Here is a 72,089-nt window from a genome sequence, read left to right as displayed (position 1 = left end):
TTATACCAGTCTGTCCTCTCAACAAAACCTGAATTTCAGCATAATTTTCATAAATTTGCCTTTGATAGGCCTATTTTTTCATTTGAGGTCATCAAAACTTTTTGGTTATGTGAGATGTGTGCATTAAGGTAATCTGGGAGAAGGATGTAGAAAAACTGTCTGAACTATCTTTACACTTTTTTGTAAGTCTAAAATTATTTTTAAATAATTTTATTGTTTTTTAATGTTTAAAAATAATTTAATATATCTTTTTTACTCAATTATTTTAAAAACTATTTTTAAATAATTTTTTTTATTCATATTAAATACTTTTTTTTAAATTATGGTAGCTTTTATAGCTTTGTTTGCTTGCTTACATGATTGGTGGTAGTGGTGATTTTGCACCTAGTTTGTTAACACTCTTGGGATTGATTTTTGTGTATAATAATATGATATAATCTAGATGTCTGTTTTGATTTTTTTCTGAATGAGGAGCCTGTGATCCCAACATCATCTACTAAATGGTCTGTTAGTTTTCTATAGATTGAATGCTCCATAATAAACTGAATTCCCACACTTACCTAAAACTGTTTCTGAACTTTGCCCCATTTTATTCTTCTATTTGGGGCTTCCCTGGTGGCTCAGATGGTAAAGAATCTGATTTATCTATTTGTAAATTAATATCCACACTTATAAAATTACTATTGTTGTTCAGTCTCTAAGTCGTGTCCGACTCTTTGCGACCCCATGAACTGCAGCACATGACACTTCCCTGTCCTTTACTGTCTCCCGGAGTTTGCTCAAACTCATGTCCGCTGAGTCAGTGATGCCATCCAACCATCTTATCTTCTGTCACCCCCTTCTCCTCCTGCCCTCAATCTTTCCTAGCATTAGGGTCTTTTCCAATGAGCTCTTCGCATCAGGTGGCCAAAGTATTGGAGCTGCAGCTTCAGCATTGGTCCTTCCAGTGAATATTCAGAGTTGATTTCCTTTAGAATTGACTGGTTTGATCTCCTTGCAGTCCAAGGGACTCTCAAGAGTCTTCTCCAGCACCACAGTCTGAAAGCATCAATTCTTTGGTGCTCAACCTTCTTTATGGTCCAACTCTCACATCCATACATGACTCCTAATAAAACCGTAGCTTTAACTATACGACCTTTGTAGGCAAAGTGATGTCTCTGCTTTTTCATACACTGTCTAGATTTGTCATAGTTTTTCTTCCAAGGAGCACGTGTCTTTAATTTTAATTTAGTTTTTTGAATGCTGAGTTTTAAGCCAGTTTTTCCACTCTCCTCTTTCACCTTCATCAAGAGACTCTTTAGTTCCTCTTCTGCCATTAAAGTGGTATTATCTGCATATCTGAGATTGTTGATATTTCTCACAGCAATCTTGATTCTAGCTTTTGACTAATCCAGCCTGAGAGTTAGCTCACACGCTAGTAAGTAATGCTCAAAATTCTCCAAGCCAGGCTCCAGCAATATGTGAACCGTGAACTCCCAGATGTTCAAGCTGGTTTTAGAAAAGGCAGAGGAACCAGAGATCAAATTGCCAACATCCACTGGATTATCAAAAAAGCAAGAGAGTTCCAGAAAAACATCTATTTCTGCTTTATTGACTATGCCAAAGCCTTTGTATGGATCACAATAAAGTGTGGAAAATTCTGAAAGAGATAGGAATACCAGACCACCTGACCTGCCTCTTGAGAAACCTATATGCAGGTCAGGAAGCAACAGTTAGAACTGGACATGGAACAATAGACTGGTTCCAAATAGGAAAAGGAGTACGTCAGGGCTGTATATTGTCATCCTGCTTATTTAACTTATATGCAGAGTACATCATGAGAAACACTGGGCTGGAAGAAGCACAGGCTGGAATCAAGATTGCCGGGAGAAATATCAATAACCTCAGATATGCAGATGACACCACCCTTATGGCAGAAAGTGAAGAGGAACTCAAAAGCCTCTTGGTGAAAGTGAAAGAGGAGAGTGAAAAAGTTCCCTTAAAGCTCAACATTCAGAAAACGAAGATCATGGCATCTGGTCCCATCACTTCATGGGAAATAGATGGGGAAACAGTGGAAACTATCAGACTTTTTTTCGGGGGGCTCCAAAATCACTGCAGATGGTGATTGCAGCCATGAAATTAAAAGACGCTTACTCCTTGGAAGAAAAGTTATGACCAACCTAGATAGCATATTCAAAAGCAGAGACATTACTTTGCCAACAAAGGTCCGTCTAGTCAAGGCTATGGTTTTTCCAGTAGTCATGTATGGATGTGAGAGTTGGACTGTGAAGAAAGCTGAGCACTGAAAAATTGATGCTTTTGAACTGTGGTGCTGGAGAAGACTCTTGAGAGTCCCTTGGACTGCTAGGAGATCCAACCAGTCCATTCTAAAGGAGATAAGTCCTGGGTGTTCTTTGGAAGGAATGATGCTAAAGCTGAAACTCCAGTCCTTTGGCCACCTCATGCGAAGAGTTGACTCACTGGAAAAGACTCTGATGCTGGGAGGGATTGGGGGCAGGAGGAGAAGGGGACGACAGAGGATGAGATGGCTGGATGGCATCACCTACTCCATGGACATGAGTTTGAGTGAACTCTGGGAGTTGGTGATAGACAGGGAGGCCTGGCGTGCTGCAATTCATGGGGTTGCAAAGAGTCGGACACGACTGAGTGACTGAACTGAACTGAACTGATTCTGCATATAAGTTAAAAAAGCAGGGTGACAATATACAACCTTGATGTACTCCTTTCCCAATTTTGAACCAGTCCACTGTTCCATGTCTGGTTCCAACTGTTGCTTCTTGTCCTGCATACAGGTTTCTCAGGAGGCAGGTAAGGTGGTCTGATATTCCCATCTCTTTAAGAAATTTTCAGTTTGTTGTGATCCATAAAGTCAAAGGCTTTAGCGTAGTCAGTGAAGCAAATTTTTTTGGAATCTCTTGCTTTTTCTATGATCTAGCAGATGTTGGCAATTTGACCTCTGGTTCCTCTGCCTTTTCTAAATCCAGGTTATACAACTGGAAGTTCTTAGTTCACATACTGCTGAAGCCTAGCTTGAAGGATTTTGAGCAAAATCTAGCTAGCATGTGAAATGAGTGCATATGCTCCTTTCCTACTATCTTGATCCAATCTCTTAGAATTTGTAAAAAAAAAAATATATATATATACCAAATCATAATCCCTCCACCTTTACACAGGTATCTTTATCTTTTTATACTACCTTCTGGTCTTTGTCCACACATAGGGCTTCATATTTTTATAATCAAAATGTACTCACAATTTTGCATTCTTCTTTTCTATATAATATGCCTTAAACATTTTCCCATGCAATCTTCATAATTACTACTTTAATGGCTATATAATTGTAAATTTAGGTGATCTAGCATCATTTGTTTAACCACCCTCTAATTTTTCACTATTACAGACAAGTAGAAATGAACATTGTCAAATGCACCCTTTATTTTCTTCTGATGTATTATTTCCTTAGTATATACACCCAAGAATGGAACTGCAGATAAGAAGAGAGGAGATGTTTTAAGATTCTAGTGCTATTCTGTTCATACTGCATCTCAAAATGATTTTACCAATGTATTCTTAGAATTTTGTCAGCATTGGGTGTTACTGTTTTCGCTTCAAAAATAAGCATAAAAATTCGCCTGGTTTAAATGATGGTTAATTTTCTTTTTTGTAAGAAATACACATATTAAACTTTCTTAAACAGTATTGGCTTTCTTCTATAAATTGTTAAATATTTCATTAATCAAATGAGGTATTAATTTTATTTCTTACATTTGGATAAGTTTTATACAGGATAGATATTTACTACTATAGGTATTCATTAAAATCTGTCTCTGAATAAGTACAAATATCTCCCCTAATCTGTTGGGTGCCCTTTTTCAATGATAATTTTGACTTTTTCATTATTCTTAAAGTTTTCTATGTTATAATGGTAAATCTACCAACATTTTCCTTTGATTTTCTTTCTCCTCAAAACTATGCAAATCATCATTCATACAAATTCTTCTGATAAATATTTTAAACTTTTCTGATCATATGGAGTTGATTTTGGATGGATCATTAGATATGGACAAATGCCCCCACCCCACCCCAGACACTCTGGAAATTCATCCTCAAATACAGAATTAAACTCAGTCAGTACCACTCTCCACAACGGATAAAGAATATTTCATGATGTCCAATACTGTAGCCACTTAGCCACATGGTTGCTGAGAGCCTAAAATGTGGCTAGTCCAAACTGAAATGTGCTCTAAAAAAGTAAAATACATACCAGATTTTTAAGTCCAGCTATGAAAGAAGAATGTAAAATAGCTCATTAATAATTTTATGTTTATTACATATATTGGATTAAATATATTTATATATTAAAATAATCTCATCAGATTTGTTTTACTTTTTTAATGTGGCTATGAGGAAATTTTAAGTTGCCTATGTGGCTTGTGTACATGGCTTGCATTATGTTTCTACTGGAAAGAACCACTCCAACAAATATATTTTCTGTCATAGCTCTTGATAAGAAGCAGAGCTAAGCCCAGAGGATGATGGCAACTGACACAGTTCTCTTAAAGGAGAGAAATCTTGCTTTACAATTTAATGAACATGAGAGGAGACAAAAGTTTCATTAACCACTGTTGGCATTTTCTGTGTCAAGACAACACCTGTGCTCCTCTTTGAGCAAGATCCCCAAATTGATTCCTTGTTTAAAAATCTCTGGAGGCCCTGAAGAAGGGCAAGACTACAACACTAGGATCAGTCCAACTTTTAGAACCATATATTTCCAGCTCTTATCCTTGAAAACTTTCTTTCCTAAAAAGAAAGAAACACAAACCAGACTGGAATTCACCTTTCAGTTTTCCACACCTGAACTTCTCCCATTCTTCAAGGTCTTTGTATAGCTCCTCTAATTATTCCACTTCTCACGGACTGCCCTTCATGACCAAGTTCCTGCTCACTTGGTATCTGTAACACAATTCAGTAATTGTGCTTTTTGCTAACTATTTCTGGTGACACCCAGATGCCACATGGGGCATTTTAATGCCTGTCATAACTCCAGGACAGGTTTTTCTGTTTCAGCTTATGTTAGTGTCCATTCCATTCTCTGGCCTAAATTAATTACCTAAAAATTTAAAGTAAAAATAACCCTATATTCTACTAGTATTCTCCCAAAGTATTTTCACTCTAATGATCTCATTTAAGTCCAAACACGATTCAGATCTAACTGGCCAATTTTATACCTCTCTGTTCCATGATATATAATCATGCAGAGACAAAGTGAGGGATTCCAGTCACTGCTCCTCTACAGTGTACATGCCGTGAGAAGTCCAGAATTAAGTTCTCTTTTTAAAGCATGTGCTAGGCTGTCATCATACAGTTGCATTTTTTTTGCTATTACTAACTTTTCACCACTTTGCCTGGTAGTATGTATTTATGTGACAGTAAAAGTGATTAAATAACTAAGTGGACCTTGAAGTAAATGAGTTATTTCTTTTCTGCCATTATGTCTAATTCACCATACATTATTCAGTCTGAAGGCTTTTCAGAATCATAAGTAGCCAAGATCATTTTTCACCTCATCATCCCATTATCCGTTATGAGAAGATTTCTAAATGTGAGGATTACTCTTTCCAAAGATCCCTGGTGAATACTCCTATAGACATTAGTGAAATCTATTAAATATATATTTTTTTCACAGCAGAAGGAAGATGTAGGGGCTGCTCTCAAGAATCAGGTTCCTTCCAGAGTATAAATGGGCCCTCCTGGATGACCCTACTAAGGTGGCAACTGACGATCTCACCGCAGCTCATTGCATGAGATATTAGTGGGCTTCGATTCATACCCAAGGTTTTCAGGGAGAAGGCAAGTCTAGGTCTATCACGAAATTTCCTAGGGAATGTCAGTGGATCTAACCAGACTTAGTTTGATCCCTCAGCTCTAATAACTTCTCTATGCACTTTACAGTTCACAAAGGGCTTCTAAGCATATTATCCCATTTAATCCACTACATTCTAAAAGGTATTAATATTCACATGTTTCAGGTGGAGGAAAGGAGTTTCAGTGACAATCAGTGATTTACCCAAGATCACAGTTGCAGTTAACATTACAGCCAGACTTATGCCCAGGTCTTCTGAATTCAGATGTCAGGGGAAAAGACATTTAAGGAATAACTTAAGAGAACAAAATTCCAGCACCTACTTAAGCCAGTGGCAATTTTGGGACTTTGGATGAGTCACTTTCCCCAAAATGAGCTGGACCAGTATCACTACAACGCCACAACACTTTTAATATTCTAAGGATTCTAGGAATCCAAATGTATTAGGCTGACCAAAAAGTTCACTGGGATTTTTCCATACTATCTTATGGAAAAACCCAAACAAACATTTTGGCCAACCCAATAATCCCCACTTTACATCTGTTCACCCTGGTTCTCGTGCTTCACCTTTGACATACATTGTTTTCAAAGTTGGATTGGTTCTTTGGATTTCTGATCCATTTTCTCCTGCGTCCAACAGGATTCCAGTAACTCCATTGGACCCAGTCCAGAGAAAAAGTTCTATCCAGGCCAAAAAGTCCATTCATACCTAACTTTCTAAGTCTGCATGGAAGGTAATAGGGGAGGTAGAGCACTTCCTCTATTCAGGGATTCCCAGAACCCTGTGGTGAAAAGCTAAAGCCAAGTTCATCCCTCCTTATTTCATAAAGTGGATTTGAAATAGATTACAATTATTTCAAGAATAATCTTTATTATTATTGACTTAATAAGTTGTAGAGATTTCAGGAAACACTTGCAGGGTGGGACAGTCATGCCCTTTTCTTAAAAATAAGCTTAGGACCATCAGTCATGCATCAGATGATATAGGCTGGGTATCTAAGTACATCCACTTGTGATGAAAAGTGAATGCTCAGGTCAGGATAGATATCTGTCCTTGGTTGATTTTAACACAGTTCATTTATTTTTATAGTGTTAAAAATGTCTTTTTCTTCAGCTGTTTCCACAAAACTCTAACCAATAATTCATGGAATTTCTTACCACGCCCCCCCTCCCCGCCAACTCCCGCAAGGGAGATACTCTATCACTTAAGAAACAAACCCATGAAAAATTTAGGTGATAGATTAAAACCAACTGCAACATTCTCCCTCTTTATTTTCTCCCTTCTTCTCTCCCCGTCTCTCTCTTCTCCAAGCTGAAGAAAAATTTCAGTAGCAAGCCTTGACTGTAGTAGACAAAAGAAACACACTGCTTTACAGTACTTAATCTAAATCTGTTTGTTTTACTCTCTTCTTTTCTGTAGCACTAGAGTTGCAAGCAGAAATTTGCTCAGGATTCTGAGGTGAATTTAGATATCATTTCAAACACTAGAATTAACATAAAAAATTTTAATCACATCCATAAAAATGAATATAACCCAGAACTTGAGGGGAATATTTTTTTTTGAATAATCATTTGGTATGGTCCTAAGAGAATTCAGCCTTCCTAAAAGAGATAAATACATATCATGTGCCTAGGGATGAAACACTGATCTTCCCATTACTTAATAATGCAAACTCTGCAGAGGCAATATGGTATAAAAAGCATATAGGACTTGCAGCTATTAGACACTGGTTCCAGGCCTCGCTACATGTTTTACTCGCTGGCTGTATTGCCTTAGGAAAGTCACTTAACCTCTCTAAGCCTCATCTTCTTCAACTACATTATAGAATTTTCATTGCACATTTTTACTATAATGTTTATTACAGTAGAAGAAAGGCTTTAAAAAGGTCCTAATGAATTAACAGAGCTGGGCGTTGAACATCAATAGCTAATAACATGACACACAAATACCTAGATTATGAATTATTAAAGAAAAATAAAGCTGATTCTGATAAAACCTCACGACATAACTACCAGTTTATAGGAGACAGAGCACCACACTAAACCACATCTCAGAGATGCAATCAGCAAAATTAAGACTGGAGGAAGCTCTGTAAGATAGACAGGCCCAGTGTCTTTGATGACATAACAGAAAAAAGTAGCAAGGGAAAGAAAAAAGAGAGAAAGGCGGGAAGAAAATATAGATCAAAAAGGACTTAAGAGATATATAAACATTATGTTGTATAAATTTTATTTGGATTCTGACTAAAATAAACAATTGTGGGAAAAAAGCTGTGGAGCCTCCAGTTTCCAATTAGGGATTTAGAGAGCTGGACAGAGCACTCCTCTCACCCTTACAGCAGGAACAACAGAGAAAAGAAGGTCAGACAACTGCAAATTCATAACTTTTTTTCAAATCTCTTAGAGAACTGAGGTCTCAGGAAAACCAACAGATCCAAAATACAAGTAGATACGTATAGGGAGAGAGGAGATGTGACCACACACTTACCTGGGGTAGATGCCACTAAATGGACACTTCTAAGAAGAGCTCAGCTAAAACAGTCGACATACTATTAGCAAATCAGATTGAGCATTATGTAAAAAGAATAATAAATATTGCACAATCAAGTTTATCCTGGGAGTCTTGATTTGAAAATCAATCAATGTAACTAACACTAACAGAAAAAAGAAAAAACATGTCTCATGGTAAAAACCTGAATGTCCCCATTAAGAACAAGCCAGGAATGTCCTCTCTCACCATTTCTATCCAACATCCTACTGGATGTACCATGCTGGGTACATTCTAGCCAATACAAGAAAACAAGAAAAGGAAGTCAAAGGCTTACAGATTGGAGAGGAAGAAAGAAAATGGTCTCCATTCACACATGACATGATTGTCTACATAGAAAATTTCAAAATATATACCAAAAATATGTCTTAGAACTAGTATGTGAGTTTGGCAAGTTTACTGGATATAAAGTCAATTTTTGGTGATGAATTATTTTTTTAAATACCACTTATATAATAGTATACCAAAAATGAAATTTAGTTTCATATGTGTGCCTGAATCTATATGGCAAAATTTATAAAACACTGAAGAAAGAAACCAAAGAAGAACCAGATAGTCACATTCATGGATTGGAAGTTTCAGTATTATTAAGAAGTCAATTCTTTCCAATATGATCTATATATTTAACACAAAGTCACTGGTATACAGAACCTTCTACACTGCTTTTGAAATTCTATAAATCTAAAATTATCTCAAAACAAAATATTTTTAATTTATAATATAATCAGGACAATTAAGGAATTATTGTTCATTTGGGATGAGATGAAGGTATTAAGGTTATGTCTTTAAAATCCTTACTTCTTAGAGACATAAATTTGAATTTTAAATAATTAGAAAATCACTAAATGGCAACCTCCAGTTACTTATTTCATGCAAGATTCATAAATGCTAAAATTAATGAGTAAAATTGTTATGAGAAACAAGATACATATATTGTCTCAAAATATCTCTCCACAAGACGCTTACTAAATATAAACAAAATGGTAATTTTACAGTGAAGTAATATGGCAAACATCTTAACCAAGTACCTCCTGATATGATACACAGAGAAGGACACAGTACCATTTCTTGTATTCCTGTCCAAAATGCATCCTCTGACTCTTAATCATTTCAAAAGCATTACACAAAACCAAACTGAAGGACATTCTACAAAAGGACTGGCCTGTACTCTCTAAAAACGTGAAGATCCTGAAAGATAGAGACAGGCTGAATTACTGCTCCAAATTAAAGGAGACAAATGCAGTATGCGGTCCTGGGTTAGGTCCTGGAACAGAGAAAAATATACTCTTTGCTGTTAAGGACATTAATGTGGCAATTGGCAACATTTAAACAGGTTTTCAAGTTGGCTAACAGTGTTGTGTCATTTTAACTTACTGATTTTGTCTTCTATATATGGTTGTGCTATTTTAGGAATCACACAATGGAGTATTTGGGGAATAAGGGCATTATATCATCAACTTATTCTCAACTTATATTATATATGTATGTATGTATTATTTTATTCTTGAATTATTTGAGAATAAGTATATAATATTTATATATTATATTATAATTTATATATTATATATTACATATATATAACATATATTATATATTATATCATATAATCATATATTATGTGTTATAATAATATATCATATAATTATATATAATATAGCAATAGTATATAATTTATAAATTATAAATATTTATAAGTAATTTATCATTATAATAATATATCATTATACATTATATATTATATAATAATTAATGATTATTACATATATTATTATATATTACATAATTTTATATATTATATACTATAATATGTATATAATAATATACATTATATAACATTATATAATGTGTTATATATAAGATATACAATATATATTATATTTACTATATATTATGTATGATATATTATATTATATACATTATATCATATAATATATATTATAGTATAATAATATATTATTAAATTATTATTATATCTAATAATATATGCAATAATTATTTATTAAATATAATACATATAATTATATTATAATTATATATTATTTATAAATATTTATAATTATATATAAATATAATGATAAATTATAATTATTTATAATTATTTATAGCATATTGTATATAATATATATTAATTAATATAATATATATATACAGAAATTAGAATATTTATTATACAGATAAAGCAATGTGTTGAAATGTTAACCTTTAGGAAACCTATGTGAATTCTTTTGTACTATTTTTGTAACTTTTCTAAAAAGTCTGAAATTAATACAAAATTTAAAGTTTTAAAAATTAACAAAAGAGGTTAATAACAACATCTTGAGTCTATGGCCTCCCCTACTTTCACCTTCTGTCTATATCAGAGGAAAACCGACTCTATGACTACCATTCCTTAGACCACCTCAGCCACTGTTTCATTTTCTGTGGCTGATGTAACATATTACCACAAACTTAGTGGCTTAAAACAACACAAAGTTTTTATCTTATAATCCTCAGGTCAGACATCCAAAAGAACTCTACTGAGGTATGACCAAGGTGTCAGCAGCGCTGGCCCTTCCTGTCTGGAGGCTCTAGAAGAGAATTTGCTGCCTTGACTTTCCAGCTTCTAGAAAGTGACTGCATTCCTTGCTTCATGGCTCTTGCCTCCATCTTCAAAACCAGCGGCATGGCCTCTTCAAATCTTTCTCTGACTCCCTCTCCTGTCTTCTTCCACTCTAAAGTACCCTATGGTTTACAATGGGGCCTACAAGGACAATCAAGAATAATTTCCCTATGTTAAAGTCAGCCGATTAATGATCTTAATTTCATCTACAACCTAAAGTCTTCCATGCCATGCAACATAATATATTCACAGGTTCTAGGAACTGGGATGCAGACATTTTTAGGGGCCATGTTTATCTGCCTATCACTGTTATCCTCTGCCAGGAATGCCTGGAAAGTGTGCCCTATCCTAAACCCAGATCCCTAAATTGTAACTCCTCTAGAAACATGTCCCTAGGTAATCGGAAGTGTTGAGGTGATTGCTCCCGATGTAACTTCCTCAATTTACTCATCCCCAATAAACTTTACAGATTAGTCATTTCTGTTTTCTGTTTGTTTGCTTGTTAGTTGTACAGTCTTCCTTTCTTTGACTGTTATGCGTTGTCTGACTGAGACTATAAGTTGGAAGACTGATGCAGACAAGTAAAATAAATGTCACTGATAAGAAAACACTTCCATAAGTCAGAAAGAGAAACACCAATAGTATATTAATGCATATATATGGAATTTAGAAAGACAGTAACAATGACCCTGTATGCAGGACAGCGAAAGAGGCACAGATGTAAAGAACAGACTTTTGTACTATGTGCAGGTGAGGGTGGGATGATTTGAGAGAATAGCACTGAAACACGTGCATAACCATATGTAAAATAGATGACCAGTGCAAGTTTGATGCATGGAGCGGGGCACTGAAAGCCAGTGCTCTGGGACAACCCAGAGGGACGGGGTGTGGAGGGAGGGGGAGGGGGGTTCAGGATGGGGGACACATGTACACCCATGGCTGATTCATGTTGATATATGGCAAAAACCACCACAACATTATAAAGGAATTAGTCTCCAATTAAAATGGATTCATTTAAAAAAAAATAAATAATTTAAAGAAAAAAACCACTTCCTAATGTCTAATTTAAATCACCTTTGTTGAAACGTGACCACAGTTCTTGTCCTCACTTTGGAAGTAACAGTAAGCAATAAATCATTATTAACCTGATAAAACCTTTTAATTTAGAGTCTTTCTAATGGAAAACACACACACACACACACACACACAGAGATCATATGTTGATCAACTAGCCAATCCAGGATAAAAGTCAGTCAAGCTGCTTTTCAAATGTTGGCGTGATCACTCAAGTGATGGAGTGATAAAGCTTAAACCCTCAGATAAATAACCATCCACAAACATAACCTACTGATGCCTCCAGCTTTTCTCCCTTCACCAACATAACCCTACTCAGTCCTTGCCTGTTTCCTAAAGTGCTTATAGTTTCGGTTACCCTCTCTTAGTTCTGATTCCATTCAAATTGGACTTGGGGCTTTTTCCTTCTCCAACTGGCAGCATCTTTCTCATCTTTCAAGGTTTCTTACATGACCCCTTTCTCTCCCAAGAACAATTCGCCAATCTCTTCTTCGTGCTCCCATCTGATGTGCTGGGGGGTTCATACCTCCAATACAACAGGTAACTTGTGGTGCAATTCTCTACATTACCTTCAGTTTTGAACTCATATCTCATTTCTGGACTATGAACTCCAAAAAAAAGCAGCTACTGTTGTTACCTGTTGCCGCTGCCTGTTACTATTTATTAAACAAGTCCAGGATTTCTTACTACCTCTCCGGCTATTTCTTTCCTATTTTCAGATTAACTTTCCTTTACCTAGAAGAATTCCAACTCAGTGTTGGCATCCTTCAATGCTTGGTCCTGATCCTCTTCCCTTCTCATTGTATATTCCTCCCTCTAGTTGACTATCCATTCCCTTAGTTTCAGTGAGTAGTTTGGTGCAGATTACTCCCAAGGTATACCCAGCCCAGAACCCTCTGAGATTAAACCCACACATCCATCATCTATTGAATGATTCAAACACATGTTCAAGACGAAAGTCAGGAACTTTTCCATGGCAATGAGCACTTTGGCGGATGTAATGAGTCACAGTGATACCTTAGCTGGGGCTCCTAGAGAGAAAATTCCTCTTTCTATTTGGTGGTTTGAGTATGTGATCATCTTGCTTCCCCCTAAGTTTTCAAAGGTACCCAAGAGACTGATTCTTATCCCACTGGTCCCAAGACAAGCCATTCTTAAGGCCAGTTTACCCTGTTTTTTTTATTTATGTAAGTCAACTAATTCTCTTTCTGGTTAAGCAAGTTTGTATTGGGTTTTCTATCAGGAGAACCACATAGAAACGGATACTTTCTCCAGTACACCTGACCTTCCAGACTGCCCCGATTTAGTGAGCAGCAGCAGAGCCATGGGCTTCCCTGGAGGCTCAGATGGTAAAGAATCTGCCTGCAATGCAGAAGACCTGGGTTTGATCCCTGGGTCAGGAAGATCCCCTAGGGGAGGGCATGGCAACCCACTCCAGTATTTTTGCCTGGAGAATCCCATGAACAGAGGAGTCTATCAGATTACAATCTGTGGGGTTGCACAGAGTCAGACACAACTGAAGCAACTTAGCATGCATGCATGCCTCATTATCCACATGGCTTTAAAAGTCAGACACTAAGGAGTCATTTCCAGTATCTCCTCCCTTACCTGCCATATCCAATCTGTCACCACATCCTGTCAATTATAGGTCCTAAATATTTCTCAAATCTGTCTATATCTTTCTATCTTTACTGTTCCCACTCTATTCTAACTATTTTTGCCTATACTACTACAAAGCACTAACTGCTCTACCCTCCAATCCATCTTCCACACTCCAGCCAAAGTGATCTCTTTTAAGTGCTAAAGTGCTAATTTCACCATTCTGTTCAAAACACTCAATCATTTTCCATGGCTTTTAAGACAAAGACTAAAATATCATTTGGGGAGTGACCCCAAGAAGCCTGAATTATCGGTATTGGAAAGTGAGTGAAACAGAGAAGGAGGAAATTAATGAGCGAGTTGACCACTGCCATGAGCAACTGTGATCAATTCCTTGAGGAACTTCTGAGGACTGTGGGGAATGTATCTCAGAACTGTCCACCAGAGACAAAGAGAAGAGCATTTACCCATAGACTTTCATCTGCCAATGGGTGAGAGTTGCCCTATGGTGCTAACTCATTGACACTTCCAAGTTGCTCACATGTGACTGCCAGTGGTCTCCTGCAAAAGCCTCAGACCTGGGGACCAGAAAAGGCCCAGGCATACTTAGAATGAGGTCAGCACAGGATCAGTGGGAACTAGTACAGCACTGTCCCTCATAGCTCTGGCTGGAATCAGACTGAGGTGTGAAGTGGTGCAGCAAAGGTGTCTGATACTATGCATGGTCCAGCTTCTACCTTCCTCTTCCAGGCCCCTCTCACTATCTGACTTCATTCAAACCATTCAAAGTATTACAGCCCCTGGACTACCAAAGGGCCTTTGAACATGTTGTTCCCTGGACCTGGAATACTCTCTCCTTCCCTCTTTGTCCAATACCCTCGACTTACTCATCAGGACTCAAGTCTAACATCACTTTGTCTGGGAAGCCTTCCCTGACTGTCAAAACCATGGTAATGAGCACTCACAGCTGCCTGAGCCTCTCCTTTGAGGCACATGTGAAAGTTGCAATTATCTACTTGTGTGATCATTCAAAACTGGGGGATCATTCTGACTCCCCCAGAATTATAAGTAACCTGAGGAAAACTATGGAATTCCCAGCATTAGAACAGTATTTGGCATGTGACAGGTGAACTCAATAAATTGCACCTGAAACCATAAACAAATGTATCTTTCTATTTCTACTAGTTGGAGGAGGAAATGGCAACCCACTCCAGTATTCTTGCCTGGAGAACTCCATGGACAGGGAAGCCTGGGGGGCTTCAGTCCATGGGGTCACAAAGAGTCGGACATGACTGAGCACACAGTACATTTCCACTAGTATCTGGAACAAATAGGTGCTCAAATATTTTTAACATAAGTAATCGATTAATTAATGCAGCTAATATTTTAAGAAGCAGAAGTGTTACATTCTGGCAGAATGTATCTAACTTTCACTTAATTGCTAGTGAGACTTCTCTGGGAAGCCCTAGGGCAGACATTGTTTTGTTTTTGCTTTTTTTCCCTTTAATTTGTAATACCTGTAGACAGCAACTGAATTCCCCCAGAAAGAATAGTTGAGAAAGAGAAAACAGAAATCATCAATGCAGGTAAGAAAGCTACACTGTGGACTAAGAGATGTGATCTAAAACAAATGGGTAGAGGTCACTGACCACAGGAAGAATAAAATTCACTGGTATGTGAAAAAAAACTCCTGGAATCACTCTGAGCTCTCCCTTTTAGCCAGCACCATCAATTATAATTATTAAGTGCCTGCTCAGCTGCTGTGCAGTGGAAGAGGCAGGGAGGTTTGGTAGCTAGGCAACAGCCTGGAAACTCTAAGGGTAGGAGCTGTGATTCTGGCTCCTCCATAAAAGTGATAAGTGGCCTTGGGTAAACTCCCTGTGCCTTGTTTTCTTCATCTGAAAAATAGCATCACCAGTCTGCCTTTCTCTTCTGAGGGAAGAAAAACAGCAAACAATACCCCTCAACTGTAGAAAAGCAAACTAATGGGGCCTAGGGAGTGAGGAATTCATCAGGGGACCACATTTCTCAACCAAAGTCACCACTTCATTACAGATCATTTGAGCCTGAGGCATCACTGATGCGATGCACATGAGTTTGAGTAAGTTCCAGGAGTTGGGGGTAGACAGGGAAACCTGGCGTGCTCAAGCCCATGGGGTTGCAAAGAGTCGGACACAACTGAGGGACTGAACTGAACTGAATCTGTGCCTCAGTTTATCCACCTTGAATGATTCAAGGTAATAGTCAGGTTCTGACTTATAATACTAATTAAAATATGTGGTCTTTATTTCTATAGGATCCAGAGGGAAACTTGGGTGGAGGAATCTCTCCCCAGTAAGTGTCCTCAGAATTCCTCAAGTATCTCTAACCTGTAAGCATCTCAAAAGAAAGGTCACAGCTGCCTGGTTCACCACACAAATCCCAGTATCTGGCCCAGGGTCTAATACACAGTTAGCACGCAAGTATGTTTACTGAATGAGTACATTAGTTATTTTAATAATATCAACTCTTTAAATAGGGAAAAGACAATATGTAACTAACTTCAAGTGAAACATAACTAATCTTAAAGGAAAAAAAATCCATTGAACAATCTTGGAGGATGTGGCCTTGATCTATACTCTAGGGTAAAGATATTCCATGCCAGGTCATGAATAACCATGAAACAAGATTATACTTTGACTAATTCTCTTTTGTTATTTTTACTATTATTTAGAGCAGAACCAAAAATACAGTTACAGTTCAACTGCACTCCTAACTCCAAATATAACTGTCATTCCTGTAGAGTAAGTTTCAGAAATGTTTATATATTATCAAAATTAAGTTTCAAAATGAGCTACAGTATCTGGAAAAAGGGGATAATAATATTTCACAGAAACTAATTGGAAACTTGTTTGGAAATAAAGTAGTTATTATTTCCATCATGGAGAGATGAAAGTACAGAGATTTCCTTTTATCTCACAGCCTAGTATCTTACATTATTTATTCAAACTAAAATTAAAACCTGGCCAAATCCTACTGAGGCATTGCATATCAGTTAGAGATTATTCTTCTGGAAATGAACTTTTGTTCGCAAATTTCATTATGCAGTTACAAATGACTATTATTAAAATGTAACATATAAAACTAAATCGTCTTTTTTTCCTTGCCATGCACAAAGTTCAATTTCCTATGCAGTATTATTCTTTTCTTCTGGACTTAGTGGCATGCTGTCCCTCTGCCCATTGCCTCAGCATCCAGAGAATCTCAAAACACCTACTCCACTCTCCCGGAGCCCCCATCAATGCCACTTTTTATTGCTCTATCTGTTGCATCCCAACAGACAGACACCAAAGAACATTCTCCACCTGGTGACCTTCCCAAGGCCCATTTTTATTTTTTCTGCAGACTCAAACCTCAGGAAAAGTGACTACCTACAAAGAAGTACCTGGAGCATGATATTGAACCACTTGCAGCTTTCTGAGTGCCTAACTCTGAAGCTCTTTCTCACCCACCCCCTAGGCCTTGGCCTTACCACCTCCTACTCGCTTTGTCTTCCTTGATCACCTAACTCTGACTTGCCTTTCAGATCTCAGCTCATATGGAACCTTCTACAGAAAGATTTTCCTGACCTACCTCCCAGCTGTGAGATCAGGTACAGCCTCTGTGTTGCCATGGCACCCTGTACTATGTAGCACTTGCAACATCTTAATTGGCTCTACAACTCACCGCCTAGATTCTAAGCCTCATGACAACAAGAATTAGGTCGTGTTGCTTCACCTTTTTTTTCACCAGTTCTCAGCACAGTGATGGGCATATAGCAATTGAACAATAAATAGCTCATGAATTCTGGATTTAAATTCAACTCTGATATCTGGCCTCTAGGAAAATCAATCTTCCATTCAAATTCCATTCACTCTCTCTGGGCTTTCCTAGAATTGAAGTGGAAATAATTTGTGGTTCTCCTTGGTTCTTCACCTTCAGAACTCAAACTCCTCCTCTCCTCATTCCCTTCCACTCCCAGAAGGTCCTGTATAGCACTTCTAGGGTTTTCTCCTCTGGTCAATCTGTTTGAATTATGCTCATTTAAACCTGGCCCTCTTTCTTAGTTCTTCAGTCATATCTATCCAGTTTCCTGTATACCTAGGCCACCTTTTGCTTACTTCCATTCTCTGGTCTACTCTTTAACTCTGTCTAACTCAGCAAGGATGAAGCTTAGTATGTGCGCTAGTTAAGGGGAGACCTAAAGATGCATCTAGGCACTGCATGGATTTTTATATGGACAACAGTTTTAAGAAACTTCCAGTGTGAGTTTTTGTGCATCTAAATATGACCTGTGCCCTTCCTGCTACTCAAACTGTCCCTTGTTCCCTGGACAGTGACACTCCACTACCTCCTCTTCTAAAAAAAACAAACAAAAAAATAGCCTCTCACCACAGCTGCTCTGAAAGTCATTTTCCAATCAGCTCAGTCTAGCTTTCCTCTCTGGCTAGGTGCTACCAATAGCTCCTTTTTCATCACAGGCTTCTAGGCTTATTTGTATGTCTGTTTGACCCTGATGAAAGGTAAAAACAAGGGCAGGTTTTCCCAGGGAATTGGGGCCTCCCTGATAGCTCAGTTGGTAAAGAACCCACCTGCAATGCAGGAGACCCCAGGTCAGTTGCTGGGGGGGACGATCCACTGGACAAGGGACAGGCAGCCCACTCCAGCATTCTTCGTCTTCCCTTGTGGTTCAGCTGGTAAAGAATCTGCCTGCAGTGCAGAAGACCTGGGTTCAACCGCAGGGTTGGGAAGACCCCCTGAAGAAGGGAAAGGCTACCCACTCCAGTATTCAAGCCTGGAGAATTCATGGACTGTATAGTCTATGGGGTCGCAAAGAGTCGGACAAGACTGAGCAACTTTCACTTCCCAGGGAATAGTCAATCCCAGTTATTTTTGCACAAGCTACTTAAAGACAATCTTGGTTCATATCTTGGCTACATTTGAAGAAAGGAAGGAAAGAGTATTGCTTGTCTTCACTCTTATTGTGTGCATCATTGGAGGTATGAGCAGATCAATAAATAATATCAAGTTCTAAGAATGTACAGGAAATAAGACAAGCAAGACAGACAAATAGAGATCAAAACACCAGCATTATCATCATTGCTGATAAAAACTGATTTGAGAATTTGGCTTGATGTTTGGGTACAAATGGATTACTAATATTACTTCTCAATTAGACAAATTTACCCACCAATCACAGGCATCAATACACCACTGTACAACCCTCTAGAATCCTACCCACCCAGGCAGGGGCTGCTTCTGTGGTTTGCAACATGTGTCAGTATCTTGTAGAATTAAGACCGCCAGGAAAGACAGATGTGAGTTAAGTAGGTTTAGTTCTTTCTCCTATCAGAAAATGCCAACAATGTGACGATTGTTATGACAAAGGAAATCCACCATAAAAACACAAAGGCAGGGGAATGGAGAGTCTCTCCTTACAGCAACCATTCAAATCTGTCAAAGCATCCACCAAAGTCCCTATTTATGGTCCAAAGATCTGATAGCTCAGGATGAGTGAGTGACTGTAAGTTTACCTTTTCATATTGTTATGAAACCATATTTGAGGATTTGTCCAAGGAACGGCGGCTGCGCAGGGATGGTCAGAGGAGCTACTTCAAGTTCAAGGTCAGGAGAGGCAGCCATGAAGCTACTCCTCATCCAAGGTAAGAGAAACTCAAGTAAGATGGTAGGTGTTGCGAGAGGGCATCAGAGGGCAGACACACTGAAACCTTAATCACAGAAAACTAACCAATATGATCACACGGAACACAGCCTGTCTAACTCAATGAAACTAAGCCATGCCATGTGGGGCCACCCAAGATGGGCGGGTCATGGTGGAGAGGTCTGACAGAATGTGGTCCACTGGAGAAGGGAATGGCAAACCACTTCAGTATTTTTGCCTTGAGAACCCCATGAACAGTATGAAAAGGCAAAATGATAAGATGCTGAGAGAGGAACTCCCCAGGTCAGTAGGTGCCATCAATATGCTACTGGAGATCAGGGGAGAAATAACTCCAGAAAGAATGAAGGGATGGAGCCAAAACAAAAACAATACTCAGTTGTGGATGTGACTGGTGATAGAAGCAAGGTCCGATGCTGTAAACAGCAATATTGCAGAGGAACCTGGAATGTCAGGGCCATGAATCAAGGCAAATTGGAAGTGGTCAAACAAGAGATGGCAAGAGTGAGTGTCAACATTCTAGGAATCAGCGAACTAAAATGGACTCTAATGGGCGATTTTAACTCAGATGACCATTATATCTACTACTGCGGGCAGGAATCCCTCAGAAGAAATGGAGTAGCCATCATGGTCAACAAAACAGTCTGAAATGCAGTACTTGGATGCAATCTCAAAAATGACAGAATGATCTCTGTTCATTTCCAAGGCAAACTATTCAATATCATGGTAATCCAAGCCTATGCTCCAACCAGTAACGCTGAAGAAGCTGAAGTTGAACGGTTCTGTGAAGACCTACAAGACCTTTCAGAACTAATACCCAAAAAAGATGTCCTTTTCAATATAGGGGACTGGAATACAAAAGTAGGAAGTCAAGAAACACTTGAAGAAACAGGCAAATTTGGCCTTGGAGTATGGAATGAAGCAGGGCAAAGGCTAATAGAGTTTTGCCAAGAGAACACACAGGTCATAGTAAACACTCTCTTCTAACAACAAAGGAGAAGACTCTACATAAGGACATCATCAGATGGCCAACACCAAAATCAGATTGATTATATTCTTTGCAGCCAAAGATGGAGAAGCTCTATACAGTCAACAAAAGCAAAACTGGGAGCTGACTGTGGCTCAGATCATGAACTCCTTATTGCCAAATTCAGACTAAAATTGAAGAAAGTAGGGAAAATCACTACACCATTCAGGTATGACCTAAATCAAATCCCTTATGATTATACAGTGGAAGTGAGAAATAGATTTAAGGGACTAGATCTGATAGACAGAGTGCCTGATGAACTATGGAATGAGGTTCGTGACACTGTACAGGAGACAGGGATCAAGACCATCCCCATGGAAAAGAAATGCAAAAAAGCAAAATGGCTCTCTGAGGAGGACTTACAAATAGCTGTGAAAAGAAGAGAAGTAAAAAGCAAAGGAGAAAAGGAAACATATCCCCATTTGAATGCAGAGTTCCAAAGAATAGCAAGGAGAGATAAGAAAGCGTTCCTCGGTGATCAATGCAAAGAAATAGAGGAAAACAACAGAATGGGAAAGACTAGAGATCTCTTCAAGAAAATTAGAGATACCAAGGGAACATCTTGTGCAAAGATGGGCTCAATAAAGGACAGATATGGTATGGACCTAACAGAAGCAGAAGATATTAAGAAGAGATGGCAAGAATACACAGAAGAACTGTACAAAAAAGATCTTCACGACCCAGACAACACGATGGTGTGATCACTCACCTAGAGCCAGACATCCTGGAATGGGAAGTCAAGTGGGCCTTAGAAAGCATCACTACGAACAAAGCTAGTGGAGGTGATGGAATTCCAGTGGAGCTATTTCAAATCCTGAAAGATAATGCTGTGAAAGTGTTGCACTCAGTATGCCAGCAAATTTGGAAAACTCAGCAGTGGCCACAGGACTAGAAAAGGTCAGTTTTCATTCCAATCCCAAAGAAAGGCAATGCCAAAGAATGCTCAAACTACTGCACAATTGCACTCATCTCACGTGCTAGCAAAGTAATGCTCAAAATTCTCCAAGCCAGGCTTTAGAAATACGTGAACCGTGAACTTCCAGATGTTTAAGCTGGCTTTAGAAAAGGCAGAGGAACCAGAGATCAAATTGCCAACATCCGTTGGAGCACTGAAAAAGCAAGAGATTTCCTGAAAAACATCTACTTTTGCTTTATTGACTATGCCAAAGCCTTTGACTGTGTGGATCACAATAAACTGTGGAAAATTCCTCAAGAGATGGGAATACCAGACCACCTGACCTGCCTCTTGAGAAACCTATATGCAGGTCAGGAAGCAACAGTTAGAACTGGACATGGAACAACAGACTGGTTCCAAATAGGAAAAAGAGTACGTCAGGCTGTATATTGCACCCTATCATGAGAAACGCTGGGCTGGAAGAAGCACAAGCTGGAATCAAGATTGCTGGGAGAAATATCAATAACCTCAGATATGCAGATGACACCACCCTTAAGGTAGAAAGTGAAGAGGAACTAAAGAGCCTCTTGAGGAAAGTGAAAGAGGAGAGTTAAAAAGTTGGCTTAAAGCGCAACATTCAGAAAACTAAGCTCATGGTATGTGGTCCAATCACTTCATGCGAAATAGATGGGCAAACAGTGGAAACAGTGTCAGACTTTATTTTGGGGGGCTCCAAAATCACCACAGATGGTGATTGCAGCCATGAAATTAAAAGATGCTTACTCCTTGGGAGAAAGGTTATGACCAACCTAGATAGCATATTAAAAAGCAGAGACATTACTTTGCCAACAAAGGTCCATCTAGTCAAGGCTATGGTTTTTCCAATGGTCATGTATGGATGCGAGAGTTGGACTGTGAAGAAAGCTGACCGCTGAAGAATTGATGCTTTTGAACTGTGGTGTTGGAGAAGACTCTTGAAAGTCCCTTGGACTGCAAGGAGGTCCAACCAGTCCACCCTAAAGGAGATCAGTCCTGGGTATTCATTGGAAGGACTGATGCTAAAGCTAAAACTCCAATACTTTGGCCACCTCATGTGAAGAGTTAACTCATTGGAAAAGACCCTGATGCTGAGAGGGATTGGGGGGCAGGAGGAGAAGGTGATGACAGAGGATGAGATGGCTGGATGGCATCACCGACTCAATGGACATGAGTTCGACTAGACTCCGGGAGTTGGTGATGGACAGGGAGGCCTGGTGTGCTATGATTCATAGGGTTGCAAAGAGTTGGACATGACTGAGCGACTGAATTGAACTGAACTGACCGATGAGGTATTGTGGATTTGTTTAGCTCATCTGGGATCAAGACAAGCTTTCCTTTAGCATTTAAATTAAGTCAGAAGGCTTGGAAGTGAGTGTACTGGTTTACTTGGATTCCCTGATTAGGAAGAAATTCTTTTTTAAAAAATTTCAAGCCATATTCAAATGGCAGACTTTATAAAGAATTCATCCATTTATTTTGCTGCTGCCATGAGCACACTAAGCATAATTTAATCTTTCTTTGATGATTCATGGTCTTTGAATCATTATTTACATCAATTCTAACTGTTTGGTACTGGATACACAGAAACACAAGATACAAAAATCGGATTGAAGGGCCCTTAACCACAAGACAAACTGTGGCTGACCAGAAACCTCTCTGATGAGGTCAGTCTCTTTAAAATACATTTAAAGACGACAGGAATGCATTAGAAATGATGATAGTGGTGCTGGCTGTGATAAGCACTTATTATGCGCCAAACAGAATCCTAAGCACTCTTTGTGTATTAAATCATTGACTCTCAAGTCCTAGGAGGCAAGCATTACTATCTCCATTGTACAGGTGAGGCAAATCAGGTTCAAAGAAGTTAACTAACCTGCCCGTGGTCTCACTGCTATAGGAAATGGCACAGCCAGGATTTGCCCTTGGACTATGTAGTACTGCCTACAATGTGGGAGCCTCAGGTTTGACCCCTGATTTGGGGAGATCCCCTGGAGAAGGAAATGGCAACCCACTGCAGTATTCTTGCCTGGAGAATTCCAAGGACAGGACAGTCCATGGGGGTCACAAAGAGTTGGATACAATTGAGCGACTAACACACTGTGTAGTTCCAGAGCCTTCACTCACAACTGATGCTAAAACAAGAGAAAATGTGCACAGGAGTACTGAACTGAAAGAACACAACAGGAGGTAGGCCCTCACTGCACCGTAGTGAAATATGCTCAAACCTTCCATCCACAAACTCAGAAACACACACACACCCTTATCAGCTATAATCAAAGTAAAAAGGATGAACCTAAAAAACACACTTACTGCTTGGGGCACATGATACAACATTAACCAACAGCAAAGAGAAAGTCATATATCTCAACTGCTGTTGTATTTCCATCTTTCTTTATCAAGGAGAATGATCTTTAAACTCAGGAGGCTTGAATAAATGTGGTTTAGAAGGAACTGAAGTATGAGATAAGTAAGGTGATAGCTAGAGACCACCTTGCTGTTTTAAATGAGTTCAAGTCTGTAGGCCTAAACAAATTACATCCCAGAGTATGGAGAGACTTTGCAGATGTAATCTAAGAGTCACTGTCAGCAATCTTTAAGGGATCACAGAGACAAGAAAAGGCACCAGGGCAATGGAGCTAGAAAAACAGCCTTCCAATCTTTCAACTTGAGAAGAAAAGTGTATTCCATGATGTATACAGATTTTCTCCAATCATGTAAGATAATGTTTGCCCCTATTGTACTCTGAGTACCTTGTTTTATTTTTCCACATAGTGCTTGCAATTAGTTGATGTCACATTATACCTTGGGCTTTCTTTGTGGCTCAGCTGGTAAAGAATCTGTGTGTAATATGGGAGACCTGGGTTCGATCCCTGGGTTGGGAAGATCTCCTGGAGAAGGGAAAGGCTACTCACTCCAGTATTCTGGCCAGGAGAATTCCATGGACTGTCTAGTCCATGGGGTTGCAAAGTCAGACACATTATACATTACAGCTCTTACTATTATCTGACATTGTATTATATACACTGACACTGTATTTTACATATATATGAGGTGTCTCTATGTGTGTATGTATGTATTTAGGTACATATGTCTATCTTCTCGTCCTGCAGAGTCAACAAATTCTATGTGAATGAGGTCCTGATATTTTATGGTAGTCCTGCCCTTTTCAATGACAGCTCCATGAGGGCAAGGATTTCACTGCCCTTTTTTTTTTTTAACCACTATAACCCCAATCACTAGGATAGTACTAAAACACAGCCATCCTCAATAAATAGTCATTTCTCAATCATATTTGATTAATTAGTGGATGTCAGGCTACAGAATGGTCTCTAGAAGCTATATGGCTCTGTTCTTAGCCCTATCCAAAATATTAAATTTGACTCAGATGAGGAGAGAGAAAATAAGAGAATTGGTTCCATGTTACAAATAATTTATTATTATTATTATTACCAAAATCATCACCTACTCAACAATAGGAGCTTATATTATTGTAAATGCTCACAATAAACCTAAGAGGTAGAATTTATTATCATCTTCATTTTAATATGAGAAAACTGGGCTTGGGAAATTCAACATGCCAACATGAGACAGCAGGTACAGGAAGCTGGGATTAAAAACCCAGATTGTCTCAGTGCAAAGAACATGCTTTTTTACAATAATATGATAATACTTAGAAAAATATGGGGAAAAATTACCTAATTTGTAGCTGACAGGAAAGCCAGTATGAGATGAAAAAAATCAAGATTTTACAAGAGTGTGACATATTTGAATGGCAGGTCAGAATTCAAAAAACATGCAAAGGTGAAGTCCCCTGTGCCAATTTTACGAATCCAGCGCACATGTACAGGGTGCCGGGAGGAAGGGGTGGGGGGCACTTATTTATCTGAAACAGACCAAGAGGCACCAATTGACCACAAGCACGATACAAACCAACATTAAGATGTGGCCATCGAATGAACTACAATGGTATTAAACTGTATTATTTGAGACTTTTTAAAGCAAGGGGGACCCAGTTCTATTCTGCAGAAGTTAGACTAGTAAAACCACAGTCAAAGTAGGGTATTAAGGCCACTAGAATGGTGAAAATCTTGTTATGAACAGAAAGATCAAAGGGCTTGATGAAGCCTGGGAGAAAAGAGACTTGTGGGGATAAAATAACAATTTGCCTATTGGAAAAGGACCATCACAATAAACAGGAGGACCTTCTCTGTTGATCTGATGAAACAGGTTTGACTAAAGATACAAAGAAGTTTACTAATAATGAGATGCCTTCTGAGCTATGAACTGCCACTCTGTCAGGGAAGATATTCAAGCAGAGGCCATCTGACAACTTGGCCCAGATACTTTAGTATCTACCCAGTGAGGTATGAAACTTAGTTGACTTTCTGTATTACCATTCATTCACCTCCTTATGCATACAGTGACATTATTTTCTTAACCCCAAACCAAGACCTGTGGTCCTAAGAAGACTTTGTTTCAAAGACAGTCCTGCAGATACAGTGCCATTGGCTACCAAAATAGTGAGTTTCTAGGAGATATCAATGATTGAAACAATGGGGGAAATATCTGAAATGGGGACCTTCCTGGGGAAAGGAATTTGTAGAACCACTCTAGGGCAGGCATTTTCCTCTCAGTTCAGTTCAGTTGCTCAGTCATGTCCGACTCTTTGCGACCCCATGGACTACAGCACACCAGGCTTCCCTGTCCATCACCAACTCCTGGAGCTCACTCAAACTCAAGTCCATTAAGTCAGTGATGCCATCCAGCCATCTCAAGCTCTGTCACCCCCTTCTCCTCCCGCCTTCAATCTTTCCCAGCATCAGGGTGTTTTCAAATGAGTCAGTTCTTCGCATCAGGTGGCCAAAGTATTGGAGTTTCAGCTTCAGCATCAGTCCTCCCAGTGAATATTCAGGACTGATTTCCTTTAGGATGGACTGGTTGGATCTCCTTGCAGTCCAAGGGACTCTCAAGAGTCTTATCCAACACCACAGTTCAAAAGCATCAATTCTTCAGTGCTCAGCTTTCTTTAGAGTCCAACTCTCACATCCATACATCACTACTGGAAAAACTCCTAGAGTACTCATTTTTCAATCAGATAGGCAGAAACTTTTGGTTAGCATTCACTTATTTTTTTCTTAGTACAGCAAGTTTTCTTGAACTATGGCCTCTTCTTCCAAAAACTGAGAACAAAAATATCAGTAACTACTTCAGTTCATTCGCATTTAGAAAATCAAGAAGCTCTCAGAAAAGTTTCTTGGAATATAGTAAAAGTCCAAGCCCTCCTATAGAAGCTATGGCAGTGTTAGAGGAAACACTGACAGAAACCACTCATCCAGGCCAGGCAACATAATATTCACCAGCGTACGTTATTTTATAGCAGGAGGTCCTGGTAAGGAACCCAGAACTAACAAGCTACCCCCAACCAGAAGAATTCGGGAAAAATCAAAAGGAGATGCCACATGTCCTACCATACTCCCAGAATCCTCCTCAATGGAGTCCATCCTGGCTTAGCAAGGCGTGTACCACCAGGAAGGATCCTGAGTCAGAATGATTGGCCAGAGACAATCCAGAAACTAATCCCATCACCATAAACTCCAAGACTGTGAGCCAGTTCTCCTGGGTCTGCTGTCTGCCCAGGCTCCCTTTCCCAAAAAAGTCTCTTGCTTTGTCAGCACATGTGTCTCCTCGGACAATTCATTTCCAAGTGTTAGACAAGAGCATGCTCTCAGACCCTGGAAGGGGGTCCTCCTTCCTCCAATACCAACCCTTCCTTCATGGCATCACTTCTGCCTTTGTGGGGATGCTCTATGCTGTGCAGCTAATCAAAGTTGCAAACTCTCCTGGTTCCTCCAGACTGGACCAAAGAGCTTCCCAACCAACTCTTCACCTTGGGATTCTTGCTCCAGACGTAGGTGGGGCAAAAGAACTCCCACCCCAACCCTTGGCCAAATCTGGACTCTCTATCTTAGAATTACAATGCTATCTTTTAATACCAGATAGCATTCACTGAGCTGGTATCAGCCATTTCCTATTAGACACAATGTTCTTTTCAATAGTCTACTTTGTTTCACACTGACAGTCATTTTTCACCCTGCATGGCAGAATTTCAAAGCCAAGAATCCTGTATTACACAGTAAACAAACAAAATTAGACTCAAAATTGCCTTTTTTGATTTTGATATATTAATCAACTCTTTAGGAAAGCTTCTAAACATTTTCAATTACATCAAAAACAGGCTGGCAACATTTTCCAACTTTAAAAAAAAATCAGGCTTAGTTAAAGGTTTGTTTTCTATCCCACAGATACTGTATATTTCATATTTGCAACTATTTCTGTTTTAGGACAGATTGATTAATAGCATCAGCTCTAAAATCCCAGCATGTCCACAGAGGGTAAAAGTATTTCCATCTGTGATCTTTATTAACCAAGGCAGATATATCTATTTCGCTGTGTTTGCTTCTTCCTTCAGCAGCAGCCTCAGATACCTGCACCTCTCGGAGACCATAGGCTTCACTGTTGCCATTAAATGCTAATCGTTGGTCAGGTGCACACTCTAGTGATAGAAGGCAAATAGTGGGTTAAATGAGCCCAGGGCAAAGAAGTCTTGATATGCCAAAGACCTGGCCTCCCCCCTGTACTTGACATCTACCTTGACTGGGCAGGAAAACTGGCATTTGAACTAACAATGAAAACATCCTAAAAAAACAAAACAAGAAATACAGTATAGTTGACAGGGATAAATAAAAGAAAATGTATACTGGGCAATTATGTGTTTAATAAATTAGATGACAACAATAGCTAAATTGCTTAAATTATGTCTGTTACTTGCTGCTGCTAAGTCACTTCAGTCGTGTCCGACTCTGTGCGACCCCATAGATGGCAGCCCACCAGGCTCCCCCGTCCCTGGGATTCTCCAGGCAAGAACACTGGAGTGGGTTGCCATTTCCTTCTCCAGTGCATGAAAGTGAAAAGTGAAAGTGAAGTCGCTCAGTCGAGTCCAACTCTTTGCGACCCCATGGACTGCAGCCTACCAGGCTTAACTGCCATGGGATTTTCCAGGCAAGAGTACTGGAGTGGGGTGCCATCGCCTTCTCCGATGTCTGTTACTTAAAGAAGTGGAAATCATAGGAAGAATGATACCAAGACAACTGAAATGTTTACACATTCTTCCTAAATGTATTCTTTAACAAAACAGCTTAAGACTGCTCCTGCTGCTAATTGCCAAAGTTTTTTTGTAACCTTTAGAGGACTATCCTGGTGGTGGTGGTTTAGTCACTAAGTCATGTCCGACTCTTGCGACCCCATGGACTATAGCCCTCCAGGCTCCTGTGTCCATGGGATTCTCCAGGCAAGAATACTGGAGTGGGTCGCCATTTCCTTCTCCAGGGGATCCTCCCAACCCAGGAATCAAACCCAGGTCTCCTGCATCGCAGGCAGACTCTTTACCAACTGAGCTACAAGGGAAGCCTCAGAGGACTATCTTGTCTACTAGTTAAAACTTGCAAGTTATCAGGATTTATTGAATCCCCAGTTTGCAGAGTGTGTCACATGCAAGAATACAAAAGAATTAGAATACAGAAGATCTGCTGATAAATGGGGCCTACATTACAGGGTAGAAACCAGACAAAAAATTTGCAGAATACATAAGAATACTCTGAAATGTGAAAATGAATATAATCTGTTATGTAATTATTTAGGGCCTTATGTGACCCATAAAGCCTTGGAGTTTCACCTCCCTTACTGGCTCAGGCGGTAAAGAATCCATCTGCAATGCAGGAGTCCGCCTGCAGGAGAACCGGGTTTGATTCCTGGGTCGGGAAGATCCCCTGGAGAAGGAAATGGCAACCCACTCCAGTATTCTTACCTGGAAAATCCCATGGACACAGGAGCCTGGTGGGCTACAGTCCATGGGGGTCACAAGAGTCAGACACAATTTAGTGACTAAACCACACCACTGAAATGAAACACAGAGCTTGAAAGCTTCCAGCACTTGAAGAAGCTTCTCCCAGAAGATGTAGAGGCAATGCAAGTAATCACTGCTCTGTCCTGTGATTTTTCTCTCTCACACACACACACACACACACACACACACACACACACACACACGAGTTTTCTTGGCATTCCTCAATACAAATGAGACATACTAAGATTTTCAAAAAGACTTATTTCACTTTGTGTAAGATTCTTGAAAAGCAGTCAAGTTTATGGAGTCCAGCACAACAGCTACCCAAATCCCTTGACCTCAACAAACATTCACATTCTTACTCCCCAGAGGAGCTCAACATGAGGCTGGAGCCTCATGGACACCATTAAAGACAATTTCTAGGGCCTGTCCCAATATTCTCCCAAATTTGAGATGCCTCTCATCTCCAGCAAAAGCTGCAGTTTCATTCTTTATAGCAAGAAGGGGAGGAAATTTCAGGAGGCCAAAAGATTGAAACTCACATGCTCTTCACTTCCAATCAAATGATACACCAAATAATATCTCAGTATTACTCATACTACTTCCTGAATTCTACTTAAAAGTGAAAGAATTTTAATTATCCAAGGCTGGTTTCTTTAGGGGCGGAATTGGAGGAAGGTTTCCCAGAAAGTAGACAGAGTCCTAAAAATGGTTTTGAATTGTCTATGGACAAAAATTAAAAACCCACAGTGACATCCTTTACATCTTCATTTTGCCTTGCACAGGACAGGAAAGAACAATTTCTTCCCAGTCTCTCTCTACAGACGTACCAACTAAAATGTACTAGCAAGCAGGTGTTCTCAATTAACAGGCTTTAAGCAGGTATTTCTTAAGCTTTATGCAAATGTTTCTCTTTATTTTCCTTATTCTAAATATACAGCAGCCTGTATACCAGAAAAGGGGATGGGGATTTTGTTCTTTAATTAAGAACACTGATCATCATCTATTAGTCTATTTAACACCAAGAAAAGAAGCCATGCCAAGGGCCCAGGCTCCACCTGGGCACCTTCCTACCGGTCTTTCTGAACAGGCCCATCTGCGCAGCTCACTCACAGTTGGCTTTGCCGAGATGACTGATGAAATACCTAACAGGACACCCTTTACTGAGACCCTCTATCATCGACATTCATGGTCTGGTAACTGATAACAAATCTCTTGATGAAGCCATATGAAAAGTGACTCCCTCTTTACTATTATAGAAGGGGCACACTACTTGGTCAGTAACTCTACACAGTAAGAGTGTGTGGAGAGACAGTAGCCAAAATGCAGAGTCTTATTCAGTAGTGAAATTAACTGAGAAGAATTTCTTAAAGGTGGTAAGCTCTCCCTGTAGACTTGATCATTCTCCAATTAACCAAATGTACTTATTTTATAAGTCTCCTATAAATTGTAACCCTGGTAATTTACATGAATCAATTAATGCCTATGTCTAGTAATCATCCAAAAGAAAAATTAAATAGATTGAAATATATGTAAGTTAATTTTTTGTTTCACTTATCAAAACAAGAATCCTTTCTCACATATGTTCAGTCTTATCAATCTACAGCTGCTATTGCATGATTCTGTGCTCATGACTTTTAAAAAAGGAGGAAAGTTAATTTTAAGACACCCAAATTAAGCATTTTTGGTAGGAAAACACTATGTCAATTCAAAAGAGATTGCTATGCTAATGTAACAAAAGATCTAACGCATTCCTTACACTGACAGAAGTAATCCCCCATTTAGGTTGGCCCCCAAATGATGGGGTACCCAAAAGGAAATGAAATTGCAGCAAAACGGGACCCTATGAGGATTAATAATTTTATAATTTAGCATTTACATGATTATAACTAAAACATTAACTCCAGGTATAAAGACATGTAACTGGTTAGTACAAGTTTAAATACTTACAGTTATCAAGACAGTGGTCATTGGCAAGCGAAACGACGAGAGGAGAGGAGAGGCCCGTGCTATGCCTGATCCTGCTGAGCAATTTTCAGACCTCAGCTCATTCTGGCAGCTACGAGCAAAGAATATACAGAAACCAGAATTATAATTACATGACTTTACATTGTACCAATTAGCATGCTTCCATTGAAAATAGTAAGAGGCTGAGTAAAATTTGTTTCAACAATGACTTTTATTATATTACAAAACAAGAGGTCCACAGGTAGAGCAGTTCCAGGGTGAGTTCACTGGGTAACTCAACAACGTCAAGTAGGAACCAGGCCTTTCTATGTGTCTCCTCTGCCAGTGAAAGCATGCTGGCTTGTCCTCTGAGGCTGGTCCTCCTCAAAGTCCTAAGACAGTTTCTGCAATTCCAGGCACTATACAAAGATGGCAACATTAAGAGACAGAAATGTTTCCTTCTATGCATAAATTTTATCCAGAAGCACCCTCCTTCCCAAAGACTCCTCTCAACTCTCATTGGTCAAAACTATGTCACAAACTCATGTCTAAATCAACTACTGGAAGGGTAATAATGAGAATTAGAATGTCTGGTTTCGACTGCTCAAGATTTACCTCCCTGTAAGGTTGAGGGTTACTCCAACTTCCCCTAAAGCCTAATATCTGAGGGAAAAATAGGATTCTAATAGCAAGAAACCGTGTTCCTCCAAGGAGATGTATTTTAAGTTAGTGGAGTAGGCAGCCTAAAGTATCTGCTACATACATCTAATAAGAATAGAAATAGACCTTAACTCACTACACATGGCTCAAGGCGTAAAGCTGACACAAATGGTTTAACCGACAGTATCATAGATCTAAGATTAGCCATTGTTGCTGCAGAAGTATATCTTCATAGAAACTTGCAAAGACATGAATCTCTCTTTAAAAGGCCGTAATTATAATTGAAGAACCAATCATGGCTAAATCCATATTATCTATATGAACCCAGAAAAGATATTTCCTCTTTTATTGAAAAATCAAGGACTCCCTTTACGGGAAATTTCTCTTCCACTGAGTTTCCTGTAATAGTTTCACATTCCAGATGTGCATTTGTAATGAGCTTGTGTTGGTTAGTTGGGCTCAATTTATCTAATAAGCCACTGAAGTGGACAATTCTTGATGTGAATTAGGAATTGTGGCTGCATTAAAAAGTAATTTATTATATAAAGTACTATCTGAATATACTCAGACATACATCATTTAATTTTTTCCTTGCCATTCATTTATTACATGGACATCTCACACATGGAAAAAATAGCTATGATACTTGTTAAATATGCTCTTTTCTAAAATATTTTATCAATTCTAATGAGAAATAACAGTGATGAAATATTTTTAATGCCATATCAAATATACTTACGTGATGTCAGGAGCGACAATGTGGCACAACCATAAGACAATCCACTGTGAGGGAAGAAACATGAATTCTAACAGCATTTCTTCAGTACGCACTATGTACCAGGCACTGTGCTAAGCATTTAACTCACATTCATTTATTTAATCTTCATAATATCCCAACAAACTATGTACCATGGCTATCCCTTTTTCAGGTGTGGAAAGTGAGGCACAGAGAGATGACCTAGCTGGCACAAGGTCACAAAACTAATAAGTGGCAGAGGCAGGCTGCAGAACTTCAGAGGCAAAACACTTATCCACAGTTTAATATGACCTCTCTAGTCCTAGAACTGCCACTGGTTGCTTACCTTTGTTGGAACCACCGTTTCCTAATGACTTAAATAAAGAGTGGAGTGGAGATCTTTAAGAAAATTTCTAGCTCTAACACTTAAAATATCATGAAAACTGTAACCTTACAGAATCGTCCTCTGTCAAACTCTTTATATTAAGGTTGCATTTATCACAGACCAAACACCCATGTCTGGATACTTACTTTCTAGTAACAATTAGAAGATAATATAGAGGAAGAAATAACTAAAAAGCCAATCATGGTATATAAGTCACAGGAAAAACACATCTCCTTGGAGAAATACAGCTGCAGCTTATCAGACCTAAACTCATGAATTTCCTCAGATGTTGGGTGTGAGACCCACCTAGAGGAAAGGTTACATAACTGGGTTTTCCACAATATGGCCTCTAAATTACTTAAAAGCTTCCAAAGCATGTACAACATTTTCTGACATTAGGCAGTGGAAAGCTCATCACCCTTCAGAGCAATAAGCCCTCTTCTGTCTGGACCTCCTAACTTTTACTTTCAAAGGAATTAGAAATGAATTATTTAAAACATCTCAACAAACATAATTACAAGTACTTGTAAGATTCCTCAAAATAACCTCTTTGGAGTATCCAGACAGAGACACAGAGTAGAGCTATACATTTGCCGAAGAATTAATATTAAATTATTTCTCCAAGCACTGTGAACTACCCACTAGAGTGGCCATTCAGCTTAGCTGAAGAGCAAAATTTTAAATCTAAATGATTAAAGTCTCAAATTTTATTTCAGTAATACAACCAGGATTGGACAGTATCTTCTTTCAGTGTGTGAAGTACATGCTGTACTTTTTCACAGCGTGAAAAAGTAAATGTGTAAATGTGGTCTAAGTTCTGGAAAACTGACAGGGGCGTTTTCTTAAAATCTATAGAACTCCTGTTGCTCCCTGACAGGATGAACAGAGAAAAGGAGTGCAAAGGATAGAAAATTTCAAAACACTCATGTTTTTAAAAAGTTAATTGAATAATTTCAGCAAATTTTTGTAAGGATCAGTTTTCCTTGTTTAGACACAGTTTTCTTTTGGATACTCAGTAATATCTCAATTATCCCCAGTAGGTAAAGGATATAACAATATATAGAATACATAAATAATTTTTGTATCCTACTATGTGTGTTTTAAGGTATTTTGTTATATAGGCTATTTTGCTTTCCTATTGCATTTTTTATGTTAAATAATAAGTTAATTTGTTATTCCTGAACAACAACAGAAATTTACTGAGAAAGCCCAAAGCGTTATGAATGCCAGTGTCAAGTTGTGAAAAATAAATCTGCTACAGTATGCAAGGACTAATCCAAAACAACTTTCTTAAAAATATAGTTTTAGCACGTTTACATATATAATGTAAAATGTATCCCAAATAAAAGTGCTGGGCACTTCTGTTCCCATATACTTGCAATTCTGCTGTCCTACATTTATGGAACAGATAAATTAAGAAGAGCTTTATAAGAATTTTCAGCAAGAAAGAAAAGTTAGATAGCTGGATAACTGCACATAAAGCCGCTATTGACAAGAACCTTCTGCCTGTCATTTAAACGTTTCTCATATTAGAAAAGCATGATGTTCTTTTGAGGTTGTTTCACCCTTTAGTCCTCCAGGCCAGATTCTATGGACTATGGAGGGAAATGAGAGGACTTACTACTTGGTTTTGCCTGAGCTATTAAGTTTATAGTAAAATAAAACAAGGTAAAATATTGCAAAACAAAGTAATTAAAGCTAACATAGACACTAAGCAACAAAAGAAACAAGTATGAATTGAAATAATGAAACTCATTCTGTAACAGTGAGACCTTCAGATCCAAGGGAAGTGGGACCATCAGTTAAGTGCATGGGCAGGGGAGTCCCAGCACCTAATTTCCAAGCCTGGTCAGCCTCTTCCAAACTCTGACAAGTTATTTAACTGCTCTAGATCATGTTTCTTCATAAGTGAAATGGGAATACCCGCTTCAAAGGGTTGTGGTAAGAAATAAATAATCAGATTGAAAGCAAGTGTCCAAGGGTCTGCACCTAGCCAACTCTCTATACACCAGGAGTAAGGATTATTCAACTGAGGGACACTATCTGAACAGGATAGCCTGATAGCCTGATAGTCTCTTATTTCTCATACTGATATAATTTAAGTTATTCCTTTCATGAATTATTTTTTGAAAACTTAATTTCAAGTAATACACATATATTTTATAAATAAAAAATACTAAAGAATAGGTTAAAAGTAAGAGTTCCATACCCATCTCTAATACCAACTGTGATTATCTTATCTTATAATCCTTTGGATTATAAATAACCACATCTGTTTTTCTTTAAACATGTAAAAGCTTAGACATATATATAATATATCAAATCAAGAATAGTTATTACCTTTAAAGTACGATAATCATAGTTGGTATTGGGAGCCTGGTGGGCTGCCGTCTATGGGGTCACATAGGGTTGGACACGACTGAAGCGTCTTAGCAGCAGCAGCAGCAAAGTAGAAATTGAATCATGTTATAAAAATTACTCTATTATTTCCTCTTTCACTTAACAACATGTCCAGGATATCCTTCAGTATATGTTACTATATGAAGATTTATGCTGTTGATGTAAGTTTAGTATTAAATTTTAAATAAGGAGAAAAAATAAAGAGGCAGCATTCTTTCATCATGTTTGCCTTTTAAGAGCAATGACAGCTTTGTGATTACATTGATTTTTAAGTCCTTTACCATTTAGAGATATCTACTGAAATATTTGGGCTTCCCTGATAGCCCAGTTGGTAAAGAATTCACCTGCAATGCAGGAGACTCCGGTTTGATCCCTGGGTTGGGAAGATCCTCTGGAGAAGGGAAAGGCTACCCACTCCAGTATTCTAGCCTGGAGAATTCCATGGATCCATGGGGTCACAGAGTCAGACACAACTGAGCGACTTTCACTTTCACTGAAATGTTTACCAATAGATTATATTATACCTAAGATTGGCTTCAAAATAACTGGAAAAGGGATACAGAGAAGGAAAATGAGGGGACAAAAATAATACAAGATTAGCCATGAATTAATAATTAAGCTGGTTGGTGAGTATATGAGTGTTTTTATCTTTCAAGGCATGTGGGATCTTAGTTTACCAACCAAGGATCAAACCTGCATCTCCTGAATTGCAAGGTGGATTTTCACCCAACAGGATCACCAGGGAAGTCCCCATATGAGTCTTAATTAGACTACTCACTTCTCTGCTCTCTGTATTTTTAAATATTTTTGACATTTTCCATATTTAAAAAATTAACATTTTTCGATCCTTAAAATTTAGCTGCTAAATTCCAAACGGCTATGAATTTAACTTACAGTAATTAATTTCTGATTAGGTAATTTAATCAACAAAACTAATGGTTCCCAACACCCAAACAAACAGCACAAACAAACTTAGCTTCCTCACAGTTTGAATGTTGCTATAAAGATCCAAATACAATAACCAGCCCAGAGAAGCAATATTCACTAATGTTATGGGAGTATTTATCGACAAGTGTAAATTATAAACTATTATAATTATTGCTTTTTAGAGTTAATGACAGACGAAGTGTTTTTCTCTTATATTGAAACTGGAGCAGCTGGATGAAAATAGAAAAACAGTTCTTTAGTCTATGTATGGCAAGAAAAAGAAAAAATCAAGAAGATAATGTTTTGTGCTCTACTCATCCAGATAAAAAGACACAATATTTTTATCTTTCTGGTATACTCACCAAAGCTCTCCCTGCTGAAGCCAAGAGGAGACCTTTGTATGTCACTGGAGTAGAATACTTTTTGAATCTTTGGTTTGTATTTTTCTCTATATACACGTCAATAGTTTCAAGAAGGCAGAAAACCCCTTAATATCTTAAAGTCCACAGAACACAAGCTGCATGGATTCTACAGTTCTTCCTGACTCTTGGCAACATCTACACTCACTGAAAAAGTACATCCATGAGGCCTGAAGCCAAACGGGATAGCCAGAGTACCTTCTAAGGCAGCAAAAGGTAAAAGGAAAAGTTTTCTCAGTATTGGAAAGAGGTCAGAAGGATTCAGAAGATCTAGTGAGACACAGAGCATGGCAAGACAAGAGGGTGTCTGTGTGGTGCACCCAGAGAGATTAAATGCTTGGCACCCTGGTCCTTTCAAAGATTCATAACACCAAGCATGGACTACAAACAGTGGTAAAACAGTCTAGTGGACCTAACTAGCTGGACAATGGCATCTCCAGTGAGGTCCAATGATCAATTACAAGAGCTATGATTTTCACTCTGATTTGGCACCATTTAAGATCCTCAACATTCAGAAAACGAAGATCCTGGCATCTGGGCCCATCACTTCATGGGAAACAGATGGAGAAACACTGGAAACAGTGTCAGACTTTGTTTTGGGGGGCTCCAAAATCACTGCAGATGGTGACTGCAGCCATGAAATTAAGATGCTTACTCCTTGGAAGGAAAGTTATGACCAACCTAGATAGCATATTCAAAAGCAGAGACATTACTTTGCCAACAAAGGTCCATCTAGTCAAGGCTATGGTTTTTCCTGTGGTCATGTATGGATGCGAGAGTTGAACTGTGAAGAAAGCTGAGCACCGAAGAACTGATGCTTTTGAACTGTGGTGTTGGAGAAGACTCTTGAGAGTCCCTTGGACCGCAAGGAGATCCAACCAGTCCATTCTGAAGGAGATCAACCCTGGGTGTTCTTTGGAAGGAATGATGCTAAAGCTGAAACTCCAGTACTTTGGCCACCTCATGCAAAGAGTTGACTCATTGGAAAAGACTCTGATGCTGGGAGGGATTGGGGGCAGGAGGAAAAAGGATGACAGAGGATGAGATGGCTGGATGGCATCACCGACTCGACGGACATGAGTTTGAGTTAACTCCAGGAGATGGTGATGGATGGGGAGGCCTGGCGTGCTGCGATTCATGGGGTCACAAAGAGTTGGACACGACTGAGCTACTGAACTGAACTGAACTGAATTGAAGATCCTGAACCGGAGTCTCCTGCACTGCAGGCAGATTCTTTACCAACTGAGCTATCAGGGAAGCCTGACTGGGGGAAGATCCCCTGGAGAAGGGATAGGCTACACTCCCCAGTATTCTTGGGCTATCATTGTAGTTCAGCTGGTAAACAATCCAACTGCAATGTGGGAGACCTGGGTTCAATCCCTGGGTTGGGAAGATCCCAACTTTACAGTCCATGGAGTCACAAAGAGTTGGACATAACTAAGCAACTTTCACTCACTCAAGAACCTGAATTTTTGAAGTGTTTGGGACAGAAGAGTACTACATAAATATTTAGATTTAATTCCTGCCATCCCAGAAGTATGATGAGGTTTTACTTAGATCTGGATTTAAGTGACTTCAAATAAAATAAATATGTGCAATAGTTTTTGCAGATCTGTGAATTCTGTTTAATTCACACAGATGACTCCATTTAAAAAGCAATCATGCCAATAAAACTGGCTATGAAAGCAACCCGCATCCATGCTATAATGATAATTATCTTTCACATCTGCACAGCTTTGTACATTTGGTAAGGTGTTTTCATGTGTTATCTCATTTGATCCTCACAGGGTTAAGAGGGTTCAGTAGCTCTTAAACTGTTGAGAGTAGATGGTGCAGGAGCAAATGACTTATTGGAAGAGAGGATTTTCTCCCAGGTATCTGGTCATTAGTTATTTCCTTTGCTCAGCTGCATTCTCTCTCTCAGAATAGGAGGAAAATTTTATTCAACTCTTTCTTTAAAAACATCTGTGCAAAGTTGTCATTTCTCGGATGAATTTCACAGAACCCAATGAGGATGATTTCTTAAGAGGTTGCAATTTAGGCTGCCACCCAATGGTGGTAGTAAGTCATGGCCAAACCTTCTCATGATACAGAAAAACGGAACAAAACAAACACTCACAGGCACAGCGGCCAAAGGAAAAAAAAGATTATAACACTTTGCAATGCCTTCTTACTATCAGAAACAGGTATCTTTCTAAAGAAAAAAAGAGATTATAACACTTTGCAATGTCTTCTTACTATCAGAAACAGATATCTTGCTTAAAGTTAAAACTATTCAACAGACATAAAGTTTATTTAGACAGTATTTTTCTATTTCAAACTTTCAAAACCAAAGGATTTCACAGAAGTTGCCTGTAAGGAATGGGAATTAGGGGAACGAAGTAGGTAAGGTTTTCATTTCTCTACTTAGTGCATTTGTATATTTTTGTATTGGCTACAATAAAATGTATTACTTTTATAATACACTATATAAAAAACACTATAATTTGAAAACTAGTTTTTAATCAAAGGAATCTAATATCTAATTCAATTACTTTCCTCTTTATCACAAAACATCATTGCTGGTTCTCTTTTCAGGAACTGAAAAAAGAATACCTTCATTTCTTTAATAGTTCACTTCTGTCATGAAAAAGCCTGCCCTGGCTTGTCCATGTCCTCTAGGCCAGGAATTTCCAACTGTGGCAAGAACACCAGAGAAGGACTCAGAACAGCACCAGAATGAAAATTTCACTCTCCATCAACCTACACCATCTGGTGAGTGGACAAGGCTGAATGCGTTTGCCATACTTTTTCAGGCATACTCAGAGCAAACAGGTAGTAATCATCAAGGAGAGTGGGTGGGAGGCGGGGGTGGGGGTTGTTTCTTTTGTAAATTTCTAACAGGAAGTATTTCTCCAAAAGGGAAAAATGCATTTTAATGTCTGTAAAACTTACTACAAATAGTAAATAAAATAACAATAGCTACAAACACAACTTTCCTTTTAAGAAAAACAATGGGCTTTTTATTTTTGCAGTGTGGGACTCATATTCTTAAGAGTGACAGAGGGATATAAAACAGTAAAAGCCACTAATTTGGCTTGGTTCAAAGTCTCAGCAGCCTCCTTTTCAACTACCGGTTTTGACTTCTATAATTTTTTTCATGAGTAAGAATGGCATTGAAACATGTATATCATATATGAAACAAATCGCCAGTCCAGGTTCGATGCATGATACTGGATGCTTGGGGCTGGTGCACTGGGACGACCCAGAGGGATGGTATGGGGAGGGAGGAGGAAGGGGGGTTCAGGATGGGGAACACGTGTATACCTGTGGCGGATTCATGTTGATGTATGGCAAAACCAATACAATATTGTAAAGTAATTAACCTCCAATTAAAATAAATAAATTTATATATAAAAAAACAACTTGTCATATGTAAAGAGAAAACCATTTAGTCTCTCCAGCCCTCTGTTTAACTTTTCTTTTGTTCTTCTTATTATTAGTAAACACACAATTTTCCCTTGAAGAAAATAAACACCCATCTTAACTGTCTTGACTTCCACCACCATAACATGTTCCCCCAACAATTCATTTCCACATTCTTTTTCCCTCTGTGAAACCCCTCCGTCAAATAAATGTCTTCCAGGTTTAGACATGGTAGCTTCATATGCATAAATTTGATCATAGTTTTAAATATTTTGTCTTCTCAATTCCCATAGCAACTGGCTTCTTTAGAAACTTCCACAGAAAGTCCAAAGACATCATTATCTTTTAAATGAATGGAATATTTTGAATAGAATTAGTTCAGGAAAATAAGGTGGTTTGATTACCACATCCCTGGCCTTTCATTTCTCTTATTTTTTTTTCTTTTGTAAAATAAAATTTTAAATGTCAATTTCACTAGATAGAAATGGTTAGGTGTTCTGGGGCTTATCAGTTAGTTATTAAAGAATGTGTGTAATTTTCAAAGATGCTATCTCACCATTTTAAAGAACAGTTTTTCACTTACTGACTTGAGTAAGTATTTATTGAGTATACTAAGAATTGTTTGAAGCTGTGAAAGATTCAGGCAACTATAAAGCTCAGCAGTCCCCTCCGGTACCTGCAATCATTCAGAAAACTAAGATCATGGCATCTGGTTCCATCACTTCATGGGAAATAGATGGGGAAACAGTGGCTGACTTTATTTTTCTGGGCTCCAAAATCACTGCAGATGGTGATTGCAGCCATGAAATTAAAAGACGCTTACTCCTTGGAAGGAAAGTTATGACCAACCTAGACAGCATATTAAAAAGCAGAGACATTACTTTGCCAACAAAGGTCCATCTAGTCAAGGCTCTGGTTTTTCCAGTGGTCATGTGTGGATGTGAGAGTTGAACTATAAAGAAAGCTTAGTGCCGAAGAATTGATGCTTTTGAACTGTGGTGTTGGAGAAGACTCTTGAGAGTCCCTTAGACTGCAAGGAGATCCAACCAGTCCATCCTAAAGGAGATCAGTCCTGGGTGTTCATTGAAAGGACTGATGCTGAAGCTGAAACTCCAATACTTTGGCCACCTGATGCAAAGAGCTGACTCATTTGAAAAGACCCTGGTGCTGGGAAAAATTGAAGGCGGGAGGAGAAGGGGACGATAGAGGATGAGATAGCTGGATGGCATCACCGACTCGATGGACATGAGTCTGCGTGAACTCTGGGAGTTGGTGATGGACAGGGAGGCCTAGTGTGCCTGCAATCATGTTCAGTTCAGTTCAGTTCAGTCGCTCAGTCGTGTCCGATTCTTTGCGACCCTATGAATCGCAGCACACCAGGCCTCCCTGTCCATCACCATCTCCCGGAGTTCACTCAGACTCACGTCCATCAAGTCCGTGATGCCATCCAGCCATCTCATCCCCGGTCGTCCCCTTCTCCTCCTGCCCCCAATCCCTCCCAGCATCAGAGTCTTTTCCAATGAGTCAACTCTTCACATGAGGTGGCCAAAGTACTGGAGCTTCAGCTTTAGCATCATTCCTTCCAAAGAAATCCCAGGGCTGATCTTCAGAATGGACTGGTTGGATCTCCTTGCAGTCCAAGGGACTCTCAAGAGTCTTGTTAGGTGACAATAAAAAGCAGTGTGTAATTAAACACTGAAACTGTAAAACAGCCCTATCAGCAAAAAAGGAAAAAAGAAAAAGTCATCATTTTTGGTTGATTTGGTTGATGTAAGAGGAAGATGAAATTTGAATTGGGTTTTGAGAGATAGGCAGGATTTGAAAAGTTGAAAAAAGAGACAACATTATTCTGGGCATCATTCCAGAAATAGAAGGCAGTATGAATATTTACATGGAAGGTGAATATGAAATGTTTGGAGGCACAGCGAGTAGATCAGTCTGGCTAGAGGAAATGAAGTTGAGGCATACAGTTCAGTTCAGTTCAGTCGCTCAGTCATGTCAGATACAAGACAGGGCCAAAAAGGTAAGAGATAAGGCTAGAGGGCAGGTGTAGAAAGCCTTGTAATCAGTCTGGATTTTATGTAACAGATGATAGGATAAACTTGTTAAAACAGGAAATTAAAAGAAATTAGGGAGATTATCTTTTTTTCTTTTTCTGGCTGCACTGAGTCTTGACTGCATGCAGGCTTTCTCTAGTTGAGTCATGCAGGGGCTTTATGCCTGGGACAGGTGAGATCTTACTTCCTAGATGAGGGATCAAATACACATCCCTCCCATTGGAAGGCAGATTCTTGACCCCTGGACCACCAGGGAGTTCCCAGGAAGAGTAATCTAAAAGAACATTGGAGATTACTTAAGGGCTAGACTTTCTCCTTCTCTTTTTTTTCTTCTTCCATTTCCCTACTCCACTTTCAGTTAAAATTCAGTCTCTAAATACTTTTTATTGAATTATAATTAAAATAAATAAACTATTAGTTTCAAGTGTACAACATAATGATTTGGTATTTTTATTCATTATGAAATAACCAAAATAAAACCGGTTACCATCTATTACCATATAAAGTTGCTACAATATTATTGACAATATTCCCTACATGCACATTACATCTGCCTGGCTTATGAACATAGGGATACAAATGAACATAGGGATACAAGTATCTTTTTGAATCTGTATTTTCTCCAGATAAATACCTACTAGTGGAATTGTTGGATCATACAGCAGTTCTATTTTTAGTTTTTTTGAGGACTCTCTACAGTTTTCCACAGTGGCTGAACCAAGTTACATTCCCACCAACAGTGCACAAGCGTTCCCTTTTCTCCACATCCTCACCACCACTTGTTTCCTGTCTTTTTGAAAACAGCCAGTCTGTTAAGTATGAGGTATCCCATTGTGGTTTTGATTTGCATCCCCTCAGAGTGATGTTGAGCACCTTTTCATGTTTTTTGACCATATATTTGTCTTCTTTGGAAAAATGTCTACTCGGGTCCTCTGATTTTTTTAATGGAGTTGTTTGGGTATTTGATACTGTGGTGTATGAGTTCTTTATTTATTTTGGACATTGACTGCTTGTCAAATATATCATTTGCAACTATCTTCTTCCAATCCATGATTATCTTTTTGATCTGTTGGTGATTTCCTTCACTGTGCAAGTTTTTAACTTTGATACAGTCCCATTTGTTTATTTTTGCTTCTGTTTCCCTTGCCTGAGAGGATTGCTAATACTGGTGTCAAAAAGTTACTGCCTAGTTTTCCTCTAGGAGCTTAACAGTTTCAGGCCTTGCTTTTAAGACTTTATTCCATTTTGAGTTTATTTTATATATGGTGTAAGAAGTGATCCAGTTTCATTCTTTCTCATGTAGCTGCCCTATTTTCCCAACACCATTTATTGAAGAGACTATCTTTCCCCCATTATATACTTTAGGCTCCTTTGTCATAGATCAATTGACCATAACAGCATGGGTTTATTTCTATACTATTCTATCCTATCTTTCTATGTATACACTTTTGTGCCAGTACCATAATTTTGATTACTAGAACTTAGTAGCATGCTATAGTTTCAAGTCAAGTGTGATACTTTCAGCTTTTTCTTTTTCAAAATTGCTTTGGTTATTTGGGGCCATCTGTGGTTCAATACAAATGCTACCACTGTGTTCTAGTTCTGTGAAAAAAGCTATGCAAATTTTGAAAGGAACTGCATTGAATCTGTAGATTGCTTTGCGTAGTATAGGCATTTTAAGGATATTGATTCTTCCAGTCCATGAGCATCATATCTCATTTATTTGTGTTGTTTTCAAATTCTTTTGTCTTTGTCTTATAGTTTTCAAAAGTACAGATCTTTCAATTCTTTGGTTTAATTTATTCCTAGGTAATTTTCTTCTTGATGCAATTGTAAATGGGACTATTTCCTGCATTTCTTTCTCATAGTTTATTAGCATATAAAAATGTAACAAGTTTCTGCATATTAATTTTGTATCCTACAACTCTACTGAATTCATCTATTATTTCTAATAGTTTTTGGTAGTCAGTCAAAGTGGCTTCCCTGGTATCTCAGAAAGTAAAGAATCTGCCTGCAATACAGGAGACCGGGGTTCAATCCCTGGGTTGGGAAGATTCTTGCCTGGAGAATTCTATAGACAGAGGAGCCTGGCGGGCTACAGCCTATGGGTCGCAAACAGTCAGACACAACTGAGCAACTGTCACTTTTTTTACTTTCAGAGTGGTCTTAAGATGAACACAATTCTATTGTGCAATTCTGAAATGATGCCATTGTCCTGGTAAAACAGTTTAATAGCTTCACAGGAACTTTCAAAATTCTACTGACTTAACACATGACCTTTGAGATCTGGCCCTAGCTTGCCTCTCCACACTTGTCACTTACACAATTGCCATCATTGAAAAAAATTTCCATCAGAATTAAATACCTCCTTCATTCCTCCTGCCCCTTTCCCTTCGCTTAATTTATCTTGAGGTCTCAGCTTAGGTTTCCCTTTCCCAAGGAAGACTCTCCAAGCTCCTCAAATCCAGATTAGGTTTCCTGCAATAAGCCTTATCTCAATGACAGCATTTAAGACCTATATCCTTGTCTACAACATACCATTAGGAAGAGGTAGTTTCCCTACCACCTACCAAAGGGCCAAGAACATAAGACATATTTAAAAATATTTGTTGAAGAATGAAAAAGGCATACAGCAGAAAAAATAGGAGTCTATGATTGTTACTCATATAAAAGTAGTAAGATTTTGCAGCAATAGGGAAAACATTTTGTGAGAAATAATAGATCTGATGTGTGTGTCAGTTTCCCAACTGATGCTCTTTATTTGTCCTCCATGGCTGTGTCAAGGGAACTCTCTTCCTTCCTGCCTCAAATAGATACTTAACCTCAGCTTTGCTGTTTGGGCTATTACAACGATTATCTTTTCTTTGGGTTATACACCCAATTTCTCTTTAAAAAATTACCCTCCCCCATTGTGTATAGTCCTAAAGGGACTATAAATCGGGTCTTGCCCTCTCTTACCTAAGACTCAATGAGATTCTCTCCTTGACTATGAAAATTTGAAAATCCCACAGCAATCATCTGATGCTCTTTATTCCTGCAGTGACACTAATTCCCACTTCCTAGATACCTGCACTGCCCTGGTTTCCGTCCTTTTAACTTGCCCTTTCTTCCAGCCTTGTTATAAACTAATAGAAATGTCCTTCCAATAAATCCCCATTTTATTTAATAAGCCATGATCAATTTCTGGTACTTGCAAAAAAACAAAAGAACAAAAGCTAACAGAAAGAAATAAAAAGAAAGAAGAGAAGAGGGAGAGAGAGAGCATAAAAGAGAAAAGAAAAATACAATAGTAAAAGAAATTATACATAATTTTAAATTTTCTAGCAGACTCACTAAAAAAAAGAAACTGATGAAATTAATTTTAATGTTAGGTTTTATTTAGACCAATACATCCAAACTCTTATTTCAACATTTAATCAATACAAAAAATATAAATATTTTACTCTTGTTCCTTCCAAGTCTTTGAAATGTAGTATATATTTTACACTTATAGCACATTTCAACATAGACAGGCTAAAGTGAAATACAGTCCTGCCAAAATAATAAAATGTGTAAAACAGGAAAATATTTTACACTGCTATAGTTTTTAAATTTAAACAAATATTCCATTATGCAGTCACATTAGCCACATTTCAAGTGCTCATATTAATCATAGGTTTACTCTACTGGGCTGCATAGCCTTAGAAATGATCTGCTCCAAAAGTGAGGAGACTCAGGAACCTTTTCTTAATGGGTCTAGTAACTGGAAGTAATTGGAGGTTTTCACTTGTCCAGCAAATTCCATTATGAAAGGATTCAGAATTGTGTGAAAACCTATGAAAATACCTCTTCCCCCCAAATGATGTTTCTTTGGCTGTGTAACTAAAACAGGTTAACACATTATTGAGTGTGAAACCCATCCTCTGTATTTTACAGTTCAATAGCAGAGACAGATCAAGGAGTTATCTTCCCTGTCTGCAAGTTTAATTCAAAGTTAAAATTACATTATTACTCTTAAACCACTTTTCATTCATTACATTTTGATAGGTAGAGGCTTTGAGGATTTGTTTTAAATATAAGTATTTTCTATATCAAATAAAAATGCATAATTTTGAAGGTTGAGGAATTTGACTATTATCCCTCAGACAACAATATTCACTGTAAACTGTGGAGTAGGAGAGTGACCATGATGAAGCCAGTGTTTCAGGAAAAGGAATCAGAATCCAGTGTACAAATAGATTGGTAACAACAGAGATCCAGAGGGGAAGTGTAGAGCTTCTAGCTTCCTTAGCTGGTGTGCATATGCTCTTATTTCTTCAGGAATTGTTTCCCTCTTAAATCTGACAAGACATGTGCCTATATTTCAAGACAGTGTTCATAGTCAGCTATTTCCTGGATGCAGATGGCAGAATGGATCACTTCTTCACCGTGGCTCTCACAGCCTCTTTCAAAATCCTGAATAGAAACCAAATTAATAGAGGCAGAAAGTAGTATAGTTTGCTGGGAGGAGAGGGAATGAGTTTTTGTCCAATGAGTAGCATTTCAGTTCTGCAAGATAAGTTTTCTGTGGATGTATGGGAATTATGGTAGCACAAAACTAAATGACTAGAAGGCTTTTCCTCAGGCTAACTCCTCTCCCTTTCAGATCTCAAATGTCACACATTTAAGCAAACTTCCTTTTCCAGGCCAGAATTGTTTAGATGCCTTTTCTGTATCCTCTCATGAGTTCCACATTTTTCACGTTCGGCTCTTATTATAATTGTAATCGAGAACTAATTTGGTGTCATAAAAGAATAGTATGACCAGGTGGCTTAAGCCACAAAACTTTATTTTCTCACAGTTCTGAAGGCTCGAAGTTTGAGGTGAAGGTTTGGTTTCTCCTGAGACCTCTTCTGGGCTTCCCTGGTGGCTCAGAGGTTAAAACATCTGCCGGGAATGCGGGACACCTGGGTTCGATTCCTAGGTTGCGAAGATCCCCTGGTAGAAGGAAATGGCAACCCACTCCAGTACTCTTGCCTGGAGAATCCCATGGAGGGAGGAGCCTGGTAGGCTACAGTCCATGGGGTCACAAAGAGTCGGACACGACTGAGCGACTTCACCTTTCAAATGGCCACCTTCTTGCTGTGTCTTTCCTCTGTACATGCGCAATCCTGGTATCTTCCTGTGTATTCAAATTTCTTCTTATCAGGACACCAGTCAGATTGGATTGCCACCGACCCTAAGGGCCTCATTTTAATTTAATCACCTCCTTAAAGGTCCTGTTTCCAAACGCAGCCACCTTCTTTTAATCTTTTATTTTATATTGGAGTAGATTAATAACATTGGCATAGTTTCAGGTGAACAGTGAAGGGACTCAACTATACATATACATATATCCATTCTCCCCAAACTCCCCTCCCAACCAAGATACCACATAACAGAGCAGAGTTGCATGTGCTGTACAGTAGCTCTTTGCTGGTTAACCATTCTAAATCCAGCAGCGTGTACATGTCACCCCAAACTCCCTATCCCTTCCTCTTATCCTTCCCCCTGGCAACCATAAGTTCATTCTCTAAGTCATACAGCCACATTCTGAAACAAAATTCTGATGAAATTTGGAGGGACACAATTCCGCCCGTAACATGTGATTACCTCTACTATTCCCACTTGGTAACTCTATGATAACTCATCTTGTTCTCACTACAGGACTTTCACAGTTGCTATTCCCTCCTTTTGGTACACTCTACCTCCAATCTTTCATACAATTTGTTTTCCAACTTCCAGGCATAGGCACTATCATCTGACAAGAGCAATCCCAGATCAGCTTATCTAATGTCACCCTAAAAGTCCCTCTAACACATCATCCTTTTCTTTCTGCCATGGCTCTCACCAGATAGTCAGCTCCAGCAAAGACAGGTCATGTGATTTTATGCATCAGTGTAGCTCAGAGACGAACCCAGTGTTTCACACACAGACACGAATGAGTCAGTTTCTATACCCACTTACCATATTAAAATGACTTTTTTTTCTCCTCTAAGAAAACTTGCCAGGGAATGACTATGTTTTATTCAAGCGTCAGCTCTGTGATCAATCTTAGCTCTAACACTCACTAGCTGTGTAAACTGTTAAGTCCCTTAATTTCTGGGCCTCAGGTTCCCAAACAACATGAGGACCACAATACTTTAGAGTTTTTAGGAGGATCAACTAAAGCAATACACACTCCCAGGGGAAAAAATAAAATATAAAATTAAAAATAAAATTTTTTTAAAAATAAAAAATAAAAGACATGCGGTACCTGTAACTCATTATATAGTGCACGCTATCAGCCGAAGAGCTATCAGGATGGGTGTTTTTCAAAGTGTGGCAGCTATGAATGGCGTGAAAACTGTGTTTAGGTGGCAATGCGCAGCATTAAAACTATCATCTTGGCAAAGTTATTTTAACTCTTCTTATGAAAATAAGGTCATGTTCTCATGCTCATCCCTAAACTGGCCACTTTAGGTTTAAAGACGCACACTCCAGTCAACAGGTGGATTTGACACTGTAAAAGCCATTCGGCAGCCAGACTGTCTGGGTTTACCCCCACCTCCCTCACGTTGGCTTTGGGCTGGTTCTGGAACCTCCCTGTACCTCAGTTTATTCAACTGCAACAAAAGGATAATGACGGCCCCATGGGGTTATCAGAAAAATGAACTTATTACACGCATGGAGTGCCACAGGAAAACTCGCCAGCCACATTAGAAACACTTCAAAGAAACGGTCCAGGGGGAATGGTTGGTGTGGCCACTGTCTCAAAGGTCTCACCAGAGCAACTGGGTCGGCGACGCGCGGCAAGACGGGGTCCGTAAGGCGGGTGGCACGAGGCCGGTGCGCCGCCCTGAGGGGACCAATCGAAGCCCTCAGGGAAGGCCGACGGCGCCCAGGACTACGGCCTCCTGAGGCAGCGGCCGCTTTGGGTTCTCCCTCTCTCTCGGCGTCAAGTCGCTCTCACTCCTGCTGACAGCCGTGTTTACCATGGGCTTCTTCACGAAGAGAGCACCTCCTGAAGTAAATACTCTCTGAAGCGACGAGCAAAAAGCGCGGGCCAAGTCGACGCGCGAAAAACAGGGGCGGAGCCGACGTGGCGGGACGACGCACGCTACGTATGAGGGCGCCGACGCACACGCAGAATCGCGCATGCGCGGTGAGTCCAGTTGCAGACCGCGGCGCCCGGTGCGAGTCAGTATGGCGGCCGAGCGCAAAACTAAGTTGTCCAAGAACTTGCTGCGCATGAAGGTGCGGGGACGCGAGGGAGGCGGGTCGGGCGGTGGGGATACCCAGTCTTTCCGACCTGGCTGGAGCCGAGGCGGCGGGCGTACAGGGCATTAGAGAAGCCCCGGAGGACATACAGCTCTCGGGTTCATTCATTCACTGGAGCAGCGCCTGCTCTGCTTTAGGCACCGGGAACTGGATTATAAATTTCGGCGGATTCTCTCTTAAAACCGGCGGTCGGATAGGAGAGACGGACGCGTAAGCAGGCACTTAAAATATAGTGTACTCAGTGCAGTGGTGCTAGAAGCGCCGTAGCCCCTGGAACTAACTTGGGCTTCTGCAGGAAGTGGCATCAAGTAGACACTGAAGGGTAGGTGGGAGGGTGGGGGACAGAGCGGCACAGACTGGGGGAGAAGCGAGTTCAGGAAGTTGGTGAGGCAACCCCCACCCCAAATCCGTAATTTCAGAGAACTAAAGGTCATTCAGTCTGTCTGGAAGGCAAGTAGCAAGAAATGGGCCTGGAAAAGGAGCCAATAATCACAGCATGCAAGGAAGGAGTTTTAGGCCAGATTATGAATTTTTTTTTCTTTATTTTGTGAGCATTGGGAAGCGATTGAGCACCGGGGCGAGTATCAGGAGCTGTGCTTAAGTTTTCACCGTTACTTTCACTGTCCTGTGGAGAATACATTACTGACAGAAAGACCCGACAAAACTGCAGTCATAACGACCAGCGAGGACTGATGATTTGGGTGAGGGCTTTCAGTGGTGGTGGGAACAGAGAGAATTTTAACAATTGAGGTGAAAGTGAAGTTATGTCACCAACTTCAAACATTGATTTTCATATGAGGTGTGCGGACACGGGTAGATAAAATGAATACAGGAATTAATACAGGAGAAACATGTAAGCCTTAAAACTTAAGTAATGGTATTAGCGAACATTTCTAGCTCTGTGTGCTAGACACTGAGTGATTTGCATATTATAAGGCGGGAAAGCCACATAATAACCGATTGAGGTGGGTACGATTATTACCCCTCTCTGACGGCTAAGGCACCTGAAACAAGAAGTAGATAACTTGCCCAGAGTTACACAGTTTATAAATAAGTGTAGACAGGGCTTAAACTCAGGCAGTCTGGCTCTGAAGCCCCTGCTGTTAATTATCAGTACAGCTCTGTACTGCTTGTCACTGAACACCATCTCGATGCAAACTGCTAAATGTCTTGTTTACAGAATAATGGAATTTGCAGTGAAGGGAAGCAGGGCATAAATAATGTTTTGAAACATTGGAGAGTAAATGGCATATGCAGGAGGTGAGTGGAGTTGAGCTGGAGTATAACCTGGGATGGATAGGGCAAGTGAGGGTGGAGGGTGAGTAGTAGTGTAATTAATCATTTCTGAAGTACTTCTTTGATATGTATTAGCAAAATTTGGATCTTCAGTAAACAAAGGGGGTTCTTTGCTTATGGTTTGTAATCATGAAAATTTCAGAGAAGTATAATGGCAAAGCAGGCATTGGGAAGATTTTAGCAGTTGTTTTAATCTTGGAATAAGTCAAATGAAGGTATGCTGGCTGCTTAGGGCTCAGACCAACAATCTGACTCTGTAATTGTGAAGGAAGAAGTTAACTTTAAAAAGTTATCTAACCCTGCTTGGGCGGTTGGGGAACACGAAACTGGACACTTGAAGCAAAGGAGAGAGAAACAATTACCCAGCTTCTCTAGCAAGTTTGGCCATTGCCGACAAAAAGCCTTCTGGCAGAAGAGCAGGAGACACGGGGTATACAGATAAAGTGGGGTATCCTATGAGAAGCAAGGGAGCAGCTGCTTTAGGTCTCCTTATCTAGTGTAGCTGCTCAGCCAGGGCTAAATATAGAGCAAGAATGAGAGGATTGAGGATTTAGTACTGACTTGTTTATTTTCTAGTGTACTGGAAGTCGTCTTGGTCAGCTAATATGTTTGGTCACCCCACCCCCACCCTTAAGATGGGATTCCCAGAGAAATGAGGTTATTGGGGGAAATAGTTGCTGACTCTGATTTTGTTATGTTTTGACAGTTCATGCAAAGGGGACTGGACTCGGAGACCAAGAAACAACTAGAAGAGGAAGAAAAGAAAATCATTAGTGAAGAGCACTGGTACTTGGATTTGCCTGAGCTAAAAGAGAAAGAGTAGGTTTTTTATGATACATTGGAAGTTCACATCTCTGTAAATGTGATTCATCATTCCAGTGACATAAAACCCATGAACTGATATCTATTCAGTTTCTTGAGTTAGCCCTGCAAATATTTTTTTTAATCATTAAGTCTATAAGAGTTCTACTTGCATTTATATGTTTTTATTGATGCTTGCCATCATTTACAACATTGTTCTTTTTTTTACATTCCTTATTTAGAATAAAGGAATCTAAGCCGTATGTCTCTGGAGATAACTGGGGACCTTTTAAGAAAATCTGCAATGTGCTCTCTATTGTATTAAGTTCTGAAGATTATATGTGTACTTCAAGTCTTCCAGTTTTGTTTCAGTAACAGAGTTCTCCATAGACTGAGCTTTGTAAAGTCAAGAGTGTTTTGTTTATTTTCTTTTTAATTTTTACTATTAATACCAGTCATTTAGCTAACATTTATTGAGTCTTTAATGTATATACTAGGACCTGGGCAAAGCACTTTATGTCTCTTAATTATTTAATCCTCACAGCAAACTTGAGAGCTGGCTACCATCATTCCACCCATTTTATGGCTGAGGAAACTGAAGCTTAAGGGAGAGTTAATTGCTTAGGGTCACCAGATAGTTACTACTGAAACAGGATAACACACTAGATCATTTCTCTTCCACTGCTAAGCTTGGTTGTTGCATGATAAATTTTTGATGAAGGAGTGATGATTCACATCATCAGTTAACTTTTCTAAGTGTTTCTGAAAGCTGTTTATCATTTCTCCTTGATTCTTTTCTTACCTTGATAGCCTCTGTGGTATGGTAGTTTTACTTACGTTTTATCAAATGATTAAAGATACTGCTTATTGTCTTCAGACACACTTACGTTTTCCCTTTCCATACCTTATAATTTATTTTTTTCTTTCTAACGCAGTTGTTGTCCATTGTTTACATGGCTAATCTTCTCTAGACTTTCTTGGGAGGTTAAACATCCTTCTCTAAAGATAGAAAGTACATCCCACCAGGAGGGACAAAAGGAAAGTACTTTGTTTTTTCTGCTTACTTCTCAACTTGCGTTTCTCTTGCTTCTCAGAGAAGGCAAGATGTCAGTGAGGAAGGAGAAGATGATGCTGTAGGTGGTACAGATTTGGGAGCAGGGATTGGTAGGAAAGGGACTGTTACCAGTAAGGAGGTATAATTTAATTTTATGCCTTGGCTAAACTTGCTCAAGAGTATTCCAGATGTTTTTTTTTTTTTTTACTTATTTTTAATGAAAAGCAAGACCGTTTGTATCTTGTTTTCAGTATTCTTTCCCCCCACCCCCAACATAGCATATTAGTCCCAGGAAAATGACCTTTAGACTCCTTTCCTAGGGAGGTATGTGACATAGTCTGTTCAAGTTCTATAACAAAATACCACAGACTGCGTAGCTTATAAACAGCATAAATGTATTTCTCACAGCTCTGGAAGCTGGAAGTCCAAGATCAGGATATCAGCCTGATTGTGTTTTGATGGTGGCCCTCTTCCTGGCTCAGAGCCAGCACCTTCTTGCTGTATCCTTACCTGGTAGAAGTGGCTGAGGATCTCTGTGGGGTCTTTCCTAAGGCCCTGATCCCATCCATGAGAGTCCCACACTCGTGACTTAAGCACCTTCCCAAGGCCTCACCTCCTAATATCCTCATCTTTGGGAGTTAGGATTTCAATATATGAATTTATGGGGGGACACGAACTTTCAGATCATAGCAGTAAATATTAATAATAACCTTTTGCCATTATTCAGTGTCATATTTATGTTTAGAAATGAAGATCAGTTTGGGACATCAGCTGGAAGAGAAGAAGCTGTCCAGTTGGGTAATTTGAGGCGCGTATAACAGAGACCACCAAAGTGTGGGCAGGGGTAGGGAAGCAGCCGTGGACAGTGCGGCACCCAGGTGGCTCGTGTAGCAGAGATAGTTTCCCCCAGGCCTGGGGGGTCAAAGTGGGGAGTGGCTGCTGACTCTGAAGACGGGCTGTGTGGAGGGAGCATGCTGCAGGAGTCGCCATCTTATCTGAGGGCACAGCCAGCCCAGGTAAGCCTATGGAAGGGAGCCGTTCCACGTGTTAAATTCAGAGCAGCTTCGCAAGGCACTGATGGTGCGCGCTATGGGAGGTGAGAAGTAGACCGGATGGCGTGTCGCTGAGGTGTGTGTGCTTTAACACCCCAGAAAGTGGGATGGATTGGCTAATTTAGTGCATGGTCTCTGGAGACAGGCAGACCTGGGTTTGATGCCCGCCTCTGCCACTTGTTTACTTGTGATCTTAGACAAGTTTTTGAACCTGTCTCTTGTCATTGGTACATTGGGTGTGATAATATGAGAAGTAAATGAGACAGTACGTGTGAAGCAGTGACCACAGTGCTAGGCGTAAAGCACAAAGTGTTAGCAGTATATGTGCTTCCTTATATTTCAGTATTAGGAAATTCAACCACTCTTTCTGCTCATTTGTGTTTGTGAACGTTTACTTGGTAGTACCATCTGGATTATTCCAAAGGGTTACCGATCTCCCTGAAGCTGGAGATTTCATTGTGTATATGCTCTAGGAGTCTAGAGGTTGCCATTCAGCTATATTGGAGTATAACTCAGTGATGACCATTAGGACTGTTCAGTGTGCATGCCTCCCCTAGCCAGTGACCAGGCTATGTAGGTGGATTAAGACCTGCTTGCTTTGCCTCAGCTTGAAACACCTGCAGAGCTTCCTAACCCTGGAGCTCCCTGTAGGGGCTGAGGTCTTGGTGTAGCCACGCTGCAAATCAGCTTCTCCCTCAGCCCAGTCTTGTAGCCCTCACTTCCATAGAGGGGTGTCTCCCAGCCAGCACTCCCCAGTGAAACTTTTGTGCAGAACTCTTATCTCAGAGTCTGTTACCAGGGAACCTGATACTTAGTATAGAAGTGGAAGTTACCAGATCAGAGATTTTGCTCTGTTGTTGCCATGTTGTTTTTCTCCAAAGGATGTGCTGTGGTTTAGAGTATGTGAGTATAGCCAGTTTAATGACTCGCCGGCCACAGGATGATGTTTAAAAAGTATTTTTGGCTGCTGTGCTTCTTGTGCTTATATATTGTGGCCTGGTGAACGTCAAGAACTGTGAGGTCTGAGACTGACCCTACTTGCAAACTGACCAGCCAGCCTGCTACAGTTTCAGGGATACTGGTGGAAGGCAGGAGAGTTCTGAGTCAGAGACAGAGGACTTTATTACTCACAGCACAGCAAGCAGCTTGAGCATCACTTTGGCATCATTTCCTCTTATCCCAGGGAGGATGACATGGTACCCGCAGTAGGTTAACAGCAGAACAGAGAAGTCCTGAGCTTAGGGGCCCCGAGTCTTTGATACTGAACTGTAAACAGATTTGCCTTTGGCCCCAGAGGAGGCAGTATCCTTATTTTGAGCCTTAAAGCAAGTCTATGTGTTGCTCCAGCAGGAGAAGGGAGATAGTCGCTCAGCCTTTCAAAGCTTTTCACTGTGCATGTAATCCCTGAAAAGAACGAAAGGACATCTAGTGCCTCACTCACAGGTGTGCGGAAATGAAGGAGACCCACAGAGACTTGTTCCCCAGCAGTGAGTTTTTGCCTTGTTTTGCAGTGCTCATTATTTGTGGCCCTAGGCAGGGGTGTCTATTTTTTCCTGAGCAGTAGTTTCTCATCTGCAATAATCAACGAAATTGATAATTTCTTGGATGTGTTTTAGCTCTAAAAGTTACGGATTCTGATTAATGAAAACAGGAAAATTAAAATACAGAATGTTTTCAGTTATATTTTAGAATATTTCCCTTATTTGCTGGCTCCATGAGTGTCCCTCATCATTGAAACTATGCTTGCAGATAACAAACCACCTTTTCATACTAATGTTATTGAGTCAATAGAAACGCATAAGAAAACTCTCTGAGGGGTCACTGGTCCTTCCGTGACTCCTTTGCTGGTATTTGGGTCCATCTTTTGACTTAAGTGAATGCTTAAATGCATATGAATGGTGCTTTCCTGAGGGAGGTGATTTACTTGACACGTTCGTGATGTTTTATCACCTGCACTCGACAAGAAACAAGATTGGCCAGTTGAAGGGGAATCTCAAGTTTATGAGAAATACTGAACAAAAAGTTCAGGAGAACATGTGCTGCAGTCGGATGTGCTCACCTGGGATGGGGGTTATGCACTGGTGACTCATGGGAGAATCCCTTCGGCCACTGAAAGATCCACACCTGCGTCCTGTTTTCCGGATGCCCTCTGTGGTGTCCAGTGTTGAACCCTCTCAGTAGCAGCGCCGCTTTTACCTGGATGATTTTGGTGTGGGGTCAGCCACCTAGCCACTCTTATTTCTGCTCATTTTCCAGTCCCGCTCATCCGGCTCTCCCAGTGTCTGTAAGATACCCTGTATCCTTAGAGTAAATTACTGCTCTGCTTAAGTCATCCAACATTAGTCGTTGTTATTTATAGCTGAGAGCTCCAACTTAGACACTCACTTAAAGCTACCTAGGACACTGATTTCTGCAAATTTAATAAAATACTGGGGGTTGGGGGGCGGCATAAACATCAAGGAAACTTCACTTTACGTTTGGGAAATTCAGGTGCCCTCTGTTCTTGCCTCACAATGCTTTTGTTGACCAAAGCAATCTGTTTTTATCTCTAACCTTAGGTTAGAAAGCTTAGTGTATTTTTCCTTGATTCCACTGAGAACCATAAGATGTATTTTTCATTTGAAATCTTGACTTCTATTTGCTGTGCTTTGCTACAAGTAGACATGCTGTTAATGCAGGTTTATTTTCTCATTTAGGAGTTTCATTATAGAAGAGCAGAGTTTCTTGTTGTGTGAAGATCTTCTCTATGGAAGAATGTCATTCAGAGGATTTAATCCTGAGGTTGAGGTATTAAATATAATTGCTTCAGATTTAAAATTTTTCCAATTGAATTTTTTCTGCTAATGATTGGGTTTAGGTTTTTTCCGAACAGATACCATTTCTCCTCATTATATAGAAAATAACAAGTCTTGAAATATGGCCATAGCTATTTTTAAAAATTGCAGGCATTGCAGTCTAGTTTTATGTTAGAATTGAGTAGATGATTTAATTTAGCAGTATACAGTCCCTGACAGTGCCACTGTAAGTATTAGAATTTTAGCTCAGGTCTTTCACAGGAATGTCAGGATTTTATTCACTTGATGCCATTATGAAAAATTATTTTCTGGCATCTATAAATCTATCTTTTCTAATGGAAAAAGTGTTACTTAAAAATTGAATAATTTGACTTTTTAATGGACAGCTTTTAATCCAAGCTTGTAAATAGATTTTTAAGTGATTCTTTAAAAAGTTTGTCTTCAAAGGAAGTATTCACCTTATAACTGAGCTGTTTATTTTAATCTTCCTGTGTCGGGTTTGTAGAGAAGCACAGATTTGTCCATTTAACAAATAATTATTGGAACTCGTGCTCAGATATTGAAAGCTCTCCTATCAGTAGTTAGCCAACCAAATGGAGGTTTGTGATACAAAGCTTTCATTCGGTAACTGTCTCATGAAGCTGCGGTTTCTTAGCCCTGGGACTGTTGACACTGGGGCTAGAATTTCCTTTGTGGTGGGGGCTTTCCTGTGCACTGTGGAATGTTGAACAATATCCCTGACCTCTGCCCCCTACCCACTAGACACACACATACACACTCCAGTTGTGACAACCTGAACTGTGTCCAGACATTGTAGATGTTGCCAGGGGCCCCTCGGTGAGCAGAATCATCCCTGGTTGAAAACTGGTTCTCTAAGGACGCCTGGAGCAACCACAGTTAGCCAAACTAAACACCAGTGTTTATTTATAAAGACTGCAGGTTGATTTCCTTTGTCTCCTTTTTTTGAGTGGGTGTGCTAATTAAAGTGGTAAAAGCGACTTTACACAAAATCAACACTAGAAGTGTTTGTTTTTAATATATCTCCTGTTCTGGCCTGCTGAAATCTTTAGGAAGAGAATGAGAGCAAGGGGGTAAAAGATAAAGATAACAAAGATGATGAGCGAATGATGCCCAGAGACCAGGGTATTGGGTGGGCAGGGACTCCAAAGTGATGCAGTGGGGAACAGTGTTGATCTGACCCTCCAGATTTGATGTGGGACGCTATTCGAAAGTGACTTTAATTACCAGCACTCTACAACACTGAATATATTCTCTCTGGGAAAAGGTTCTGAACTGTTTGGCGTGCAGGTCTGAGCTGTCATAAATTGTGAGAAAAGTTCAGTGTACCTGGTTATAAAAAGAATGATACCAACTTGGGAACACTTACTTTATTACAAGCGGGATGTACTTAGGACACATTTCATAGTCTCTGTGTGTTTCTAGGGATGCCTGCCATGGGGTTTATTCAGTGAAATATTTACTGTGTGCCTGTGGTGCATCAGCCCTGTGGAGGCACTGGAAGTGCAGCAGGGAACCAAAGTCTGTGCCCCCACAGAGCTTGTACCGAGACTGCTTCATCTTCAGTCCTTTAAACGCTGGAAAAGCTAGTCAACAGTGATTTCTGCTTTCCTTTCCTGGTCCCACCTTTCTGGTAAAGAGGATACTGTTTTTAAGTCTGTTGGTGGATACCTGTCAAGAAAACATTAATGTGAGAAAAAGAAGCCAAGGAAAGATCCGTAGCATACAGACATCATGTGGGCATCAGTGTGTCATCCACCCGCATGTTTAGGGGTGAGGAGGCCCCCCCACCGTTATACCAGCGCCAGCCTTCCAGCTCTTTCAGCACTGCGCTGCTCTCCTTCCCCAGCTACCACCAAAGCTGCGTTTAAAATTACTCCAGACTGCAGTGTTTCTCCCATTTGGCTCAAAACTGGGAAGTTCAGAGGATGCCTGAAGTTTGCCACTTCTTTCCCCCGCTCACTACAGTGTGTTAGCAGTGTGCCTGCTTCAGACAGAAGTAACTAATACATTTCTGATCTAAAATACAGTTTGAACTCATTAACAGGAAGTCTAATCTACTGAGGCTTTGTCTTATTTTTAATTCAGAGCTGGCTTATATCAACATATTGTGGAATAAAGTTGGTTAAATTTTACAGAGACTCCCTTATAAGTTTTGGCTAGTCCTGTAGATTCTGTGTCTCTACCTTCAAATGTGTCTGACACTAGTTCCTTTAACAAGCTTTTTCCAGCCCTGCTAGTCACCACCGTTGGTTTTTTTTTTTTTTTTTTTTTTTTCAGAAATTAATGCTTCAGATGAACGCCAAGAACAAAACAGAAGAAGTTGAAGAGCAAACAGTGGAGCTCGATGTGTCAGATGAAGAAATGGCTAGAAGGTAAGTGTTACCTTAGACCAGGTTTATAATCTGAGCCCAGCATTCACTGACTCATGCTTACCCTCCTCCCGCCCAGTGATGGGTCTGCCCTGCCTTTGAAGGGAGTAACCCCAGCAGAAAGGGGATTTCCTGCTCTTTCTAACATGACCTGGGGTGGATTCATACCTGTCACAGGCTGGCAGCTGAGGGCTAATTTCTAGTGCTGCTTCTGATACATATTTTAAAATATGCATCTTAATTTATTAGGATAATGCAAAACCAAAAAAGAATTGTTCACAGAGAAACTCATGAATTTTAAATCAGATTATTTCTTTCAATCCTAGTTTTGGTTTTTCTTATTCTTTGTTGTGTATTTGGTTTGATATTCTTGACAAGTTTTGATTCCTTTTTTATTTGAAACTGAACTTGTTCTGTTTTATCATCTTAACAGATATGAGACCTTGGTGGGGACAATTGGGAAAAAGTTTGCCAAGAAAAGAGACCGTGCCATTTACGAAGAAGATGAAAATGGAGAGATAAAACCAATTAAAGCAAAGAAGATGTTCTTAAAGCCCCAAGATTAAAGTGGAGGCCTTAAGCTATGGCTCGGGGATGAGAGCATATTTTGGAACTCGACTCTGTAGGTTCCTCTATAGATATGAATGTCATAATGTGTATTTGTAAAGAAATGTATACTTTTGGAAACATGCTGATCTGGGAACAGACGTGTGATGGATGTTATACATCCTCTACTTAACGGTGTTCATCAAGAGTGGACTTTAAACCCTTGGTCTTCAAATGTACATAGGTATGTGGTAGCTTCCTAAAGAATATTTTATCTCAGATTTTTTTTTTAATATAACTCCCCAGTCACTGACCTTAAATTGAACTCATGAAAACTAATACCAGTGTTTAAATTGCCCTTATGTTTATAAACATGTCAAGTCAGTTCATACATATATTTTGGAATCATGTCATGAGACTTTATTATATGTTAATTCATCAAGAACAAACTTGCTTGTTCGGCCTAAGTATTTTCATGCTACAAAGTCAATGTCAATGTGTAGAATTATGTTTTTTGTTGTTGCTTAAGCCTTTAATTAATTTTTAGACATTGTTTATAATAAATACCTGTTTTCATATACTTTTTTGTTCTCTTATCAAATAAGAATTTTAGTCTAATTCAGCATTGGAACTTTTGTCCAATTGGTAATGTCCAATAGCCATTGACTTAGAATATGGTGATATATTAGATTGAAACTTTTGTGGGCCAAAAACAGTGATCAATTTTTAATAGTTCAACCCAGTAAAATTTACCACCAACCATACCACCTCTTGAAAGTGCAGGTCACTCAGTCATATCCAACTCTTTGTGACTCCATGGACTATCCACGGAATTCTCCAGGCCAGAATACTGGAGTGGGTAGCCTTTCCCTTCTCCAGGGGATCTTCCCCACCCAGGGATCAAACCAGGGACACCATCTCTTAATCTGAACCTTATTCTAGATAATAAGTGAGAGGCCCATGGAATTAAATGTGTATGTGTGTCTGTCCATCTGGAGATGTTTACCTAGGACATCTGAGAAATACTGATTTCATCTAATTATGTTCTAGCAATTGAATGAGGTGCTTTCCTCCTCTCTCTCAGAGTCTCCTTAGATTCAGACTGCTCTGTGACCGCAGTTCTCTGGTGAGTTACAAAAAAGTTGTGACTTTGAAGTTTATTTGGCTCTGAATTCATCGTGAAGGTGAGGACAGCTCTCCTTCCTGCTCTCTACATCCTGAGCCACAAGCTGGAAGTTTCTCACGGCGCTTGGCCAGCACCACAGTCCCTGAATTTATGGAACATCTCATCCACCCTCACGAAACTGCACCGTGATAGGACAGTGGAATGGTTTCCTGAAGGTGCAACGCACTGTGGCCCTAGGTGGGATACGACACTCTTATCTTACAACATGTAACTGATGCTTTGAGTCACTGAGCACTCAGATGGGTCATCTGCTCTCCCGTTGGTCAGAACATACCGTCTGGAATCAGCGGAGGCAAAGGGAACGGCTCCTCTCACTGCTGCTACACCCACACAGACATTTTGCTTCCTGTCCCTCGATTTTGATCTCTGTTGTTTGGAGCTCTGGGTTTCCAAGGAAGGTTTGTTCCCACTAGGGAAGACAACAGTGGTCCCGAGAAGACAGAAATTGAAACAGTCTGATCATTTTACCACTAAACCAGTAGGCAAAAAACGTTAACTCTCCCGGCTAGTGCTTGTCATCTCGAGAACAAAGGGACATTTGTGTTGTTCCTACACAATAGGTGATGAAGGATGTCAAACCCATAGCTTCCTCTAGGACGTGTTTTTTTAGCACTTCCATGTCCAGTGATAAGTTTTAAAGGAAAAGTACACCTCAGAGGTGAAAAAGATTTCAACCCTTTAGACTCTGAAGTCTTGGGTCGCTCTAGCAGGTGTCAACCCTGAGCAGTTGAGATACTGGCTGAGGAAAGAGGAAACACGGAGTGTGTAGGGGTAAAAATGAAGTTGATTAACTTGCAACCAATTACAGAAACAAGTTACCAAGCAGTTTCACACATTTTCTTTCTTGGTGTGTATGTGTGCTAATTTCTCCTTCCTCTTAGTATTGTGTCCATGTTTTTTTAAAGAGGGTTAACTTTGCTATTTAGCCTTGAGATAACAATATTCAGATGAGTCTGACCAAAGTCTAGGTATAACTGACAGGAGATAAGATGAATAGTGTGACTGTTTCCCAGAAACAGATACAATGTCCACTGAGATTTTGGAGAAGAGAGTGAGAACATCTTTTGTACAAAGGATGTTTGCAATTCATTTGGGAGAAATGGAGTTTTTCTTCTGGGAAGTTTAATCACATTTTGAAGCATGTATATACGTGAATGTTGAATGGCCCACTCAACGGACTGTAGCAGATTCTAACCTATTGTTTCTCAGATTTAAATGGTTCTATACTCAGCTTTGATGCTGGGCTAAGTGAAGAAGTGAAGTGAAAGTCACTGAGTCGTGGCTGACTCTGCCACCCCTGGACTACACAATCCATAGAATTCAGGTCAGAACACTGGAGTGGGTGGCCTGTCCTTTCTCTAGGGGATCTTCCAACCCAAGAATCAAATGGGGTTCTCCTGCATTGCAGACAGATTCTTTACCAACTGAGCTATCAGGGAAGCCCTCAGCAAATCCCATTTCTCTTTTGACAGCTGCCTCCTTACTGGGATCTGCCGATGAAGCCCAAAGGAGACAGCAAAGCTACCGGAGGAGGAGGGGCTCAGTTCTTTCTGTCTCTTTGCTTCCTATTCCTTTGCCCACCTCACCCATTCCCCCAATACCTCTTCACCCCAACAGAGGCTGGCGTTCCAGTCACACTTGTCGGTAACACTTGATGCCCTCTTATGTCTATCTGGTACCCCCCACTCACAGCTCAGAGACCCTGGTTTTAACTAAGCAGCTACTTGTCAGAGGATCTTGTATTTCAGCTCTCCAGGGTCCTCCAAGCTTCTAAAATTGAACGATTTCAGCCTCTTCCCTAAGAGTGGCAGCTTCCTGCATGATAACCCTGAGTATTATCTCTGTGCCTTTTTGGCTTTTTAATACCCCATTAATGCTCAAACTACTGCACAATTGCACTCATCTCACACGCTAGTAAAGTAATGCTCAAAATTCTCCAAGCCAAGCTTCAGCAATACGTGAACTGTGAACTCCCAGATGTTCAAACTGGTTTTAGAAAAGGCAGAGGAACCAGAGATCAAATGGCCAACATCTACTGGATCATCAAAAAAGCAAGAGAGTTCCAGAAAAACATCGATTTCTGCTTTATTGACTATGCCAAAGCCTTTAACTGTATGGATCACAATAAACTGTGGAAAATTCTGAGAGAGATGGAAATACCAGACCACCTGACCTGCCTCTTAAAAAACCTATATGCAGGTCAGGAAGCAACAGTTAGAACTGGACATGGAACAACAGGCTGGTTCCACATAGGAAAAGAAGTACGTCAAGGCTGTATATTGTCACCCTGCTTATTTAACTTCTATGCAGAGTACATCATGAGAAACGCTGGGCTGGAAGAAGCACAAGCGGGAATCAAGATTGCTGTGAGAAATATCAATAACCTCAGATATGCAGATGACACCACCCTTATGGCAGAAAGTGAAGGGGAGCTAAAAAGCCTCTTGATGAAAATGAAAGAGGAGAGTGACAAAGCTGGCTTAAAGCTCAACATTCAAAAAAACAAAGATCATGGCATCTGGTCCCATCACTTCATGGGAAATAGATGGGGAAACAGTGTCTGACTTTATTTTGGGGGGCTCCAAAATCACTGCAGATGGTGATTGCAGCCATGAAATTAAAAGACGCTTACTCCTTGGAAGAAAATTTATGAGCAACCTAGATAGCATATTGAAAAGCAGAGACATTACTTTGCCAACAAAGGTCCGTCTAGTCAAGGCTATGGTTTTTCCAGTGATCATGTATGGATGTGAGAGTTGGACTATGAAGAAAGCTGAGTGCCGAAGAATTGATGCTTTTGAACAGTGGTGTTGAAGACTCTTGAGAGTCCCTTGGACTGCAAGGAGATCAGCCCTGGGATTTCTTTGGAAGGAATGATGCTAAAACTGAAACTCCAGTACTTTGGCCACTTCATGCGAAGAGTTGACTCATTGGAAAAGACTCTGATGCTGGGAGGGATTGGGGGCAGGAGGAGAAGGGGACGACAGAGGATGAGATGGCTGGATTTCACTGACTTGATGGACGTGAGTCTGAGTGAACTCTGGGAGTTGGTGATGAACAGGGAGGCCTGGACTGCTGCGATTCATGGAGTTGCAAAGAATCAGACACGACTGAGCGACTGAACTGAACTGAACTGAACTGGATAATTATTTATGTTGAATTTCTCCTGTTAAAAGAAGGGTGATTTATCTCCTGACTAGATTTTGACAGATACAGATAAAGCAGTAATATCTATGAAACCGTGGGCTTGGTAGAGCTTGAAATCCCTTTTTCCCCCCTTTTCTGCCCTTTATTGAGGCACAATTGACAAATATCAAATATATGCCTTTAAGGTATACATTTTGATACGTGTATACATTGGTATATGATCACCAGAGTCAGCATATCCATGACTTCACACAGCTACATTTCCCCCCTTCCCTTGCCCCTTCCCCTCCTTCCCGCCTCTCTTTCTAGGTGGGAACCCTGAAGATCTACCCTATTAGTGTATTTCAAGTACACAACAGAGGATTATTAACCCTGTTCACATTGCATACATTAGATGTCCAGAGCGAATTCATCTTGCCTAACTGAAACTACGCCTGAACAAACACCTCCCAATTTCCCATCCCTCTAGCCCCTGACAACTGTCATTCCTCATTCCATTTCTAGGAGTTTGGCTCTTTTAGATTCCATATATAAGTGAAATCATGCAAGTTTGGTCTTTCTATAATCTGGCTTCCTTCCCTTAGCATCATACCCCTCAAGTTTATGGCTATTAAAGTAAAAACATTCAACCCTTCACACTTCCTGGAAGTTATCTCATGGAAGCCGTGGTCAGCATAACACTTTTTGAAGAACACTGCCCAGCACAGTAACACCCATCAACCTGGTTGCTGAGTTGTTCATGTTCACCTCCTCAGTTGCCAAGCGAATTAATGTCCTGTAAGGCAGGAACTATATCTTTTTTCATTTGCCTCTGCACCTAGCAAGGAATATGGCTCATATTAAAGGTTGTGATAAATGTTTCTTAAATGAATGGATGAATGAATGATAGTTGGATGATTTGGGAACCAGTTGGTCTACAGAGTGTATTTAAACCACACTGCTAGGTGGCGCTAGTGGTAAAGGACCCGCCTGCCAATGCAGGTAGATGCCAAAGACAAGGATCTGATCCCCGGGTCATGAAGGTCCCCTGAAGAAGGGCATGGCAACCCACTCCAGTATTCTCAGAGAAGCCTGCAAGATGGCAGGCTACAATTCATAGTGTCGCAAAGAGTTAGACCCAACTGAAACAACTTAGCATGCACGCATGCTATGGAACTAACAATCAATCAAATGAGAGAAAATAAAGACTTTACTCTGAACTTGCTATATAGCAAGGGAGTCAGCCACCATCACTTGTGCTTTGGCAGAGACTCAAAGGGAGGTAGAGAGTGGGAGAGCTTTACAGTGGGGAAGAAGGGAAGGGTTGAGGATGCCTTGATTGGCGGCTGTCAAAGCCTTGAAAAGCCCTAGGCAGCCAACTAGAAGCAGTATATTGTAAGTCATTGGTTAGGGTCACATATTTTACCTTCTCTGGTGGGGGTGGTTTAGTAGCTAAGGCATATCTGACTCTTGTGACCCCATAGACTGTAGCCCACCAGGCTCCTTCGTCCATGGGATTCTCTAGGCAAGAATACTGGAGTGGGTTGCCATTTCCTTCTCCAGGGGATCCTCCCGACCCAGGGATCAAACCCATGTCTCCTACATTACAGGCAGATTCTTTACCACTGAGCCACCAGGGAAACCTGTTATTTTCTCTAGTTGGTCCCAAATTGGAAGTGGGGACAAAAATTAGGTAAGATAATTGTCAATTATTAATCAACTTCTGACTATTTGGGGCTGACTATTATGAAGTTTTGTTTTAGCTCACTGGAGACACTAACTGACTTCCTGCCAAGTCTGACATTTAGCAGGCTGGCTTCCTAAGTTGTTTATTATAGATGAAGGTCTGATTTCTTGGGCAGGTTACTGCAGGTTATGAATCAAAGTTCTGTTTTTATATGTGGCCTGCCCATTGTCCGTTTGTGTATTCAGTCTCTGTGCCAGTTTATTTCTAATCATACTGTAACATGCAACCATTTCGTCATGTCTCCAAGGAAATGTGCACCCAATTTAAAAACAGAATGCCACCGATGGGATCGAGGATATTTGTGGCTCCAGCTGTTAAGGGAGCTGTCTGTGTTGGAGGCAGACACTTCAGTTAATGCCGCAAAGACAAAGCCACCAAATCAAGCAATTAAAACCTTTTACCATCCCAGATCTTGGGGACGAAAACTGAATACCGCTGGCTAATGGATATAAAATTCAATTTAAAAGATACCATCATTCCACTCAGGTATACAACTATCCATTCACTAACATTCAAGTTGGTTGACAAACTTTATCAAAGTGGGCTATATTTGGAGAGGAAGAGGAGATATAGCTCTAATAGTAATTTCAAGAAAATCCCCAGAGAACTTCCACTGTTTAATATGTCTTTTATGAAGAAAAATCAGTTTCTTCACTTGCCTGCCAAAACAGTCTTTCATTTTCCCAATCCTGGCTTCAGAAAACACACAAGTACCTTATCATTTGAGTCCAAGGTGTGTTGACAGCTTCTTAAAGAGAGTCTGTGGTCTGACCTTCCCTCTCCGTATAGGCATATCCTTCCATAAGCAGTTTACTAAAATTATTTGGTGGCTCTGTAAGTTCTTACAGAGCTATAAGCTTCCCACTACACAGTAAATTCTAATGTTAACATTAGTCATTGTGAAAGTCATTAACCCATAAATGTGCCCTGTTTAGCTGTGTTTGGACAAAGAAACTATTTGCACAGAGAGGATGCTACTTTCTAAACCAGCAGCTCAATTTCATATCCTGGAGTTTCTTTCCAACATATTTAGCTTGTTTTCCATATGGCCCTATGATTTCACTTGCCCCGGGATGAAAGACACACTGGGTTTCAGACATTCGTTGTAAAGTAGAAGTCCCTGGATGTACCCTACAAAGTCACAGTGTTCTCCTCAAGGCGTATTTTAATCTGGATGGTATCCCTTGCTAAAATCCCTCTTTTGTCAGTACTTTCTGGATGGGAGAAAACCCTGTCAGCCCAGAAGTATCAGAGGTAACCGTATGTTGTTGCAAAATTGCAACAGGATCAAGCAAGACCATCCAGGTAGTGCAGATGGCAATCTGACAAATACTGACAGAGGGTGACTCCCCGTGACTTCTCTCGCTCGTCTACCATCCACTAGGTTCTCACACCCACTTCCCCTTCTCTGACCTCTGCTCTGATCATTGTCCCTGCGTTACTTTACCACGTAAGACACCCCTGTCGAATAGATCCTATCCTTGAACCTGACACTTTGCTGTTCCCACCTCGGCTTCTCATTTGACCTCATTGGAATGGCAACGGCTCAAAAACGGAGAAGAACGATAAGCGTGCTCTTCAAGGCATGGACCAATTCTGGAGTCCGCGATAACGGAACACCTGAACTAAGTCAGTAGTATGAAGCACAAACCCACACTGGATCATCAGAGACCCTGCAGGTGTTTAACCAAGAAGGGTGCTGGTAATGGAGGACCCGGATGTCATCTGGAGAAAAATAAATCAAAGAAGAAACAGTTTCTCCGATACCACAGCAATAACCATGCAGAGGAGATTTGTCATTAAATGTCAGCCATGTGCCAGGGACATTTCTGAGATTATTCCACTGTTTGTCTGTTTAATAAATGTTGAGTTCTGACACTCAGCCAGGCACTGCCTTGTGGGCTGGAGACGTAATTTACCATCTCCATTTTATCCAAGAAGAAGCTGAGACACAGAGACATTCACTGACTCACCCGATGTCACACAGCTTGTTAGTGATAGAACCAGGATTTGAACCCAGGTCTACTGACCTCAAAGCCGACACTTTTTCTCTCATGTCACTCCACAGGCAAAAGCAAAAGAACAGAATTAGGAAATAGGCATAAAATCGCATAGCTTCCCAAGACCCTGATTGTTTCCAAACAGAATCATTCAGCAGTACAATGTACGACCTTACTTTCTTTTAATGTTTCCTTTTTTCCTGAATTTTTTTTCCAGATGGTATGCATTCAGTTCAGTTCAGTCGCTCAGTCGTGTCCAACTCTTTGCAACTCCATGGGCTGCAGCACGCCAGGCCTCCCTGTCCATCACCAACTCCCAGAGTTTACTCAGACTCATGTCCATTGAGTTGTTGATGCCATCCAACCATCTCATCCTCTGTCGTCCCATCTCCTCCCGCCTTCAATCTTTCCCAGCATCAGAGTATTTTCAAATCAGTCAGCTCTTCACATCAGGTGGCCAAAGTATTGGAGTTTCAGCTTCAACATAAGTCCTTCCAATGAACACTCAGGACTGATTTCTTTTAGGATGGACTGGTTGGATCTCGTTGCAGTCCAAGGGACTCTCAAGAGTCTTCTCCAACACCACTGTTCAAAAGCATCAATTCTCCAGTGCTCAGCTTTCTTTGTGGTCCAACTATTACATCCATACACGACTACTAGAAAAACCATAACCTCGACTAGACACACCTTTGTCAGCAAAGTAATGTCTCTGCTTTTTAATATGCTGTGTAGGTTAGTCATAACTTTCCTTCCAAGGAGTAAGTGTCTTTTCATTTCATGGCTGCAGTCACCATCTGCAGTGATTTTAGAGCCCCCAAAAATAAAGTCTGACACTGTTTCCCCTGTTTCTCCATCTATTTGCCATGAAGTGACGGGACAGGATGCCATGATCTTAGTTTTCTGAATGTTGAGCTTTAAGGCAACTTTTTCACTCTCCTCTTTCACTTTAATCAAGAGGCTCTTTAGTTCTTCTCTTTCTGCCATCAGAGTGATGTCATCTGCATATCTAAGGTTACTGATATTTCTCCTGGCAAATCTTGATTCCAGCTTGTGCTTTCTTCTCCAGCCCAGCGTTTCTCATGATGTACTCTGCATAGAAGTTAAATAAGCAGGGTGACAATATACAGCCTTGGCATACTCCTTTTCCTATTTGGAACCAGTCTGTTGTTCCATGTCCAGTTCTAACTGTTGCTTTCTGACCTGCATACAGATTTCTCAAGAAGCAGGTCAGGTGGTCTGGTAGTCCCATCTCTTATAGAATTTTACACAGTTTGTTGTGATCCACACAGTCAAAGGCTTTGGCATAGTCAGTAAAGCAGAAGTAGATGTTTTTCTAGAACTCTTTTTTCGATGATCTAGCTGATGTTGGCAATTTGATCTCTGGTTCCTCTGCCTTTTCTAAAACCAGCTTGAACATCTGGAAGTTCACAGTTTACGTATTGCTGAAGCCTGGCTTGGAGAATTTTGAGCATTACTTTACTAGTGTGTGAGATGAGTGCAATGGTGCAGTAGTTTTAACATTCTTTGGCATTGCCTTTCTTTCGGAGTGGAATGAAAACTGACATTTTCCAGTCCTGTGACCATTGCTGAGTTTTCCAAATTTGCTGGCATATTAAGTGCAGCACTTTCACAACATCATCTTTTAGGATTTGAAATAGCCCAACGGGAATTCCGTCACCTCCACTAGCTTTGTTCACAGTGATGCTTCCTAAGGCCCACTTGACTTCACATTCCATTAAATTCACACTAAAAATCTGTTTTCAACACAAATGATTTATTTTTTAAATAGGATATTCTCAACATCAGTAATCCTGTATTAAGAAAGATTTCATGTGTGACTCTCTATGGTAATAAAAACAATTGGAAAAGCAATTATGAGTGATCACTTGGAATGTAACTGTATGTCGTCACATATTTGTTTAGGTCACATTCTATGAAATATTACCTAATTTGAAAACAAGAGTTATGCCTCACTTTTAAAGTCTTTATTGAATTTGTTACAACATTGTTTCTGTTTCACGATCTGGTTTTTTGGCCTCGAGGCCTGTGGGATCTTAGCATCCTGACCAGAGATAGAACCTGCACCCCCTGCATTGGAAGGCAGAGTCTTAATCACTGGACCACCAGGAAAGTCAACTATGCCTTACTCTTCTTTGTCTAGTTCCAAGTCAAATTCCTCAAGCAGGCTTTTGTTTGTTTGTTTGTTTTTTTAAGTAGGTAATTAAAAGATAATAGACTTTAAAAAACTGTTTTTCTATTTACCTAACTGCACATAATGTTTTTAGTGACTCTCTTGTGAAATTTGTTTAATAAATATTGGCTCCTCAAATATTCTGCATACTTTACTGTTTTGCAAGATAAATCTATCTGCAGGCATGTATTCACAAACTCAAAGTCTTCAGGTGTTCAGTGCTCAAGAGTAATGGAGAATTTCCGAGTTTTCTCCAGGAGATTAGAATTATGAAAATCTTAGTTTAGGATGTACTTCTCCCTTTAATTCTGGTGCCAGATTTTACTCTCTCTGTCAAGCAGAAGATGCAAGGTTCTTCCCAGAAATTAACTACAGGCCCACTACATCTGGTAACATCTGGTTGGGGACATTCCCAGCTAAAAAGTTAAAGGTGACAGATGGCTTCTTCTTGATGCCTATGATAAAACAGGTCAATGTGGGGTTTTTTAAATTAATTAATTTATTTATTTATTGGAGGCTAATTACTTTACAATATTGTATTGGTTTTGCCATACATTAACATGAATCCGCCACCAGTGTACAATGTGGTTTTAAGAAGCCAGATAGATGAGCTACAGAAGGAACTGTTTAGTTTTGTAGCAGAATTTAGAGAAAATGTGAGAGCCTGGAGTAATCTTTCTAGCCAAGCAAAAGGCCCTCAAAGTAAGAAAATGTGAAGATTAAATCTGGAGAGTTTTCAATAAAATTTGGTCTTAGAATAAATATTGAAGTAAATCATCAAATTCAAGGATGCAGCTATACGATCATTTTCCGATTTGGGGATGTCAGATTTGAAGGTTTGTCTCCTAGATCTTCTTTGTTATGTAAGAGAGATTCTAAAAATCTTAATGGGAGTAGTTTGTTACACAGCCATGCGTAACAGATATTGACTTTGAAACATTTGCCAATCTTATGTGTATGAGGTATGGCATCTTGTTTCTCTCATCTACATTTCCTGGCTACTAGTGAGTTTAGGAAAGTTTTTATTTGAAATGTGGTTGATTTACCGTGTTTCATTAGTTTCAAGTGTATAGCAAAGTGATTCACTTATGTATATTTTATATATATGTTCTTTTGTATATTCTTTTCTATTATAGGTTATCATAAGATATTGCATACAGTTCCCTGTGCCATACAGTAGATTCTTGCTGTTTATCTATTTTATATACAGTAATGTGTGTCTGTTAATCCCAAACTCCTAATTTATCCTTCCCTATACCCTGTCCCTTTTGTTAACTGCAAATTATTTTTCTATGTCGGTAGGTCTGTTTATGTTGTATAACTAAGTTCATTTGTATCCCTTTTTTTAGATTCCACCTGTAAGTGATATCATATGATATTTGTCTTTGTCTGACTTCACTTAGTATGATCATCTCTAGGCTCGTCCATGTTGCTGCACACGACTACTATGACTGAGTAGTATTCCACTGTGTGCAGGTAACATCTTTTTTTATCTATTCATCTGTTGATGGACATTTAGGTTCTTCCTATGTCTTGGCCATTGTAAACAGTGCTACCATACATGCACTGGGGTGCATTTATCTTTTCAAGTTAGAGGTTTTGTCTTTTCTGGATATATGCTCAGGAGTAGAATTGCGGGATCCTATGGTAACTCTATTTTTGGTTTTTTAAGGCACCTCCATACCTTTCTCCTTAGTGATTATACCAGTTTACATTCCCACCAACAGTTAGAAGGGTTGGGAATCCTTTTTTTTTTTTTTAATCTCTGTGGGTACCCCTATACCTGTACATTGGATAACAAGGTTTGGAAGGGGGGAAAAAACATGTTTCTCTGAATTACCCAGGAGAAATCAGCTCTGTGGGATAAACTACAGTGCAGATATTTTTGGAGAGAAGTTGTAAGGGATGCAAATAATCCCAGAATGTTAGGTTGCTGGCTAGCCAGGTATTACACAGGATGGTGGTAACACTGTAGCTGATTTCAGTGATAACACTGTTCAACAGACTGTGGCACCTATGCCCTTGATTCTGGGAAAGTTGTCGACTGGATTTTTAGACGTTATAATCCATAGTACCAAATGTGCAATTCTGAGTGACTCCTGTCCTCTGTAACAATAGTGGCAGAAGCCCCAGAGCCTCCAGCAAGAATCAATGGGAAACCACTGGGTCCGAAGGCTTGCTGGTATAAAAGAAAGTGAGGCTGAAACCGGCTGTCCTCATGTTGAGGCAGAGACAGCTGGGTGGTGGCAGAGGGTTTCAACACACCCTCCAGCCCCCTGGATTGGCAGTTGGGAATTTTCAAATCAAAAATGGTATGCTTCCAAGTGTTTATACCTGGGAGCAGAAGAGCAAAACTAAGAAATGCCTGAGGTCTCCTGGAGCTTACTTCGCCCAGATGAAGTGATTACAAAAAAAACAAGAAATGCATGAAATAGATGCCAACGATTCCAAAGGTAGGAGGAAG

At 39.8% G+C, this 72,089-nt stretch overlaps 1 protein-coding gene across 2 annotated transcripts; it reads left to right on the top strand.

The window, feature by feature from the left end:
• Positions 1 to 49,363: 49,363 nt before the first annotated feature.
• Positions 49,364 to 60,579, top strand: MPHOSPH6 (M-phase phosphoprotein 6). 2 transcript variants are annotated; one of them, XR_011146433.1, is made up of 6 exons: positions 49,364 to 49,417; positions 51,444 to 51,556; positions 56,341 to 56,431; positions 58,738 to 58,832; positions 59,263 to 59,451; positions 60,460 to 60,579. XR_011146433.1 is itself a non-coding variant. In XM_068992771.1 (5 exons), the coding sequence occupies exons 1-5, from the start codon at positions 49,367 to 49,369 to the stop codon at positions 59,393 to 59,395; spliced, it is 483 nt and encodes a 160-aa protein (XP_068848872.1). In that variant the 5' UTR covers positions 49,364 to 49,366; the 3' UTR covers positions 59,396 to 59,942. The 2 variants fall into 2 exon arrangements, 1 of the variants encoding a protein (XP_068848872.1); XM_068992771.1 differs by lacking the exon at positions 60,460 to 60,579 and having other exon boundaries at positions 59,263 to 59,942.
• Positions 60,580 to 72,089: the final 11,510 nt, after the last annotated feature.

Source organism: Capricornis sumatraensis, chromosome 20 (genome assembly GCF_032405125.1).
Source record: "Capricornis sumatraensis isolate serow.1 chromosome 20, serow.2, whole genome shotgun sequence".
NCBI classification, from domain to species: Eukaryota; Metazoa; Chordata; class Mammalia; order Artiodactyla; family Bovidae; genus Capricornis; species Capricornis sumatraensis.
The sequence above is the reverse complement of the archived record's forward strand: the minus strand, read 5'-3'. Positions and strand labels throughout refer to the sequence as shown.

Bases quoted from the DNA above. Each gene is read 5' to 3' on its own strand.
- MPHOSPH6 (XM_068992771.1), top strand. From the start codon at position 49,367: ATGGCGGCCGAGCGCAAAACTAAGTTGTCCAAGAACTTGCTGCGCATG. The intron at 49,418-51,443 runs GTGCGGGGACGC...ATGTTTTGACAG, and splicing joins AGAACTTGCTGCGCATGAAG to TTCATGCAAAGGGGACTGGA. The intron at 56,432-58,737 runs GTATTAAATATA...TTTTTTTTTCAG, and splicing joins GATTTAATCCTGAGGTTGAG to AAATTAATGCTTCAGATGAA.